The 71,820-nt window shown below is 46.8% G+C and overlaps 1 protein-coding gene and 1 long non-coding RNA gene across 2 annotated transcripts; both read right to left on the bottom strand.

Moving 5' to 3' along the window:
- Positions 1–23,529: 23,529 nt before the first annotated feature.
- On the bottom strand, positions 23,530–53,933 carry Onecut1 (one cut homeobox 1). The gene is made up of 2 exons (XM_036191829.1): positions 52,445–53,933; positions 23,530–23,897 (listed from the first exon to the last, which is right to left on the bottom strand). Exons 1-2 carry the CDS (start codon positions 53,547–53,549, stop codon positions 23,605–23,607), a joined length of 1,398 nt encoding a protein of 465 aa, XP_036047722.1. The 5' UTR covers positions 53,550–53,933; the 3' UTR covers positions 23,530–23,604.
- Positions 53,934–64,742: 10,809 nt separating this feature from the next.
- Positions 64,743–67,270, bottom strand: LOC118586684. Its single transcript, XR_004945397.1, has 3 exons — positions 66,829–67,270; positions 66,587–66,666; positions 64,743–65,017 (listed from the first exon to the last, which is right to left on the bottom strand). It is a non-coding gene; the product is annotated as an uncharacterized LOC118586684 (long non-coding RNA).
- Between the last annotated feature and the right edge of the window lie 4,550 nt (positions 67,271–71,820).

Below are 71,820 nucleotides of genomic sequence, written 5' to 3'. Positions count from 1 at the left end.
CAGAGGTTCAGTCCATTATCATCATGAAGGGGAGTATGGTGGTATGCAGGCAGATGAGGTGCTGAAGCCAGTCCTACATTTTGCAACAATGGGAAATCGACTGTCATACTGGGCATTTATTCTGAGCATGGGAAACCTCAAAGCCCACCCCACAGTGACACACTTCCTCCAATAAAGCCACACCTCCTAATAGTGCCACTCCTTGAAATTATGGGGGGCCAGTTATATTCCGACTACCACAGGGTCATATCCATCCTCACCTACCTACATTCTCTCGTATCTGGGTCTGTCCCTTATAGGTGTGTGGCTGCTGGAAGGGTTGGCCCAGGAGCAGTATTAGGAGTGGAGTAAAGGCTGTGAGTCAAAAAAAGGAAACACCAAGAGCTGGGGCTGTAGCTCAGCAGCAGACCAGTTGCCTCGCATGCATTTCAATCTCTGGTATTGAAAAAAAAAAAACAAAAACAAAAGAGTAATGTCCACATGTACCTCCTCACACAGACACACAGAGACATACACACAGGCAGGCAGGCAGGCAGACAGGCAGACACAGACAGACAGACAGACATTGTCATTTAAATGGAAGTCAGTTTTTCTGTGTAGTACTTTTTCTATTCATAAAACATTCTCAGAGGGGCTGAGGATGTGGCTCAGCCAGTAGAGTGCTTATCTAGGGTGCATGAAGCCCTGGGTTTGATCCCTAGCACCCCAGAAACTGTTGGAGCCCACCGAGGTTTCCTAGTGGCTTTACCCAGCAGGACTGCGTAAGAGGATGATTGGACCACGGGCCTGGGTACCAGGTTGGAAGGGTCTACACTTGGTTGTATCTAGCAGGGGGAGATCTTTTTGCCCCCCCCCCCCCCCCGGTATTGTTATAAAAAGCGCTTTGGAATAAAGTTCTTGCTGGTGGGTTTTGACCCAGGCCCTCCCGAGGCTATCCTGTGTTTTCTGTCTTTCCTCTCGTCATCTAGGTATCTCTTTCTATCTAAATATTCTCCACTTCTCCCTGCTCAAGAGTACCCTGATTGTAAAGGTGAGGGCTGGTCCCTGACAAGAAACCAGGAGTAACAATGTGCACCTGTAACCCTAGCACTCAGGAGGTGGAGGCAGGAGGCAGGAGGATCAGAAGTTCTTGGCTGGATGATAGGTTTTTCCAGCCTGGGATCATGAGATCCTGTCTAAGGGCTTAAAACTCTAGCACTTCAGAAATGTTTAACTTGGATGAGTAGACAGAACTTCCAGGATGCAGGAAGTCAACAGAGAAAGCAGACTAAGCATCACAGACAGGCCAGTGGACACAACTGCGTGGCCTGGCGTCCTCAGGGTCACTTGACCCTGTCCTCAAGGAGTCAGAACGTGGCTAAAAGGAGTTTTGAGGTTTGAGACAGACAGAAAGGTTTACAGGTATATAAAAAGCAGGCACATTGTATGGTCTCCTACGGATCCTAGTTTTCACAAACATGCTATAAAGACAATTTGGGAAGTTTCAGAATTTACTGCAAATTATATAGTGTTGAGGATATAATTATACAATTTAATTTGGTTTACCTGTGAGAGGTGATATTTTGACTCTAAAGGTGTTTTTATTTCTAAAAGATGTACACTGAGTTTTAAAAAAACACCTCCCGCCCCCCTTTCTCTGGAATTTCCAGCCTTTAAAAGGGAGGTGACCAGGGGAGAAAGGTAGGGTGTGTCTGTGCTGTTGGCTCATTTTTGTTCTGGTTACTTGAAAACAGGTGGCATTACTGACAAGTGGGAACAGATTTGTGGGGAGAAAGAAGAGCAAACTGGAATGTTTGTGGACACACACACACCTCCTGTGCCATCTCTGTGAGTAGTGAGCTCTGCACAGTCAGCAGGCAGAGAGGCACGGCCTGCATTACGAAAAGTCAGGCTTCTTGCTCCACAGTTGGGAGCCCTCTTACCCACATCCTATCACACTCACTGGAGATATGGCAAGGCACTCTGAAACAGCAAGGGAAGCAGACACACCCTTGTTTGCACCTTGTGCTCCCGGCCTCCCGAGTCAGGGACCTGTTTCAGAGGTAGCAGGAAGCCCCGAGTTAATATTACCAAAGGACTCACGCTTGAGTGGGAACGCAGATGAAGTCTCTGGGGGCTTTAGTTCCTCCAGGCGTGTAGACCTCAGAGCTATGCCTTCAACCTCTAATGAGTACCTTGGAGGGAGCACATATGAACTGGGGCGCCAGCTTCTTGGACTGTGCAGTTTGGAACAAACCTTGAGATTCACTGAGAGACAGTGGCTCTGGTTGTTTTTTAGTTTTTCGAGACAGGGTTTCTCTGTGTAGCTTTGGCGCCTTCCTGGATCTCACTCTGTAGACCAGGCTGGCCTCGAACTCACAGAGATCTGCCTGCCAGGCTCTGGATGCTCTTAACACCAACCAAGAAACAACAATTGAAACGAATGCAAAAAGCCCGCCTCTGCTGGCTGTGGTCGAGCACCCCTGAAACCCCAGCACTTCAAGGCCAGGGTAGGAAAATCCAGACTTGGAAGCCAACTCAGGCTTACACAGTGGCCCAGTTTAGCCTATGTGTTTGGGGATTTAGCTCAGTGGTAGAGCGCTTGCCTAGCAAGCGCAAGGCCCTGGGTTCGATCCTCGGCTCCCCCCCCCCAAAAAAAAAGAGACCCAGTCTCAAATGAAAACAATAAAAACAACCCCCGGCCCCAAGTCTGGCCTCTCCTCTCCCATGCTTGGGTCCCAGATGCCCTGGGTTCTGGCTGACCCAGAGGCGGGGTCCTCTGCCCATTCTTCAAGGTTTTGCGGGGAGGGTTGGGTGTTTCTTGGTACTAGGAAATGCTGAATATTCCAGGGTCGCTGACGGCTCTCTGAGCAGGCAGGGATGCCCCTCCACCAGTTAGCCTCGGGCTGTGGGTTAGGAGTGGCAGAAAGGATGTCTTTAAATAGATTTCCTTTTTTGTTTGTTTGGTTTGAGGCTTGGTGATCGAGGTCACTCTGGGAGGAGCTTGGAACGTAGTAGAAGGCTCTGGGTAGAGACTTCGGGCTCACATTTCACCACCAATTAATTACCCTTCCACTTAGGTGGGGGAAAGAACAAGGTTGGCAGGGTGGGGTCCAAAACTGAGAAAGAGAGGAAATCAGTGCAATAAAGTCAGCATGGGCAAGATGAGTCAAATGCATTTCAGAAGCGGGGTGGTGGCGGCGCCACCTTTAATCCCAGCACTCGGGAGGCACAGTCAGGCGGATCTCTGTGAGTTCGAGGCCAGCCTGGTCTGCAGAGTTAGTTCCAGGAAAAGCTCTAAAGCTACACAGAGAAACCTTGTCTCAACAAAACAAAACAAACGAACAAAAACAACTGCATCTCAGGGCTGAGAGTGTGGCTCAGTGGTGGGTGCCCTTGCTCAGCATGTGTGAGGTCATGGCTTCCATCTCAAGCTCCAAAACGAACAAACAAACAAAAACAACAAGAATGACAGGCTATGGTTCAGTCCTCCTGAGAGTTCAATTCAGCTGGTACAACTTAACTTGATGAGGATTCCTTGATGCTCATGGCTGGAAAGCTTGGGTCTCCGGACAAAGACAAGATAAAGCATGGTGTTCTTGTGTTGTGAGCAAGGAGTGAATTTATCCGATGTCCTAGCTAGATTAAGGTTAAATCTTTCATCTGACACTTGGGAGCTTGCATGGTTCGGGGGGGTGGGGGTGCATCAAGAGAGTGTTTTGCCATGCATCCCAGCCTAGCCTTGAACTCACAACGATCCTCCTGCCTCAGTCTCCAGTTTTGGTGTGCACTACATGCCCAGATAGCCTTAGTATTTTAAACAAATTCTTCGGCTTTGCTGGGGGCAACTAACAAAGAGCTGAACTCTCGGGGCCAGGTGCAGACTTGAACTATCACATGCCGCAGTGAGCAGGTCTGGGGTTTTGTGAGAGAATGGCATGAACCCAACTCAGGTGTACAGTTATGGGGGGAATGTGAGTGTGTGTGTGTGTGTGTGTGTGTGTGTGTACATGTAGGATATCTATATATAATACAAATATAAACTTACATAAATTTGTTTATAATTTTGCTTTAAAATGACTTAAGGAAAAAAATGAGAAAAAAAATGGTGTGGAGTATAGTTTCTTGGACTTAAGCGCTTGAGAGTACTCTTTGCTACTTATCAGCAGTGTGACCTTGTGCACCTGGGGAGCCCTCCTTGAACCTGGAGGAGTCCTGCCTGGGGCTCCTTCAGGGCACGGAGGCTGCAGGAGGAGGAAGGGGTGGGAAGGGGTGGGGTGGATGATCTAGCCTCTGAACTTTACATCACTGTTTACTGGCTCATTCTTCCATACCTCGTCACTTAAGTGTCTCTAAAGACGGCATCTCCCGGTAGTGATTATACATCATACAATGATGTCACCTGCTCCAATGTGAGCAGGAGCTATCTCATTCTTATAAAGCTCTTTTTGATCCCTGGGTCTTCCCAGTTTTGCTGACAGGCATGTTGGTCAAGTGCTGCCATCTAGTGGCTAAAGTACATATAACTAAGCCTGGAAAAGATTAAGGACCCAGGCATGTCCAGCCATTTGACCTGGACATGTGGTCATTTACAAAGTTCACGCTGGAGAGCGCTCAGTCGAGTTATAAAACCAAACACACACACACACACACACACACACACACACACACACACACACACCATAGAACTCATAATATTTTAACTATTTCCTTTTTTTTTTTTTTAATTTAATTTTATTTTCTCAAGACAGGGTTTCTTTGTGTAACTGGTGTGGCTGTCCTGGAACTCACTCAAGTAGACCAGGCTGGCCTCGGACTCAAGGAGATCCACCTGCTTCTGCTTCCCGAGAGCTGGGATTAAAGTTGTGTGCTATCCCTTCCCAGACGGTGTTTCCAATTTCCATTCATTGCTATCTTGGGTTTATTGCCCCCCCCCCCCTTAATACAAAATTTTTCCTTTTTCTCTTTTGTTGTTTTTCCTTTTTGTTTATTCTTCCTTCATGTATTACACCCCAGCGGCAGTTTCCCCTCCTTCCTCTCCTCCCAGTCTCTCTTCCTCACGTCCCCTCTGCCTGAGCTAGACCCACTCCTCCTTTCCCTTCAGGAAAGGGCAGGCCTCCCAGGGACATCAACCAAACCCGGCAAAACAAGTTACAATAGGCACCTCCCCTCATGTCAAGGCTGGATGAGGCAACCCATTATGAGGAAAAGGGTCTCAAGAGCAGGCAAAAGAGTCAGAGACAGCCCCCGCTCCCACTGTTAGTAGTTCACCAAGAACACCAAGCTACACAACCATAACGTGTGTGGAGGACCTAGTTAGACCCACACAGACTCCCAGATTGTCAGTTCAGTCTGTGGGCCCCTAGGAGCTCTGGTTGGCTGATTCTGTGGGTTGTTTTCTTGTGGTGTCCTTGAACCCTCTGCAATCCTTCCTCTTTTTGATGGTTGTAACCCATACCGCCAGAAGCAGTTGTGTGCATGCTTCTGGGTGACTAGGCCTTTTTCAGTCTTTTAGTCATGGGTACAAATAGGAATTATATGAAGAATTTTTTTTAACCTTTTTTATGTTCCTGTCAGCGGCGTAAGAAAACTTAGACTTCTTTAGGGAGCCTCCAATGTGTTTGTTCTGGATTTATTTATTTATTTATTTATTTATTTATTTATTTATTTATTAATTAAACAAAGTCTTGCTGAGTAACTCTGGTTGCTCTGGAACTTGCTACATAGACTGGGCTGGGCTCAAACTTGTGGTGATCCTCCTGCCTCTGCTTCCCTAGGGCTGTATGACAGGAATATGCCACAAGTTTTGGCTTTAAGAAAAAAATTTCTATCCTAACAGGCGGAAAGTGATGTTTCATCATGGTTTCAATTTTTTTTATTAAATATGTTTATTTATTATTTTTTTTCCATTTTACATACCAACCCCAGTTTCCCCTCCCTTCCTTTCTCCCGCCTCCTCACCTCCCTCCCACTCTGCCCCCATCCACTCCTCAGAGTGGGTAAGGCCTCCCATGGTAGTCAACAAAGTCTGGCATACCAAGTTGAAGGAGAGGCTAGCCCCTCCCCATTGTATCAAGGCTGAGCAAGGTATCCCACCACAGGGAATGGGTTCCAAAGTGTCAGTTCATGCACCTGGGATAAGTCCTGGTCCTGCTGCCAGGGACCCCACAAACAGATCGAGTCACATAGCTGTCACCCACATTCAGCGGGCCTAGTCTGGTCCCATGTTTAATTTTCATTTCACTAATGACTTAAAATGTTAAGCTTGTCTCCCATTTGTTTGTCTTGTCTTGAGAAATATCTACCTTGGTTGTCTGGCCACTTATAGACTAGTATTTGTATTTCTGAGTTGTTTTCTATGTATGTTGTGCTGTTGGAGCTGCTGTGTTCTCTACGACATGACTTGCAAATGTCTCCTGCTAGCTGGGCTGTCTTTAACTGTGTGGTAGTGTGTTTTAAAGTGTTGGGTAAGTTACTTGTAGTGCAAATTCTAATTGGTCTTAATAATAGAAACCCAGAGTCAGATATCAGGGTGAAAGCTGAAAGATCAGAGAAACAGAGCAGCAGCCACTAGAGAAACTTACCTCTTGGAAACTTCAGACTGAAAGGGCTGAGCTCCTGTCTCCACCATGCCTCATCACTTCTTCTCTCTGCCCAGCCATATCACTTCCTATTTCCTCCTCCCAAGTACTGGGATCAAAGGTGTGTGCCCCCCAAATACTGGGATCAAAGGCATGAAATCCCAAGTGCTGGGATTAAAGATGTGTGCCACGACTGCCTGGCCTCTAGGAGCTAGTTCTGCCCTTTGATCTCTAGGCAAGCTTTGTTTGTTAGGGCACAAATAAAATATCACCACATGTCCCCCTTTTAATCTAAATTTTAAAAAGAAGGTTAGAACTAATATAAGAAAAACTATATATAACAAGTACAATAACATATACAACATATACAAGCAATAATTACATTAACAATGTCCAATCCATTAACATTTGACAAATTCAGAAAAAATACTCCATTATCTAGCCTATCTATCACCTATCTTGGTGAGTCCAACAGGTTGTACCTAATTCACTTTCTATCCTACTTGCATTACCAACACTATCTTTTAATGTCTCTCAACTCTATACACTTTACAACTCTTTAGTGAATTTCTTTTCTGGCTGGGGTAACAAAGAAATGTATGACTGTAACTATAAAGTCTTCAACTCCATCAGAGACTCAAGAAGGAAATAATATTGCCTGAGTAAGTGGGGAAGTGCAAGCAAATGACTTCCAAAATTTTTGAGAAATGACAGAAACAGCTGACTACCTGGACAGTCACTCAAGTTTCCTTTGCAATGTTGGGCTATCCATCTTCAGTCTACAGGTCTAGAATGTCTGACAGACTTCTCTGTGAAGCAGGGTTTTCTGAAGGACTGTCCTACCTTGTTCTGGCAAAGTTTGGCAGTCTTTTCTTTTGTGTCCTTCTTGTTCACTTGGACAGTATACTGTCAGTAGTCAAGGCAAGGGCATTTTCTTGCCCAGTGGCTAGCTTTTGCCACAAAGAAAGCAAACTCCATATAGAGTTTCTTCTATGCCCATCATCTTCTCTGAAATAGATTGGTACTGCCAGGAGCAGACACATCTCATTGTCATTTAAAAAAAAAAAGGACCTATAATATTAAAACATCTTAAGTGCCATTTTCTGTAGATCTCTGAATTGTTTGAAGACTACCTGTCTACCTAAAATATATGTGTTTGACCTTGAAAACATACCTAACATCACTATAAGTTTAATTGTAATAGGAGACTAACTACTACCTTGCATTTCTTTATTAGTCTAAATAGTTTGTAATAACTTTCGAGGACTAGCAATGTGTATTACATTGTTAAATGAGATGTATAGGTACAATACCTTTAATAAGATTAGAAATATATGTACAGTATGTTCTAACAAAAATAATCTCAACTTTGTATCAATATACAAAGATCCATATCAATGTAAAATATTTAAAACAAGTAGTTGCTTTTTAAAAGTAGATTCAATAATCTATCCTATCTACATCTCCCCTTTTTCTTCTTTTTAAAATAAGATCCCTGAATCTAAATTCCTTTGTTCAGTTTTTTTCCTGACCATTACCAATAACAAGTTGTAACCAACCCTGTCCCTAAATAATGACAAATATCCATAACCCATTGAATGACCAAAAACCACCCACCCCCACCTCTTGGGAATGTGGGCATTGTGTTCTTAAATTTACTTCCTGCTGTCTGGGGGTGATGGCATCCTTAGGGGATCCTCAAAAGGAAAATTTGGGTGAATTGTCAAGTCCTGGGAGAGGTACCTGTATCATTTGTTGTCTAGTCTCTGCATAGTGGGAAACTTACTTTTCCTGTAGTTGTGAAACATTTTTCTAATTATTCTTTTATCAATAAAAACTCAGGGGTTGGGGATTTAGCTCAGTGGTAGAGTGCTTGCCCAGCAAGTGCAAGGCCCTGGGTTCGGTCCTCAGCTCCAAAAACAAAAACAAAAACAAAAAGACAAAACAAAAAAACAAAAAACTCAGGAGTCAGATATTGGGGTAAAAATCTGATTGATCAGAGGAGCAGTAGAATCAGCCAGTGATCTCTCTCTGTCCTTGATTCAAAAGGGCTGAGCCTCTTTCTCTAAGCCCCTCCCTATTACTTCCTGCATCTCTCTGTAAGTCCTGGGTCCTCTAAAACCTCTATGGTTAAATTGGTTAGCTAGTAGATAGCTCTGATTCGAGGAAAACTTTATTGGCAGTTTTGGAAGTATCAAAGTGCAATCAAAATATCCCATCGAAAGACCCCAGACCCCTGGGATACTTTCGTCTGCGGTAGGGCCCCCCAGAAACCAAGATTCCAAACCAGCAGATGCAACACGCAAGGGGAATGTATTCAGCACTGGCAGTCAGAGAGCACCGAGCAGCGGTTACAAGCATTTTTAAAGATAAAAACTACAAAATTAGCATAAGATACCAGGTGCCCCGGGTTTGGCCCAATTTAAAAATCATCATATATTTCAGCAATCATTTTGTTACGAGGGAAATTTTGTAACACTCGTGGTAAACTGGTTGGCTCAGGGGAGATCTAGGGAGCGTGGTTACTCTAGAGGGGAGTTCGAATAGTTACATGCTTGTGATTGGCTGACATTTGACCTAGTTTGCTGGACTCGCCAGATGGTCCTTATCTTGGGTCCCATTTGGGGAATTTTTAAACAGACTTCTTCTTCTTCTTCTTCTTCTTCTTCTTCTTCTTATTATTATTATTATTATTATTATCTATAATTACAGACCTTGTCCCAAGGCCGACGTCTGGACTCTGAAACTTTTTACTTATTTCCAGGGAGAGGATGGGCCAGTGCCTAACGCAAGCAAGTTTACAGAAGCAAAGTCAGCAATTTGCAATTGTAAAATGTATCTCTAATTTTTTTTCTCACACAACATATTTGTGATGTAATATCTGCCTAAAAGCAGCTGAATAGAGGAAACATTTATTTCAGTGTATAGTTTCAGATCATCCTGGTGGGGACCAGCAGGAGAGATGTGACTGGTCACATTGTATCCATAGTCAGGAAGCAAGGAGATATGAGCACTCAGCTCTTTTTCCTGTTTTGATGTCACTCGTGGCACTAACCCAGTAAATGCTGCTACTCATATGTGGGGTGGGAGCTCAAGGATGTGCCCAGGGACCTGTATCCTGGGTGATTCCAGGTCCTGTCAAGTTCACAATCAGTATCAACAGTCACCAGTGCAAAGGTGTTTAATTTTGTTAAAGCTGAACTCTCCCAGCTTGGTTCCAGATCTCATTCAGTCAAGCACTCATTGAGGAGTGTATTCTCCATGTGATTATCATTCCTAATCTGTAAATGTCAATAAATGAGGTTATTCTCTGTAGATGTATGTCACTGTCCAGATTCCCAGCAGTGTCCCGGAACTTTTCAAAGCCTGTTATGAATGTCCTATCTGCCTTTTCCCTTGTAGTTTTAAGCTCAGCTTTATCGGTTCTCCATGTGGCCACTGCCTCAGGCAGCTATGATATTAAACTCTTGCTTTTCACTGTTCTCAACAAATGGCCCTAGGACATCAGGGTGAGCTCTGAGTTGGGCCAAATAAATGTGAACGGAGATCTCTGGGGAATATCCAGAGAGGTCAGATAATGGCAGTTCACAGAGATCTGCACTTTGGGAGAGAGTAATAGCCTACTGCCCTTCTGCCATGGCTAGGAAATTGGTTTTCACTGACTGGGGAGCTATTGGTTCTTAAGGCTAATGGAGAGCTGGAGTGGCTTAGTGCACATTAAAGCATCACAAAGTTGGTGGTTGAGCTAGTTGTCTTCATGTGTTCATGTACGTATATGGGTGCATATGCATGTGTAACAGTTGTATATGAAGTTCAGAAAATACCCTTGGGCATCATTCCTCAGGTGCTGTCTACCTTTCCTGAGACAGGGACTCTCACTGGCTTGAAATTCTCTGATTATAGGTTGCCCAGAGAGCCCAAGGGACCTCTTGTCTCTGCCTCCCCAGTGCTGGGCTTATGAACACCTACCGCCATGCCCAGCATGGTAACACTCACTGCTCTGGGAATCAAACTAGGGTTCTTGCTTTTGCAAGACAAGGGCTTTGCTGACTGGGTATCCCTCAGCCCTTGGATATTCTTAAACATACATTACTCAGATCACAGCAGACCTGAGACTAATTCCCGTCACGTGACTAAGTTGTGTGGGTAGTTTCTGCTAGTGTCCTTGTTACTTTGATGGAGGAAGACCCTGGGGAGTGTCTCTACCTTCCCTGGTATACCCAGAATCCCCTTCAGGCTGCAGGTCTGTGGAGACCAGCTTCAGAGAACAGAGGTTCTTTTGAGGCTCTGATACTTGTCTTTGGCTGCCTTCCTCATGCCAGAGATAGAGGATAGAACACAAGTGTCTTCATGTGAGTGTGTAAATCCAGCAGTGTGTTGGGGGAATGGATTCCATATACCCTTTCCTGAATTCACTCCTTGAGAACATCTCGGTTCTCCATAAGGTCTAGAGAGAGCTGTGTTGAGATTCTGACATCTTCTGGTCCATTCACTCTAGATGAAGCCTTGTCATAAGTGTCAGATCCAATCCATAGCAACACAAGGTGATGGTAGTTTTTTTTTTTTTTTTGTAAAGAAGATTTCACTGGATGTCTGTCTGGACGACACAGGTGGTGTGCTGACTCACTAAAGGGAGTTGTGATGTGCATCTGTGTGCATGTGTTATAAAATGTGTTCAACATAAACAGGTACTGAGATGAGGGATGGGATGTTGTGTTGGACAATCACAGAGAGGGAATGGGAAGCTTCAGGCAGTCAAGGCACCTTAAGGATGGGGTGTGGGGGGCTGGCTGTTTTACAGGTGATGGAAGTGGAAGGGTGGGATAGTACTCCAGGCAGAAGCCTTCAAAGGTTGAGGCAGAGAGGTAAGAGAGAATAAACCCAGGGAGCAGCCCAAGTTGGGGAGAGCAGGAACAGAACAGTTCTTACAATGTCTCTTGTGACTGTCTTGATGTCACAAAACGGTATATGGTTTAGATGATGCAGTGATTGGCATGACAACCAGAATGGATCTACCCTAAGTACTTTGGACGGCTGAGGGCCTCTCTGACAGCTCATCACCAAGAGGTTTTTGTTCAGGTTCAGGGTTTTGTTTGACTGGTGGTCGTTCTGAAACAAGGCTTCTTCTCTGTGGAGTGGAAGCTAACCTTGAACTCACACCCATCCTCCTTTATCCTTCTTAGTCTAGGACCACAGAAGTGCCACACCATGCTTTCCTTAAGACGCCAGCTCTCTCTCTCTCTCTCCAGAGATCTGGGATTAAAGGCGTGCATCACCACCGCCTGGCTGAATACCAGTTCTTAACAGCTCTCTTTTCAGAGTGCTGGTTAAGAAAGGATATCATAGCCTATGGCTAAAATCCTATGTCTTGGAGAGAACTTTTGGGGCCTAACTCTTTCCCTCAACAAAAATCTTTAAAGATGAAGCCAAGCCGGGTGGTGGTGTCCCACGCCTTTAATCCCAGCACTCAGGAGGCAGAGGCAGGCGGATCTCTGTGAGTTCAAGGCCAGCCTGGGCTACCAAGTTAGTTCTAGGAAAGGCATAAAGCTACACAGAGAAACCCTGTCTTGAAAAACCAAAAAAAAAAAAAAAAAAAAAAAAAAACCAAAAAAACCAAAAAACAACCCCCCCCTCAAAAAAGATGAAGGCAGATGCAAAATACTCCTGTCTCAGGTATCCTTAAGGGTCTGGGTGACACCACAGACACTGTGTTTCTGAACTCATCAATTGGATTGAGATTAGAGGAGAGTGCTGAAGGTGGGGTGGCTCCTTAAGCACCCAGAAAGACAGAAAGGGGAGACCTTCCTCCCTGCACAGAGTTGATGCCCTGCCTAGAGTGGACACAGGGATGAACTACCTTAGAAGGACTATTTTCTGCAGCCAGAACTTACATTGGTTTCAGTGCTTTAAAAAATAGGTGGTGTAAACAAACATTTTGCTAAAGCAAAAAGGGGAAACTAGGGGCTCATCATTCCTCTCCACATTCTATTCTGTCCCTTGTATTATATATTTAAAATTTTTTATCGGTGGATTCTGCTGGAATATCCACTACAGACAAGAACTGGAGGGCTCCTGTTGCAAATCACCCTCTAGAGCTATGGAAGGACCTTTCTACTGACACTTGGAGGGGACCCAACCTGGCGTTGGTGTGGGCCAGGAGTTCTGCTTATGTCTTTCCTCAGGACAATGAAATTCCTCATTGGGTTTCTGAGTGCTGAGTGTACCCTGTGGCTGCAGCTGAAGCCCAACATGGCAGAAAACTATTGGGTCTTCGTGAAAAAACTCTCCCCTTCCGATGCCAATGGGGATTGAAAGCCCAACAGGGCCATCTTTGGCAAGCATTAACGTAAGCCTAGGAACTGCAGCCATGCGGTTGGATTCTCCAGAAGGTAATGTATGGTAACTGCTTTTTCAAGTATGTTTGAGAACGTGTCACCCAGACGCCTAGGAGATTAAGGATAACACTGAAATCACTGACCTCCATTTATTAACAGTAGCATGCCAGCTAAGCATTTTCATTCTCACAATCCTATCCAAGCTGGAGTAGTACCTACTTCTCAGGAGTGGCTCTGTGCAACATTTTTTGGCCTTCTGAAATTCATTTAGTCCCCTTTGAAGATACCTTAAAATTTGTAAGTCTGAATGTAGCCATTATGAGACCATTAGTTCTGCTCCTTGTGAGATCCCTGTTTTTCCTTTATGGTTCTTAGTTGTTCTTTTGCAGAGCTGCCAGCTTGGGTCGTGCTGGGATCAAGAATAATGGGCCTTGGCAGTTTGTGTTCCTGGAGTTGTGTCCATGCCAATGGATACCCACATGGTCCAGAAGAGAATTTGACATCACCGCTGCCGTTGTTGCTGTTATAACAGTGACGACCACCGCTACTACTGTTTCTGGGATTGCCATTTCATAACTGGTTACTACAGCTAGCACAGTGGAGACCTTGGCAGCAAAAGTAGCTACCATAGTTAACTAATTTTTCATTCTATTGGGCATGACAAATTTAAATCAATGGTTATATACATTTAGATTGGCTTTGAAAGTTATAAATTTACAAACTCAAGTTCCATTTGCTCTCAGGATACCATCTTCCAAGGACTCCAATTTGCAGTAAAGCATGTTAAGGAAGGGAATGGCTCAGTTGCCTTTAGCCTACCGGCTATGGGTGGGTTAAGTCTTCTGTTGGTCTTTTCTGTGTTGAACACACAGATTGCAAGCCCAGCACCACTTAGAGATATTTGGCAACAGTTAACTCTGCAGCTCTCACACTATTGAGCCTGTATGATGAGTATTCACAGACGGGTAATGCCTGGGAGTGCTCACCAACCTAAGACAGAGTGCCTGTGTGGCCTGGACAGGTGTCTCCATGACAGGTAAGGTGACCTGCTGATGTCCCATGCAACCTAAGTCAGAAGCTCATTTTTTAGCAAAAGGGGGGGGGGCACCTGTAGGTCCCTGGCCCCCGTTTTGGGTAACTGTTGCATTGCTTGCCGACCTTGACCTTGATATCTTCCCTATGCTAATTCCCTGTGAGATTCCACCCTCCTGAATGCTTAAGGGAAGCTCCTTGTCTGTGTATCCAGCATATTGGGCATTAACAGCTTAGATGCAAGATTGAAAAACATTAGAAGCCGGGTTAGGGATTTAGCTCAGTGGTAGAGCGCTTGCCTAGGGGTCCTGGGAGTCTCCCATTGTGCTGTAAGCCTGTATTTAAGACCTCCTCCCTCGGCATTTGGCATTCAGAAGAAGAAGAAGAAGAAGAAGAACAAGAAGAAGAAGAAGAAGTCAAGATCATGATGGGGAAACCCACAGAGACAACTGACTCTGGACTGGCAGCTCAGAAACCTGCATGGGACCGAACTAGGCCCGCTAAATGTGGGTAACAGTTGTGTGGCTTGATCTGTTTGTGGGGTCTCTGGCAGCAGGACCAGGACTTATCCCAGGTGCATGAACTGGCTTTTTGGAGCCCATTCCCTTGATGGGATACCTTGCTCAGCCTTGATACAATGGGGAGGGGCTAGGCTCTCCTTCAACTTGGTATGCCAGACTTTGTTGACTACCATGGGAGGCCTAACCCACTCTGAGGAGTGGATGGGGGTAGAGTGGGAGGGAGGTGAGGAGGCGGGAGAAGGGGAGGGAGGGGGAACTGGGATTGGTATGTAAAATGAAAAAAATTAATAAATAAATATATTTAAAAAATAGGTGGTGAGATTGCTCAGTGGGTAAAGGCATTTGCTGCCAAGCCTGATGACCTGAGTTCAATCCTTGGGACCCCAGTGATGGAAGGAGAGGACCAATTCCTGTAAGGTTTTGTCTTCTAACCTCCACAAGTACACTGTGTTTTACACACACACACACACACACACACACACACACACACAGAGAGAGAGAGAGAGAGAGAAACATTTATTTATTTATTTATTTATTTATTTACTTATTTACTTATTTATTTACTTATTTATTTATTCTTCCCAAACAGGGTTTCTCTGTATAGCCCTGGCTATTCTGTAACTTCCTCTGTAGACAGGCTGGCCTCAAACTCACAGGGATCCACCCGCCTCTGCCTCCTGAATGCTGCGCTTAAAGGTGTGTGCCACCATCACCACCTGGCAAATATAATACTTTAAAAAAAAGAAAGATAGGAGACTGTGGTAGTTTGAATGTAATTGACCCCCACAATCCCAGAGGGGTGGCACTACTAAGAGGTGTGGCCTTGTTGGAGGAAGTGTATCACTGGGGGCGGGCTTTGAGGTCTCCTATGCTCAAACTACTCCCAGTGTCACAGTCTATTTCCTGTTGTCTTCTGATCAAGATGTAACCAGCACTATGTCTGCCTGCATGCTGCCATGCTCCCCACCATGATGCTAATGGACTGAACCTCTGAACTGCAAGCCACCATCTCAATTGAATGTTTCCCTTTATAACAGTTGCTATGGTCATAGTGTCTCTTCACAGCAATAGAAACCCTAACTAAGACAGAAGTTGGTACCAGGACTGGGATATTGCTGTGATAGGCCTGACCATGTTTTTGTTTGGAGGAATTTGGACTTTGGTACTTTGGGTTAGACAGAGACACACTGACCATTCCTGGAAGGTTTCCATTTTTCTTATGACTTCTTTTTTTCAGACAGGGTCTTACTATGTAGCCCTGGCTGTGATCTAGAACTCACTGTGTAGACCAGGTTGAATTTGAACTCACAGAGATCTGCCTGTGTCTGGCTTCCCAAGTGCTGGGTTTAAGGGCTTGACCATCACGCCTAAGAAAGCAATTCTGTTCTTATGTTTAAAATATGAAAAACCTGGATCTAAGGGAATGGCCCAGAGCGTGAAGGCAGCTGCTGCCAAGCCTGATCGATGACTCTGAGTTCCATGCCTGGGATCCACACCATGGAAGGACAGAGTTGACCCCACCCTCCGCCCCATCCCAAGTTGTCCTCTGGTCTCCAATTAGATGTTGTGGTATGTGTGCACACACAAAAGAAGTTAATAGAAATGTCATCCAACATTTTACATTGTGGCTATTCCAGGGATTGAATGGGAATGAGAAGAAACCAAATCTACTCTGATCAGGTAAACTAAGAGCCATTGAGAATTTACACACCAGAGGCTGTGCCAGAGTCCGCATGCTTCTAACTTATAACTCCCATAACAACCCTGCCACACAGGCAGGCCCATTAGACAGAGAGGAAACTGAGACTGGGGAATCATTCACCCCAGCTCGCACCCCTGAACAGCACGAATTGGACTCAGTGGGCTATTGAAAAAAAAAAAAAAAGATGGGGTGGTGGGCAGGGTCGGCTGTGGGAGGAGTTAAGAGGGAGTAGGGTGTGAATAAAATTGAAATACAGTGTATGGCAGTCTCAAGAATATTAAGAAAAGTACATTTAAATTTTGTTTCCTTAATCTTTTCTTTAAGCATGCTACCCTCTCACCTCCGGCTTCCTCCAGAGGAAAATCCACAGACGGCTTCCTCAGCACCACAGGTGGAATGAAACAAAAGCAGGCAAGGAGGGTCTAAATGTAAAGTGCTGGAAAATCCAACATTTTATTCACTACATTTCGGTGACTACACAAATTCGGGAACATTGTAACACTGGGAGCATGATGACATCACCACTTGCTTTTTTTTTTTTTTTTTTTTTTTTCTTTAGCAAACACAGCAGATGATATTGCACGGCATAAAGAGAGAACAGTATTGAAGCTCAAAAAAAAAAAAAATTTAAACGAGAAAGAAAAGGGAAGAAACCTTAATGCAGTACAAACCAGAAGAATGCCTAACACGTGACACGTTTTGTCGCTACGCACGGAAAATACAGAAGCGTCAACAGAGAGAAAGACAGACGAAGTATCAGCAAATGACTGTAACTGGGTACAATAATTATTTCATCTGACGTGTTGATGCAGTGTAGACACTACCACCATTTTCCTAACTGACAAAGAAGAGGACAGTAACGTTTATTTGTCTCTTATCAAAAATCTCCTAAGCCCCTCACGGTTAGGTGTGTAGTTAATGAATCATGTATTTACTTTTTCTACTGATTTTTTTTTTTTTTTAATTCATTGCTAAGGAAGAACTCCCCCTGCCCTTGGAAGATTTTCTACTCTACTGATCTTTTATTTAACTTTTACCTGATGATTGTCTTAGGCACCCTCCTTATATAATAAACCATCAAGCTAACTTGAACAGGGAAACTGAGTCACACGCTTACAATAGCTGGGGTCAAAAGTGTGCCGACGATGGAAAATGGGGAAGGGACGAGTCTCAGTGAGTGACAGATGGGCTGGTTCTGACAGGACAGCAAATGGGGGTCGGGTGGGGCAAGATATGACAACAGCTAGCAAAACAAGTGGGAGGCAGTGTTTTAAAATTTATTATTATTATTATTATTATTATTCATTTTTAATTGTCAGTTGGTTCAGACAGCAATTCTAAAATGAGCCCACAATGATTATGTAATAAATGCAGAACATACTATAAAAAAAAATCCACACTAACATAGAAATAGAAGTGTGACCTGGTAAAGATAATTCTGCTTTGAGCTTCAATGTTGACCTCTCAAAGCCTTCCCTCAGCATCCTGACTCCACACAGCCACCTGGGGCTCAGAGCAGACTTGTGACCCTATTCACGTACAGAATCAGTGTAAAAAGGTTCCTCTTGACCCGAAAACTGCACCCTCCCTTCTCCTTCCCCACTCCAAAAAACACACCTAAAAGAAAAGAGGGCTAAATGCCTGTGTTGAGGGGGATGTTGGGTACACCAGTGAGTCTATGCAACGTACTCCAGTAAAGCTGACTGACAGAGTGGTAGCTCCTGTGACGTTGGCCCTGGTCCTTGAGGGTTCTGTGTGTGCTGATCAAGGACCAGACCTGCCGTGGCTAAGGGGCCTCTCACGTCTATGAGATGGGGAGTGAGAAAACACAAATTCAAATTGCTCTGCAGTATACTCTCCCCCAAGGACCCTTAGAGTCCTTCCCATACAATAGGATACACATGAGCAGGCAAGGGTGGGGCGGCTGTGGGGATCAGGGGTGTGGTGCTCTTAACTGTATTTCCTAAATTAGGGTGAGCATTCAGCCAAGTGAATTTGTTTTGCTTCTTGCAGGGGCTGCTGGGGGTTGGAGGCCCCAGGCCCGTTTTCCTCTCAAAGACAGCTTGGTGGAAAGGCTGCTTTCCACCCAGAAGTGTAGAAACAAGGGCCTTGAGAGGGTTTCCAGATTCAAGTTAGCTTGTCTCTAGGTTTTTTACTTTGACTTCTTATACCCATGCTTGGATAGTTAAAAACAGACAAAACAAGCAGTGGTGGAACCAAGTGGCCCCCAGACACAGGTGCTGCCAGACACTGGGAAAGGTCTTCAGCTCTTTGAAATTTCTGGTCTTACCTGCAAAGTAATTTTTTTTTCTAAAAAAAAAAATAATAATAAAAATAAGTTAAAGGAAAACCACAGGTAATGCCTTCCATCTTTCTACCTTGGTACACTCATTTGGCATGGACAAGTTTTTGAGAGGGAGCTGGCAGTGTTCAGAGCACATGCAGCTGTGCTCACCAAGAATAAACTAATGAAGGCAAGCAAGGCTCTTTCTTCAGCTTAGCGTCAAGGACAAAAGAGATTGTAACATAAAGGTTTGGCCATTTCATTGTACTATATACACTGTAAAAAGTACACAGTCATAAATTAACAAAGTGATTAAATAAGTTCATATAAAATGTAATTAAATTAAAACAAATCACAGCACATTATAGAGAAAAATAGGAACCAGTTTCACAAAAAGATTATATATATATATATATATAATTTTTTTTTACCCTGTGGAAACAAATTTTCTACAAAACACAAACTTTCTTAAGTAATGATCAAAATGAAAATCATTTCTTATTCCATTCTTGCATTTTTACACAACCCTTAACTTTTAACCCACTGGGGGAACATTCCCAAAAATTAACTCTTCCTTGAGCAACGGAGCAGTTCAGCCAAGAAAATAAACCCCAAACCAAAGTGGGGGGTGGGGGTAGGGTGGGAAGGGAACACCCAAACACACAGCTACAAAATAAATAAGAATTATAAAGGTTTTTTTTTTCTTTAAAGTAACCTTAACAATTAACAAACTAGTAAGTTCTGCCTTATCACATAGAGTCTCTATACAACATAACCCTAAAGCTTTATTACTATGAGGTATTTGGAGGAATTGGTAAAGGTGACGCACGGCCTGCCTGGGGATGGGACTCCGTCAAGGAGTGGGGGGGGGGGGGGGCTCAGGGAGGAGCAAGAGGAGGAGCTTTGGTTTATCAGCAAGAATTGGGGGTTGGGGAAGTCATCCTTTGGTATCAAAGAAAGTTTCATTGCATGGTTGCGCAGAAAAAGCACCACGGTGAATAATTATTCCTTTTTTTTTTTTTTTTTTTTTCATTAGTGGCCTTTCTAAGAGGCTGAGGTATTCAAAGAGTATAAGGTGAGAGAGGTTAACAGCGGTTTAACACTTTGGTTCAAGCAAGGCACTCGTCCTGGGAGTTTACAAACTTTGCAACGTGTTTGCCTAGAGATTTACAAGAAGTAGCAGTCATAAGAGTAGGCGTTCCTAATGTTGTTGTTGTCGGTGTTGTATTGTTATTAAGAATGAAGACAACTTTACACACTGAGTGAAGAGGGGGAGGCGGGGAAGGGAAGGGGCGGAGTTCCCTCTGCAGACCATGACCGTGCATGAAAATATCTTTGGTATTCTTTGGTATATCAATGTGATTAAAATCACCAATGGAAATTGAGTGAGGTAGCGTCTTTGGTTCACACTATAAATAGTAGATCTTTACACTTTTTTTTCTTTTTTTTTTCTTTTTTTTCCTTTTTTTTCTTTCTTTTTTTTTTTTTTTTAAACACATGGAAGTAGCTATTTCTTACCTTCTGCTTCTTTGTCCACACTATTTGGGAAGTAGTTACCAAATGCACTGTAGAGCAAACCCACACCACAGTTATAATCCAGAAGGCCAAGTGCATCCCCTAAACAGCCTCTGGTATTTGAATGCACCCTAAACAACGAGATAGAAAAGGAAGAAGTGCTTTCTCTTTGTTTGCTAAATGCATAGTTTCATCCTGTATGTACAAAGCAGGGAGGGCGGGCCGTAAGGAAAATGTCTTTAGACTCTTTGGTATAGCAAAGTTGCATTTAACCTGCAAAGACGGGTGGGTTCTTCACCTGGGGGAGCAATGGGAGTGGGATGGATCTAAATGTAGCAAGCACTTTTATGTTGTTCTGGGAAAATAAGTATGTTTTTCGAGGGGCATGATGGGTGGCAAGTTCTGTCAGAACTTGTGGATCTCCCTATACATTTTCTTTGGTCTTTGGAATCAATTCCCAAGGCGCTCAGGGACAGGAATACTCAGTCCCCAGCATCCAGAATTTCCCCATCTGGACAGTTACTGAGATCTGAGTTTTACTCCAGACTCCAAACATCCCTGTTTGGCTTTCAGCGAAAGCTTCCTGTTATTTGAGGACCTGAATGACTTATGGCCAAAAACTTGTACAAAAAAGAAAAGAGAAGAAAAGGAACAAAGAAAGAAGGAAGGAGGGAAGACAGAAAGAGAAAGGAAAAGAAAGTAAGAAAGTCTTTGAAGTCTGGTTTTGTTTGTAATGTGCATAGCAAAGAGAGATAAGCTCTTGGGGTGAATGGTGTGAAAGGACTCGATCTGCTCTGTAGAACATGAGGGAGCCATCAGTTAGTGCTACACAAAATGGAAATAGAAACGTGATCTCTGGATGCTGGTTCCAAAGCAAAGAAAAAGTTGCTCCTACAGGGTGGGAGAAGGTATTGCTTATAAAAGCTGAGTGTGTCTGCTACGGTTTCTAAGAAGCAAACGTTTGGAGTATGCTCAGTCAAGTAAGAAAATTGCTTTTCAGGCTCTGACTTGTGCCTCTGTTTACGAGAAAATATATCTCTAGGCCCTGAAATTGTGTAATTGGTGCAAATTTAATGCTGGTATGAAATCATCTTTGGTGTCAGCAAGTAGGGTCACGGTTATTTCTCAGATAACCATCATGGGATTTAAAAAATGTAGTCATGTTTTATTTTGAAGACTGTGCCTCCACAGTACCAAAATGATTGGCTTGAAAATGCAAAATGCAGTTGGGTGAGTCACGGAAGTAACATGATAAAGGAAAGACATAGGTTGACTAATTTTTTTTTTTTCTTTCTTTTCTTGGAGTACTGAAAGTTGGTAAGACTGTGTATGGACACAATTAGGTTTCCCCTGAATTTTTAATTCCCTTTTTTTTAAGTAAATAAGGCTATACCCCCCTCCTAAATTATAAATGCACCTACATTCCCCAGCTCCCTCCACTTTCAAGAGCAGAAATAATGTTTCTATTTTTAATTTTTGTTTATGCTACAGAAAACTTGAGCAAATCTCAAAGGGTGGCGATTTACTGGTTCTTCATGATTGAGCTAGATAGAATTGTGCCATCTTTAGAAGAAAAACTTTTAAGTTGGAATTTTGGGTGAACTTTTAAAAATACTGTGACAAAATATGTCAAGGTGCATGCTGGTTTTCCTTCACCTAATCGCCAGATGGATGGTTCACTGGTTGGGTCAGGCGCCTCTCTCTAGGTACCTGACATTTGACCCCCAGGAGTGAGATTTTATGTTATAAAATTTTAATTTTTTTCATTTGGCATTTTAGTGAATCCTATTGAACAGCTACTATTAGGATGGCTTTTGGTGCTAGATTTCTAGTTAGGTGTGACATTAACTGAGGGTACCCCGTTCTTGACTTTCCTGTGCATCAGGTATCTGTTCAGATCAGTTGTATTTCTACCAAGTTCAGACAGAGTGTTTCTGGATGCCAAATGATTTTTTAAAAACTTTGTTTTGGCTTCCTGCCTTGGTCTGTGCAGCCCCAGTTAAATGATTCAGAAAAAGTCAAAATCGAAAAGTTTGATTAGGAAGCTTGGGTTTAATTTTTAATCTGTCCCTGCCAGACAGTAGAAGCCATGAGATAAAATTTCCAGGATCATTTATAGCAAGAAAGAATGTTAATGCTTTGGAGGTTATGCTTAGGAGAATGTGTCTTTTAATTCTGAAGGAACCAAAAGGCTTGTGTGAGACCAGAGCACTGGCTTTTTGTATGCAGTTCTCCTAGGCTACCACTTCTCAGTGGTACTACTGTTTTCCTGACATCTACCTGATATGACATCTGAAATCGGAATAAAGTCAGTTCAATTGTTTTTTGGGATGGTTACAAAATATGAGATAACTAATTGTTATTAATATTGGTCTGCTTGCTTCATTCATGTTTGGGAAGGATTTAAAAAATTATTTTGGTGCCAAATGCATAAAGTAAATTTAAGCAAAATTAGTCTAAGTGTTTTGGGGGTGGGGTGGGGCATTTACTAAAAATGATCACTTTGGACAATTTTTTCTAATTCAGTTATCTGCCCTGGTAAGCTTTAGTTTCCTAGTGTTTATATGGGGACCTACTCTGAAGAGTCCTCACATCTTGGCTACGTGTAGATAGATGATGCATTATGTCTTTTCTCTATGGAAGTGACATTTATGGATCCCATGTGCACCACGTCAACCTCTCTGCCATGGTGGTAACTGCTTCCCCGAAGCCACGTTCTTCCTTGCCAGTTCTGAAAACTCATATTTCAAATGCTTCAAGAGTCATAAATAATAGTCCTGAATCTACGTGGCATGTGGGTTACAGCTAGATCAGTTCATACGTATAACTTTACATAGTATCTTGTGTAAAAATAGCTTTGGTTATTAAAATCATTGCAATAAAATACCTGCACTATAATATTGTGTGTTCTTTGGTACCTGGGTGATTTTTTTTTTTTAATGGATGGACTCTTGTTTCACTTTTCTTTAAAAAATATCTGAACATTTCTTAACAAACAAAGAGAGTGCACTAGTTTAGGCGCCATTCAAATGATCTTTGCTGGGTTTGAATCTGCATGTAGGTTGCGGGCCTGGCAGGTTCAAACGCTAGGCTAGAATAGAGAAATCACACCTTAAATCCAATGAATTTAGAAATCCCACACTGTGTGGGTCACACTCCTATGGTGCGACCCTTCCTGAAGACCAGCCCTGCCTGAGTCCCTAACCACTGGTGGTGGTGGGTGGGTGTGCGGATACCCGCCCACCCGCCCACACATGATATTGAGACACTATACACCTTTGTGGTGTAGTGGAAGAGATGAGAATGTCTGATCTTAAAAGATGACCGCTCAGTGGCTCAAACATTACTGTGCTTCGAGCCACGGAGCAGCCAAGCACAGTGAGGCGCAAGGGTTGAAGGCGTGAGATCCGATGTTTTCCCGATCCTTTCTCTTGCCAAGTTTTGCCCGGCTGAAGTATGTGTCTCGGAACAAAGTCAGAATGCAGGTGAGCTCCAGTCTTTGGTTTCTTTGGACTATAAATACCACTTTTATTTCTTCAAATATTTCTAAGTATAAACCTGCTATCTCGAGGTCCTGGTCTTTAAAAACTTTTTTTTTTTTTTTTAAATTAAATTTAAAGCTTTTCCACCGAGGTTCTAGTCCGTGGTTCTTCCTTCATGCTTTGGTACAAGTGCTTGATGAAGAGGAGGAGTTGCCTGAATTGGAGCTGCCCTCATCTTGCCATTTGTCCAGACTCCTCCTTCTCGCGTTCATGAAGAAGTTGCTGACAGTGCTCAGCTCCAGCCCCAGCTGCTGGGAAATGGTGATTTGTAATTCTTTGGACGGACGCTTATTTTCCTTGAATATTGCATGTAGAGTTCGACGTTGGACGTCTGTGAAGACCAGCCTGGGCTTTTTGGGGGTGTTGCCTCTATCTTTCCCGTGCTCTTGCTCTTTCCGTTTGCAAGCTGCAAAGAAATACGGAAGATGTTTAGAACAAATTCCCTGTGGGGGATTTTGGCCAGCCATTCCTCAGAGCCCACGTTTTGTCTGCTGACCCCCGACTAAAGCACCAAGGATGGCTGGGACGAAGTGTAATAAAGGTATAGAGAGCTGAAGGACAGGTGGGATTTTGCGCACTGTGGGTGGGTCCTGGCACCCCTCCGTTTCTGTACTCTGTCTTAGGTAGGTCAGGTAGCTCCATCAGGCCTCTGGCTAAATGACCCAGTAGGCTTGAGTTTTTCTTCTAAAAGGATATTTAATTCTTTACAAATTATGTGTGTGTCTGTGTGTGGGTATGTACACACGAATGCAGGTGCTGATGGAGTTAAGAAGAGGGTGCTCGATCCCCTAGAGCTGGAGATACAGGCCGTTGTGAACCACTTGACATGGGTTCTGGGGACCAAACTTGGTTTTCCTCTGGAAGACCAACAAATGGTCTCAACCACTGAGCTGGTTTCTCTAGTTCCTAATGTGATCTTTAGGGTTTTTTTTTTAATTATTTTAAAAATTTTATTTATTTGTGTGTATGTGTGGGCCTGTGGTGTAACTCTATCACGCTCTGCTAAGGTCATACTCCCCCAACAGGAGGAAATGCACTCTCCATCTCCTCCCAGTATGCAAATCTCTGAAACACTAAGTCTGTCCCCCAGAAACCTTGTGCAGAGACAGGAGCCAGGTGACAGACTCTGTAGGGAAGACCCAAAATTAGACAGTGGCCACTGAGGAATGGGACACACTTCTCTGGAGGTGGCATCCAGGGGACATACTGACAACCTGGCCTTGGGTGAGTGTGTGTGTGTGGGGGGATGTGGGAGTGTAGGGGTGTAGTGAGCTAGGTAGAAATGTTTAGGATACTTCCAGGTTTCTGGCTAGATGGTGACACACAGAAAAAGAGTTTTATGAGGGTATAATTACTTGTATATAGGACAAAGTGCATTGGAAGTGCTAGCTTGCCACTCTGCTAAAGATCTCCGATAGGTAGTTGTCCAGAAAACAGCAGGATGTATGGAGCCTGGAGCTCAGGGGAGAGGTCTGAGCTAGAAATACAGCCTTGGAAGTCATTAGGGCTCTAGATGATAAATTATACAACGCATACTTAGGGAAAAGTAAATAACAGTATTGGGCGAAGTCTCAACTTATCTATCATTCAAAAGGCAGAGCTAAGGAAAATCCCTGCAAAGAGATGTCCATTTTCCAGCTAATCAGGAAGCACATTTGAAGGACTTTAAGAGGTCCTAGGTACTTGGCAGAATTCTGTGGCCCGAAGCTACCCACAGCAAGTGTTTTCCAAGTGGCATCAGAGCAGCAAGAACCTCTTCCACAGAAGTTCTTTGAAAGGAGGGTTTACAGGTCAAGGGCACCTAGAAAAACCTTACCTAAATGGCTGCTTCCTCAAGATTCACAATGTATGTTAGCATACCTAACTGTTTCTCAAGTCCATTCAACCCCAAACCCTTTGTGGTGGAGTATGTCTATCATAAATTATATGCTACTCACATCAGGGAAATGTCGGTCAGTATATTTTGCCTCAAGGTTTCAAGTGCTATAGATACTGCAGGATCAGAAACTGCAAGGTGAAACCCTGCTGGAACAGGGACCTGGCTAGCCTCTTCCTGTTTTTTTTTTTTTGTTTTTTTTGTTTTTTTTTGGTTTGTTTGTTTGCCTATGGTGTCCTGAAAAATGCAGCTCAGAGCCGGTGGGGGCTATTAGAGATGGTACCTGTAAGTGCATGTGGTTACATCTGGAAAGAACACTGCAGAAGTCAGAAGAGCCACATACGAAGGCCATAGTATCAATAGAACAGAGAACAGCTTAGCTCATTTGGGATTATGAGGTTACCAGAGGAGAAGAGGAACAGCCTACAGAAACAAAGTCTTACTTCTGGAAGCTTACATAGAATGATAACTGTTAGAGGCCTTGAGAGACCGCATGAATGAGAGAAACGCTTTGGGATGTCTGTGGGAGACATTACAGCATAGAGACAACCCAGGCCAAGATAAGGAAACTGCAGCTGGAGGTCTGAATCTCCACACGTGTATGTGGGGGTTCGGGGAGGGACCCAGGAACCAGGAAGAAGGAGCCAGGGGCACTGCAGTGCAGGAAAGTACTCACACATGAAGGCACACACAAGCTATACACAGGCCATGGGGGGTGGGTGGGCAGAACTGGGTTGAGGGGTTGAGATATATGAAGCCCCTAGTATGAGTCCCCTCCAGGAAGGAGGCAAGCCAACATGCTTTCAGGATTCTGTGGCAAACTGTAATGGGAGATGCCTCAGCCACATGGGTAGCTTTGATCTGCTAGGGTGTGGTCACTCATATGAGTACTGTGCAGGAGGCAGATGCAGACATGGATTGTGCACATTGGGGAGAAAGGAAGAAAGAGAAAAGAGCCATGTGCAGGTAGTGCATCTGTAATTACAGCACTCGGGGAATGGAGGCCGGAGGGAGGATTGAGAGCTCAAGGTGGGGAAGGCCTGAGGCACCATGTCTGGAGTCTTGCTTTGCCTGCAATGTGCAAAGCAGAGCCAAATGTGTTTTGAAAAATATGAGTCTTCCGGGTGTTCAAAAATGTTCTGTGAACAGAGTTTTGAGGTCAGGTCAGTTTGGAAATGTTAATTGATCAAGTGCAGTGATTCGATTCAGACACTACCACCACTCCAAGCCTGTAATGTGGGAATGTGCCCCAGCTCACGCTATCAGGAAGCACTCTCTGCAGGGAATTTTAGGACTTGTTTCCCTTGGAAGAGTGTTTCTCAATATGTGGTTGGCTGCCCTCAAGCTGGTCTATGACCTATCACCGACCTATAACAAGATCACGGCAGGAAATTAAGAGTGACCAGGAAGAACTGTCTATAGATGCTTGACATTGCTGGGATAGATAGTCAAGCATGACTGTATTCCTACCAGTAAATTTTTTTCCATATTATATTCTAGAACTGTAGGCACAAGACACATGTGGATTAAAAAACAAAAACAAACAAACAAACAACAACAAAAAAAACCCCAGCGAACAAGTAGTGCTCTCCTACCTAGATTTTCTCCTGGAACACACTTTATAAGCATGGTGTGTGGTGGCACCCTAGAACCAGCTCTGAGCCAGTGGCTAAACACCACCTTGTCCATTTTCCTTCCTTAACGACTCAAAGCTCTATCCTGCATGGGAAGTGTTGACTGATGGGGCTGGAGAGATGGCTCAGCGTTAACAGTTCATACTTCTCTACCAGAGGCTGGGTGTTTGGCTCTCAGAACTCACATCAGGGGTAGGGTTGCCTCTAACTCCATCTCCAGGTGATCTGATACCCTCTTTTGGCCTCTGCAGACACTGTGATCAAGCATGTATACCCACACAAGACACACATAAATTAAAAATAAAGTTAAGTCTGAAGCCTTGGCTGAGTTGTGCAAAAGTCTACCAGGAATCTGTCTGGGAATACGTGGGCATGGATATCTTGGCCTGGGGGATGTTTACAAAGCCAGATGGACTTGGAATACTTGTTAGACAAACCTGGACTCAGAAGATACAGTGGATAATCTTGGGGTCACTAAAGGTATGTAATTCTGTGCAAGTCTCTTACCATTTTTTAAGCTTAATGCCCCCAGTTGCAGTGGGGTCCTTACTTCCCGGGATGGTAATATGTTTAAAATAAGAATATATGCATAGATATGATTAAAACTGTGGGCTCTTAAATAGTGCAAAAGTTAGCAAATTAGGGACTGGAGATGCAGCTCAGTGGCAAACACAATCCCCATCATTGTGAATTCTTTTGCATATGCATTTACCAAGCTTCCTCCTTCAGCCAGTACGCAAGTCAGACACTGGGCTCAGGTCTTTGCTGACTTAAACTTCTGTTATAAAGTTGACAGACCCTGGAGACCTCTTTAACTGAACAAAGAGCATTGCAAGGCCTCTGATGACCCTGAAACTACCACTCAGAGCTGAAGCTCCTCTTCTGGTTTCCAAAGTCTATTATGACCTTAATTAAATAATGTCCAAGGTAATCCTTCTCTCTGTCGGGTGTATAGCTACTCCATTGACTTCCATTGTACCATCTATGACCTGTATGGATTTTTATTCTTTATTCTTGTTGTTTGATTGGGACAGGACTTAATTTCTCAGGCTGACCTGGAACTCACTGTAACTGAGAATCCTCCTGCTTCTACCTCTTAAGTTTGGCGTTTACAGGCATTTGTGCCATCACATCGAATTTATGTGGTTCTGGGGATTGAGCCTAGTGTTGTGCATGCTAGACAAGCACTCTACCTACTGACTACATCCCCAGAATCCTTAGTGGTTTTTGAAAAAGAGCAAATAAGCCATGAGTCCTGTGGTACACACCTATAGTCTGCCCAAGGCTATACTGGGCTACGAAGGGAGATCCTGTCCCCCTCCAAAGAACAAACAACAACAGCAACAACAAAACATGCCAATGAGGGCTCTGCCATCAGCTAGTCCAGATTCAGTCTCATCCAGATGAAGGTGGACTCCTTGTGAATCAGGACTGTAAGAGCTTAAAGCAAAGACAAGCACCACACTCTCCATCAACAGTCCAACACTGACTTCCTAGACCTCTAAACCATTGAAAACAGAGGCTGGAGTGATGACTCAGCAGTTAAGGGCACATGCCCCACTTGTAGAGGACCTGAGTTTGGCTCCCAGAGCCCATGTCAGGTGGCTCATACCTGTAAGTTTAGCTCTAGGGCAACTGCACTCATGTGTACCCACACAGAGACATACACATAAACCTAATTAAAAGTAAAAAAAAAAAAAACAAGTCTTAAAATACATGTACATACATACACATGGGGACCTGAGGGCTTCATGTCCACATGTCCACACTCATATACACAATTAAAAAATATTAAAAAGCCCTTGGATCACTTGGAGTCCAATAATTGGTATGGTTCTACAGTTATGATGCTTGTTCTACATAGGTATGCGTGCGTGCCTGGTTTTTTGAAGCTGAGTTTCTACTTTTTTGCCTTACAGGTGTAAGACAATGGTTTGAGCATGTTGGCTAGTGGTCTTTAGTCTATCTGTCCCAGGGCTGGTTGCTTCACACAGAGGAGTTGTGTGGGTAGAGAGAAGCTCTGTTTCAGTGTGGATGTGCTGTAAATCCAGAGGGGCCTGGGAGATCACATTGTAAGAAAAGCACCACTTTGCCAGAACCTTCAGTTCTGCTGCAGAGCTAATCAAATCCTTCTACCAACCTGGGCCAGGTTCTTCAAGGGAAAAAAATGAAATGCAGCTCCATGGCTTGATGATGCCAACAACCACCATGACCTCAGGGCACGGCAGGCAAGGCAGACCCTGTCAAGGACTGTCTGCCTCTGTGTAAGGTATGGACAGCTTGATCCCAGCCTGGTGGCACATGCCTGGAATTACAGCACGTAGGATGCTGGGTTATGGCAATTGTTGAGGGTGGCAAGCCCAGGCTATATTACAAGATCCCGTCTCAATCCTCTCTCCACCCCAAAAAAGAAATGGACTCCTCAAGAAGTGTGGGTTGAATGGTCACCTCTCAGATCAGCTGGTCAGCCCCTCTGTTCCACATCCCCTTGTCTCACTGTTCATGTAACTCAACCTCAGCCTTAGTCCTTAGTTCTGGGGGCAGAGATGAGCATGAGGTGGGGCAGACTAGGAGAAGAAGCCCCTTTATCTTCCATGTGAAAGAGGAGAGATGGGGAACAGAGGGCTTCATGTCCACATGTCCACACTCACACACACAATTAAAAAATATCAAAAGGCCCTTCGATCACTTGGAGTCCAATAATTGGTATGGTTCTACAGTTATGATGCTTGTTCTATGAGCCAGTCAAGATATATAGCTGACCTGATGAACTCCATGCTTAGCTTGCATTTCAGCTCATGGGGGGGTCTGTTGTGAATTGTAAAATTTATTGATCCACTTTTTATAATTAATAGCTATATATTTCATAGTAGTCATAACAACAAAGGTGATAAAACAACAACAACAACAGAACTATAAAAATCACAATATCCAAGGAAGAGAGAAGACTCAGCGGGTAAGAGCTCTTGTTCTACAAGTATGGGGACCTGAGTTTGAATCCCAACACTCACATAAAAAGATGGATGTGGCTACATATACCTCTAACTCCAATGCTGTGGAGTCAGGGGAATTTCGGGGACTTACTGGCTGCCAGTCTAGCTCCAGGTTCAGTGAGAGACTGTCTCAAGAGAATAAAGTAAAGAGTGGTAGATCTGGGCACCTAATGTCTTCCTCTGGCCTCTGAGTATAGATAGATGTGGCTGTGCACAGTTTCGTACACAAATACATACACCATGCACACAAAAATATAAATAAAAATAATTGCCTATAGTTCATTTCAAATGAGTGAAGTTTGCCTTGTTTGTATTTCTGGAAAGATGTCTATATGATCATACTGCAAATTTCTATAATATGCCAATGATGTCTCCTGAAGCCCAAGAAGAAGGCTCAAAGACTACTCTACCTCAGTTCCCAAGGATCTTGATACTCTGACCTCAAACACTCTTCATCTTTCTCCCCACTATTGCCCACCCACTGCCTACCATGCCCATCACACCCACCACACCCATAGCACCATTCAGAAGCCATGCCTAAATGCACTAGGCACATTCATGCTTCAAAACCTTTACCTACACTATTTCCTCCACCCAGAATGCCATTTCTTCCTTATCTCCATATAAATAATTCCTTATATAGCAAAGACCAAGTTCCAGCATTTCCCTTTTTTCTATGCTTTCTCCGTCCCAGGGAAAATTGTTGATTCCTATGATGACAGACCACCTTCCATCAATCTCTCCCACTAGAATGGAGAGAATCTCCTGCATGGTTTAAAAAAAAAGAAGGAAAGAAAGAAAGAAAGAAAAGAAAAGAAAAGGGCGAGACCACAGATTTTAAGTTTTCTTTTTTAGCATTCTTGTTATTTAAATGAGTTAAATGTGGGCCTGTATGAAGTAGAGAACTCAAGATAAAATTTAGTATCAAATTTCAAAAATCCTTTTCCTGGCCAGTTTCTCTTGAAACAGGTTAACACTACTGAGGAGACATTTCTAAAGTGGCATTTAGAAAATCAGTGGAGGGCTGGAGAGAGTCGGCTTAGTGGTTAAGAGCACAATGCTGCTCTTGCGGAGTACCTGAGTTTGAATCCCAGCACCCTAGTGGTGACAGAACTGTCTGTAACCCCAGTCCCCTCTGACTTGACACCTTCTTCTGGCCTCTGCAGGCACCAGTTACATATATGCACACATGCAGGAAAATCACTCATACATAAAATAATAAAATAAATAAATCAAAAAAGAAAGAATAAGAAATCAGTGGAAGTCAGCTGAGTCCTTGAGGGAAGAAAGTTGTGATACCCTGAATCAGAAGGGGGTTCAGAGCCAGACAGGGAGCAAGTTGGAAGGATAGAGCTGGAGAAGAAGAAGGTACAGAGGAATTAAGTTGGTCTGAGACTCCAAAATGAGTTGCACATCTCTCACAGACAATTGGTGTGCAAGTTGAGGCTCTGTGCCCCAGAAAGCTAAGATATACTGTGATCTTCCCTGCTAAGTCTGGAGTGTAACTGATCAATATATCCCTAGTTAGGGGTACAGAAGAAAATAACTGGATTTTTGTTTCTCCTAAGCCAGGGTCTTGTGTAGCTCAGTCTGACTTAAAGCTTGTTATGTCTCTGAGAATGGGCCTGAACTTGTGATCCTTCTGCCTCTACCTCCCAAGTGCCGGAACTACTATGCCCAGGTTCTGCAAAGATGGGGAACGAAGCTCGCACTCTACCAACTGAGCCACATCGTTAGCCCAAGAACTGGAATTGTGCATGAGGACAGCACATATCTACCTCCTTTGCAGTGGAAACCGTAACAATACATTCATGACACGGTCCCTGGAAAGGAGTCTTGGAGAAATTCAGCCTCTGGGACTGAAGTGCTCACATGGATCATGTGCTGGATATTCGTGAAGATGCCATTTTGCTTCTTTTCTGGAAGCTGCATGTCAATGAACACTTTTTACCATTTGGGTCTCTCTGACTACTGGTTCCCCACATCCAGAGTTGATGGCATCATGCTTTTCTCTTGAGCTCAACGACTAGCCTGCACTCTGCAGTGAGAAAGGCTAGTAGTGGAACCTTCAGGAGTCCTCAGTGGTGGCTAGAATTTGGAACAAACTGAGAAGCATTAGAAGCTGGTCCCTGGGACCCGGCTCTAGATGGGCAATGGATCCAGTTCACAGAGGACCCAGGTGATTCAGTCACATGGCTACTACTGAGATGCTCTAGGCCAGTGTTTCTTAGACTTGAGTCAGGTGAAGATTCTGCCTGAGCAGGTCGTGATGGGACCTGATATTCTAGTGCTACCCTGGACCAGGTGCTTCGGATGAAACTGGAAGTTGGGATGCTCAGATCCATGGCTGGGAGCTGTGCTGGCTTTTGATGCTGGGTACTGAACCCAAGGTTCACCATGCTGGCCACATACTCTATCTCTGCCCCACAGTCCAGTCCCTGGCTGTGAGGTTTTTCAGCACTAACTCCCCCACTTTGCCAAGCACCTAAGGAGGAGAGAGAGCAGAGAGACTAGAAAGCAGCTTCTTGGGTGGGGGTACGTATTTCAGGACGAGAGGGACAAGGAACAGTTTTGGTGTGACTATCATCTGCCAGGCTGGTCCCAGATGAACAAGGTGAGCTCACATTATAGTCTTGAGCGATGCCTCTCAAAGTTTAGTGTATGTTATGGTCACCTTGAAGCTTGTTAAAATATGGATGAGGAGGATCTGCCTCAGGGGTTCTGGTACAGCATGGTTTGTAAGAGGCCAAGTGACGTGTGTGTGTGTGTGTGTGTGTGTGTGTGTGTGTGTGTGTGTGCTTGAAGGAAGAGCTGGGAGTTATTTCCATCAAAAAACAGCTAAACAGGTTTGTTTCCAGATGTGCTATGGGACTGAGCAAATGCAGTGTGTGTGTGTGTGTGTGTGTGTGTGTGTGTGTGTGTGTGTGTGTATGCGCATGCACACACATGAGAGAGAGAGAGATTGTAGACCGAAGGATATATAACTGGGACATGAGGAAAGGCAAAAAAAAAAAAAAAAAATCCACGGGAATATTTCACAATTATGTGGGTGCAGATATTGGTACAAACTTGTGATTTTACACACACATACACACACACTCACTGCCCCCCCAACACACTGAGCCAGTGAGATGGCTCAAAGGGTAAAGGAGCTTGTCATCATGCCTGAAAACCTTGATTTCATTTCCAGGACCCACATGGAGAGAGCTAGCTACTGTGAGTTGTCCTCTGACCTTTACACATGCCGCATCATGTATGTATGACCATGAGTACCAACATGCACACATAAAATTAAACAAATGTAATACAAATGTAAATATTCAGCATGTGCGTGAATGCATCTATGTGTATCCGTGTGTAAATATTTACGTATACACATCCTAGGTTTATCTGAGAGAGCGGAGAAACAAAGCCATGCTAAAAGCACATGCACACATAGTACCCAGCTCTTCTCAGTCTCTAATACCTTATCCATCAGCAGAAGCCACGGGCCATCAAAGAAGCCACGAACCCAAAGCAGGGCAGGGAGGGTATCAGACGAATGCGGAATATCTTTTTACGTTGGAAAGTTTAAGAAAAAATAATGAGGACTTGTCCCAGGACATAGAAGGGGCCCCCAACACCCAAGGATGTTAAAGCGACTCCCATCAGCTATGTCTGGGACAACCTGAGCTCCAAAATACTTAAAAGCAAGTAACACGGTTGCAAATTGTTGATATGTATATATATTTTATATATACATATAAAAGGAATGTGTGAGTCCACACCAACAGTAAATGGTAAGTAAGTGTGAGAGAGAGAAGGCTGAGGATTGCTCATCCAACATGCAGAAATGCTGAGGATGGAAAGCTAGACCAGGCCAAGATCCACAGGCACTAAATAGGGGATTTTGAGGGGAAGTAGAATATTCACACCATCTTAAAATTTCTCCCATGGGTTGCTTTTTAGTTGGAAGGTAGAGGGGAAAAAAGGCCCAGTGATTACACAGAATAGAAATTAGACAAGACTTGGGGTAAAGAAGACACACTCACCAGGTAAGTGAGGAACAGACAGTTGGGGGCCTCCAGATGTGATCCTCAGAGAAGGCACACTGCCACCCATGCCGCTTTCTGGGTAAGAGAGCAGAGGCTCAATGGAAACAACAGAAGCACACACAAGAAAACGAGCACATTCTAAGGGGGCCGATAATAAAGGTCACTTGACTGGAGTGCAATGTCTGGGACCCCCATGGTGGAGGGAGAGACCCAACTTCTGCAAATTGTCCTCTGACCTCCACTTTGGTGCTCTGGGCATGCTCGCACCCCCAACACATACACACGTGCACTACACACCCACAAACAAGTAAACGAACGAACGAACGAATGGATGAATGTAATAAAAATAAAGATTAAAAAAGGAGAATGGCATTTTTCAAACATGCGAGCTTTGTAAAAGACAGAAGATGGAAGAGGACCATTTTACAGTAAAAGAATCAAGGAGCCGTGGCAGCAGAGTGTGAGACGGAATCCTGAACAGGAGGACCATGCTCGGAGGACATGGCTGAGTCACCTAACAAAGCCGAGCAGTAACCACACAAAAGGCTATCCCCATCCTTAGGAAAACGCTCGGGTATTTTGAGGTGAGGGGCCATGATGAATGTAGCCTGCCTTCAATAAACCCATATGGGAAGAGGGCAAACATGAAGTAGGACACTAACCTTTGGTCTGGTGAGGAGGGTATCCTGACGGCCTTTGTCCTACTTTATCTTTGAAGATTTTTGTAAGTTGAAATGAGTTTCAAATGAAAATTTAAACAGCTTCGAAATGGTATTTAATGACCCTGAGGCATGTTTGATTGTAAATACTCTATCAAGTTAATTTTGTAATAAAATAAAAACTTAAGGTCTATCTTCTGTATGCACCTTTATTTTTATTGCATCTATTTATCTATCTCCCCCTCTCTGTCTATATCTATCTATCTATCTATCTATCTATCTATCTATCTATCTATCTATCTATCTATCGTGTCTGTGTACACACACACACACACACACACACACACACACACACACACACGAGCCTGTGTACACGTGCACGTGAGTGGGTGTATGTAGAGGCCAGAGGACAATATGGGAGTGTTGGTTTTCTCCTCCCACCATGAGGGTCCAGGAGATTGAACTCAGGTCATCTGGCACGTGGCAAGTACCTGTTTACATATATACTATTAAAAAGCTAGAAGGAAAGAATATGGTATCCAGAGGTCAGGGAAGACTGGAGCAAAACCATGTCTTCTGGACATGGCCAGACCCCTACACTTGTGAACTCTTGGCAGCTGTGGTTGACAAGATAAGACCTGCACCAGATCAACCAGTCAACATTCCAGCATGGCATGGGAAGCGGTTCCCAAGCCCCCCACCTCTAACTGAGGAGCTATTAATTGTGGATGGCTTTTGGGAGGGAGGTCAGTTCCCTTTAAGTGTGGGGTCCGTGGTTGGTTCATTATGTTCTAGTGAGTGGCTTCATACCCATAAGTATGTGGGCAGCATAAATTGGACTTAGTGGTTTTTTTTTTTTTAATAGAGGCCATGAAGTTTGGAGGGTAAGGAAGGGAATGGGAACCTGGGCGGAGTTAGGGGAAGTGGGTATGTGTGAATATGATTGAAACATAGTGTGTGAAATTTTCAAAGAATTAACAATATTATAGGTTTTTTTTCAAGCAAGCTAGAACTAAACTAATATATAGAAAGGTGTTATCTCTTGGTTATAGAATAATGAGCAATTTCCTCCGGTTTCTTTGTTATAATCTCATGTTTTCTAAAGTTTTAATGTGGGCATCAAATACTTAGAGAAAAAAATCTTTGAAAGAGAAAACCAAATCTTTGGTAAGACTTCTTCTATAACACTGCAGGCTGCCCTGTCATCCCATAACAGCAAAATCAAGCCAAAGCCCTGAATACCATGAAACACTCAAGGATAGGAATGGTTGTTGGCGAGGACTTGTGAATTATGATACTTCTAAAATATCAAACCATAAAACTTTATTTCCCCAAGCAGTTTATAGACCAATGTAAGTGTCTAAAAATAGGAGATTGATTAAATAAATTATAGCACAACTATAAGATCGAAGATTCATTAATGTTTTCTGGCATTAAGCACTCTGAGAGCAAAGGCAGAGTGTGTGCTTTGTCGACTGTCTTGCAGATTGTGACAACCCTTATCTCTACATGTCTATTGAATTAATGAATGAATGAATGCTACTCATAACAGTTTGGGAAGGGGTAATGGTGGGATTACTAGGGATTAATATGGCCTCTGTTCTTCTTTCATGTGTTTTCAAATACTCCACCATAAATGCAATAACACGAGACATTTTTATTCAAAACTTTTGTGTTTATTTATTTATTTATGTGTATATCTTTGTGCCTCTGTGTGTGTATGGGCATGTGGATGCAGTGCCTGTTGGGGCCAAAAGAGGGCATTAGATTCCCTAGAGCTAGAGCTTCAGGTGACTGTGATTTTGCTGACACGGTGCTGGAAGTTCTACTCCTCTGCAAGAGCAGTATGCTCTCTTAGCCTGTGAGCCGTCTCTCCAGCCCCTGAGTTACTTTTCAAAGCTGGCCTGGGATAAAGGAAATTCTATTGAATTTGGGATTACTTTCCATCTCCCGAGAGCATGGTCACCCTACACTGCCTCTCTATTTGTCACTCAGCCCGCCTGCTGCAGTGGCACACGGCCCTATGTGGGAGTAAACTGTCAGTCAGAAGAACTAAAACAAGAAGCATTCTCCATTTCCCCTGGAAACTCATTGTTCGAGGGATGAAGATCCTTTAATTATTTATAAAGAAAACCATCCACTCTACATACACACACACACACACACACACACACACACACACACACACACACACACTCATAAGCTTTAAAAGCCACAGGTTGTCTTTGGAGAGTGCAGAAGGTCCCCCAAGTTTCAGAAGCTCCCCACCCCACCCAACTCCTGTCCCACATCCCTGTAAGGATAACCAGTCCTTTTTGTGTGTGAATATCCTTCCAGCCTATTCCTGGCAGGATGATACGTTCTAAAATTTAAAGTCCTGTTTTATTAACTTTAGTATAGAGTACCTGAAAACACACAGAAGTTTAGTGTCAACTTTAATAACAGGAGAATGGGTTAGGAAGAAAACTTTGTATGCCTATTTATGTTTAACTTCTTAAAAATTATGATTGTACGATGTGTATGTAAAATACATATTTATTAATTGGAAACAATCCTTCTTTTATTTGGGGACTCATGGGACAATCATGCAAATAACTAGTGTGCTGGGTAGCTTTGTGAACTAGATACAAGCCAGGATCGTCTGGGAAGAAGAATCTCAGTGGAGAAAATTCCTCCATCAGATCGGCCTGTAGACAAGCCTGCAGGAAATTCTCTTGATTAATGGTTGATGTGGGAGGGCTCAGCCTATTGTGAGCGCCCCTAGCCAGGTGGTCCTGGGTTGTGTAAGGAAGCAGGCTGAGCAATCTATGGTTAGTGATAAGCAGTAAGCCACACTCCTCCATGGCTTCTATTTCAGTTTCTGCCTGGAATTCCTCCCTGGACTTTCCTTCATGATGGACTGTAAGCTGTAAGATAACACAAACCATTCTCTCCCCCAAGTTTTGTTTTGTTTCTGATATAGGCTGGCCTGGCCTGGAAGTCACAAGAGAGCTGACTGCCTCTGCCTCCCGGGTGTTGGGATTAAAGGCGAGCGCCATCACGGCAGTCCTAGTTTGGTTCTGGACAGTATTTTATCACAGCAATAGAGAGAGCAAACTAAGACAACCAGATTAAAGAAAAACAGGATTCTCTTTCTGGCGAAATAAGGCTTGTGTTGTGTTCAGTGTTATTCCCACCACAGGGTGGCTCACAGCCCAACCAAGACTGGCCAACACTTGCCTGCCACACACACACATGCCCACCACACACACATCCCCGCCCCACACACATCCCCCACCACACACACGTGCCCACCACACACACACCCCTCACCAAACACACATGCCCACTACACACACATGCCCACCACACACACATCCCCCACCAAACACACATGCCCACACACACACATGCCCACCACACACACATGCCTGCCCCACACACATCCCCGCCCCACACACATCCCCTACCACACACACGTGCCCACCACACACACATCCCCCACCAAACACACATGCCCACTACACACACATGCCCACCACACACACATCCCCCACCAAACACACATGCCCACTACACACACATGCCCACCACACACACATGCCCACCACACACACATCCCCCACCAAACACACATGCCCACTACACACACATGCCCACCACACACACATCCCCCACCACACACACATCCCCCACCACACACACATCCCTCACCAAACACACATGCCCACTACACACACATGCCCACCACACACACATCCCCCACCAAACACACATGCCCACCACACACACATGCCCACCACACACACATCCCCCACCACACACACATGCCCACCACACACACATCCCCCACCAAACACACATGCCCACCACACACACATGCCCACCACACACACATCCCCCACCACACACACAGATGCCCACCATACACACATCCCCCACCACACACATACATGCCCACCACACACACATCCCCCACCACACACACATCCCCCACCACACACACATGCCCACCACACACACATCCCCCACCACACACATACATGCCCACCACACACACATCTCCCACCACACACACATCCCCCACCATACACACATGCCCACCACACACACATCCCCCACCAAACACACATGCCCACCACACACACATCTCCCACCACACACACATCCCCCACCACACACACATGCCCACCACACACACATGCCCACCACACACATACATGCCCACCACACACACATGCCCACCACACACACATCCCCCACCACACACATACATGCCCACCACACACACATCTCCCACCACACACACATCCCCCACCACACACACATGCCCACCACACACACATGCCCACCACACACATATATGCCCACCACACACACACATACCCATGCTGAGTCTCTCCTCTCATAGCCTTTGCTGACAGATTGGTTCCCTGTTCCTGGGGTTACTTCTGTTCCTCTAACAACAGGGTTGGGTGTGTTCGATCCCTTGCATTGGTTCTCTAAAGGTCCTATGTCCTCGGAGGCAACTATTGGCCCAGGGTGGGAAAGACTGACTACCACAGCATCACAGTGGCTCTGTGGGTAATGGTATACACAAATGCCCAGCTTCCCCAGGCAGGGTCACAGGAGTTAATCCCCACCAGAACCACTCCCAGGATCCCTGCTCCATTTTACGTTAGACGTAGCTCTGAAATTTTATCACTCCCCATGTTGGCAGCCCACATCTTTTAGCTACTGCTCAGCTGTTCATCTGCCCCCTCCATTCCAGAATGTTTTCAAAACCACAAACCTGATCATTTCATTTCACAACTGGCCACGGCTGCCTTTAGCCCCTGCTGCTAGAGGCCCTTGGCCTGTATAGACACACAAGGTCTCCATCAGTACTTTTAAGGTTCCTCTTTTGTGTGCCTGTACTTTGCCCAGTGCCTGCTGCATAAGAGTCTCTAGCCAGTCAGTGTTTGGGCAAATGAAGGAATAGGAAAATGCTGAAGGATTTTCTATAGTCCTTCCCAGTCAGTACACATATAGGAACCTCCTGGGGACCCTGTGAAAATACAGATTTAGATACAGGAGCTCAGGGCTGAACCCAGAGTTACCAAGTGATGCTGCTGGTCTCTGAGATTCACTCAGAGAAGAAAGGATGCACAGAATCATGATAGCTTTCAAGTTGGAAAAGTGTGCATTTGGAATTAGCTCCTTCTACAGGGATCTCAAAATCTTGAGTGGACTTTAGAATTGAAAGAGATGAGAAGAAGTTAAAGATTTTATATACAGATCCTGTGCACACTGAGCAAGTCCATAGGCTATTCCAGAAAAAAGAGAGAAGTAAGTAAAAGTCACTTGGTATTAAATTCCCAGTACTATTTTTAAAAAACCAGGGTCTTAATGTAGCTCGGCTGGCCTTGAGATTCTTCCTGATCCTCTTGCCTCAGCCTTAGCCTGCAGAGGTTACAGACATGCATTATTATGTTGTGCTGCATCTAGGAATCTTTCCTCTCTTCCCCTTCTCCACCAATCTGATTGTCTCCCTTGGAGGAATGTGAAATGTATGATGCTCTGCTCTCCACCATTGCAATCAGAGCCCGGGTGTTGCTGATGGGAAGTGAAACTGCCAGCTTTGTAGTAATTCAGATCCAAAAAATCTGCAGAGAACAACATGTATGGGCATGCCTGTAGTTTCAGCACTGAGGAGATAAAGGCAGAAAGAGCAGAGGTTCAGAGGTTCAAGGCCAGCTAGGCTACAGAGTGAGTCAGAGGCCAGCCTGGGCTACTTAAGAAGAAATTATTGAGAGAGAGAGAGAGAGAGAGAGAGAGAGAGAGAGAGAGAGAGAGAGAGAGGGAGGGAGGGAGGGAGGGAGGGAGGGAGGGAGGGAGGGAGGGAGGGAGGGAGGAAGGAAGGAAGGAAGGAAGGAAGAAAAAACAAACCTACAGAGGGATTTTAGCCCAGGTGCCATGCATTCTGTTCCTGTCACCCTGACTTCGGACTTAATCCCATCTCATTCTCTAGGTCTTTAAAAGTGTTCTTTCACTACACCTAGACTTCTCCCTGCAGCACACACTGAGCTGAGCACCCTCAGCTCCTGGAAGAAGTATATGAACAGCCTGTTGTCTTTCTCCACTAGTCCTATTTCCTGGACAAGTGTGCAGTAACCTCTGGGTCTCTACAGCAGGGGCTCAGGTAAGGGAGGAAATCAATGATTCTTCCCAGATCTTCTGTCTCTCCCTTCACTCGGTCCACAGCGGACTACCTTTCCCTGACAAAACCGGTATCTAGGAAGGATCAAGTCCTGAAAAAATGACAATACAGAATGCTCAGGGGGTATTAGAATAAAAGTGGGTTGGGGGACCAGACCAAAAAACCACCCCAAACAGAGGGACAACCTCCCCAAACCATCACCTTCCTGTGCAATGTTTAAGCTTTTTAATACTTAATGTTTTCAAAGAGACTATGTATCATGTATATAAGATCTGAAAAGGTTACAACATGAGCTCTTAAACCCACCCACCACTCAAGAGGAGAACTGGAACACAGCTGTTGTATAAAGACATAGGGAACTTGTTTTTCTTTTTGAGATGCCAAGGATACAACCAAGGGTTTGCTTGTACTTGAATAAGCACTCCACTACTGAGCTACATCCATACCCATTCTCTCTCTCTCTCTCTCTCTCTCTCTCTCTCTCTCTCCCTCTCTCTCCACATAATATATCTATATTCTATTGTTTATCTGTCCACTTATCTACCATCTACCTCTATCTATCCATCAATCTATCAATGTATGTATGTATGTATGTATGTATGTATGTATGTATCTATCTATCTATCTATCTATCTATCTATCTATCTATCTATCCATCAATCTCTCTCTCTATCTATCCACCTATCACTTATTGTTTATTATTCATTTACCACCTTCTATCTGCCATCTACCTATCTACCCACCCAACTATTTATCTTCTATCCTGTCATCTATTTATTTTAGTAACCTTTTGAGACAAAGACTGTCTCTGTAGTCCCTGCTGGATTTGAACTCTTTTTTGAGGTGTGGGGGACAGGTTTGAGACAGGGTTTCTCTGTGGAGTTTTGGTGCATGTCCTGGATCTCACTCTGAGACCAGGCTGGCCTCGAACTCACGGAGATCCACCTGGTTCTGCCTTCGGAGTGCTGGGATTAAAGGCGTGTGCCACCACCTCCTGGCCTTGGATTTGAACTCTTGATTTTCCTGCCTCAGCCTCTCAAATTCTACCCTTTGTTTTTTAAAAATAGTTTGTATCATGTATCCATCTCCAAATATAGTTGTTTAGGCTTGCTTGCTTTTGAGTTTTGCCTTATATGAGAACATTCTGCTTCATATGTGTACACCTTACATTGGGCTGTTTCTGTTTTTTTTGTTTTGTTTTGTTTTTGTTTGTTTGTTTTTTCCTTCTCTTTGGAATAAAAGTTCCAGAAGCAGTCTTTTCACATTTCCAGGAAGGCCATGAGTTTAGAATTATGAGTGGAATTACTAGATGAGTGTGGATCCATGGTTATATGATGACGACAAATTTGTTGTAGCAAAGACGTTAATTTACACTCCCACGGTAGTGTGTATGTGTCCATGAAAATCCATGCTATCTCTGTCAGCTTGTGTTACTGGAACACAGGCAATAGAATCTCACACTGCAGTACTTCTGTGCCAAGAGACAATGCTCCTGGCTGCATGGGCTGTTAGCTCCCGAGCACCTGACTAGAGAGGCCAGCCTGAGACACTGCCATCCAGATTGAGCAACCATGCCCCGAATCTTGTCTAACCCTAATAGAGGTGGACAGGACACTGAATGGAGACAGGAGATGAAGGTGCCTGCTGGGCTTTGCCATGGTTACACTGTCGTGATAGGAGGCAATCAATGACAGAGTGAAACCTGGAAGGTACCCCGAGGCCAAAGCCTTCATTTTACGTTTAAGGAGACGGAGGCTCACAAAGGTTAAATTACTTGGCAAGGTCTAAGAAGTAATTACTGCATGAACCTTTCTCTAGGGCACTTGATTCTTAATCCAGAGTTGCCCACGTTTAGTAATTGAAGACAGCATGATGTCATCTATTAATTTCTCAAAGAATTAATAAAAATATTATATTAAAAAGACAGCATGATGTGATTCGTAATGACTTTAAATATTCAAATAATCGATTTATTTTTAAAGGCAAATGTTTAACTTAAATGACTGATGAATTTGATAATGTGCACTTCTTTGCTTATTACAGGAGTAATATTCAATGGGATGAATGGAAGACAGAGACAACCTCAATTATGGTTTCAATATGCAAATTTAACTGTACTAAAAGACATGGGTCTCTTGAGGAAAATAAAATAATCCCCAATTATCTCACTGATGATTCTTATTCTTGGATCACCTTCTTAGGAAAATGTGAAGTGAAGGCATCTCCTTAAAAAGTGTGTAGGCCTGGCGGCGGTGGCGCACGCCTTTAATCCCAGCACTCAGGAAGCAGAGGCAGGCGGATCTCTGTGAGTTCAAGGCCAGCCTGGTCTACAGAGTGAGATCCAGGAAAGGTGCAAAGCTACACAGAGAAACTCTGTCTCGGAAAAAAAAAAAAAGAAAAAGAAAAAGAAAAGAAAAAGTATGTGTGTGTGAGTGTGTGTGTGTGTGTGTAAAGCAAACTTCAAATTCTTAAGTTTCAATTTAGCACTCCTTTATGAACATTCATAATTAAGCTGTCCTAAGAGGCTGGGGGCCATGAGATTGTGGGAGGACAGCATCAGTGAATTTCTGCTTTATAATGTAAAACTACTTTACACCGGGACACGGAAAACTAATCGAAAAGAGTCCAGTATGTAGGAGATACTTAGTGCTCTTCAGAGTGAGCATAATGATTGATCATGCATGCTGTAATCCAGTGCAGAAGACTCTGACCCACTCACTACAGGGAAAAAAATCCACCTGGGGAAGGGAGGAAGAGCCCTAGCGACAGGCTAGGAATCGGTATGGGAAGCGGCTCCCGCAGCCTACAGGGGAAATGCTGGTTCATGTCCATCTTGGGAATTCTCGGCTTCTTCACTCCTGCTCATCTGCCTTGTGCCTCTCTACTCCAAGGAGTCATTCTTCTTTTAAAAAAATATTTCTTCCAGGCTGGAGATGGAGCTAAGTTGGTCATGTGCTTGCTTCAAATGCTTGAATGCTCCTGATTTGATCCCCAGCACGACACAAACTGGGCATGGTGGCACACTCCAGAACTCAGGAAGTGGAGACAGGGGGATCAGAAGTTCAAGGTCATCCTTGGTTACATAGTGAGTTCAAGACTAGCCTGGGATACATAAGATCCTGCTGCCTTTCTTTTTTCTTTCTTTCTTTCTTTAAAAAATGTTTACATTTAACAGTGACTTCGGTTTGGTAATAAAACCTTCTGTGTACCATCCCTCTCTCAGTGCCAGACTAAAGCTTGCTAGGTGCTCATTACTTTGGGGCGAGGGCTTGGACTGAAAGAACACCTAGGGATTTTGCTCAAGAATGCTGACTATACTGTACTGAGTTACTTCTTGTTCAAGTTTTCCTCCTGGCAGTCATTTTAATCAGCACTTCTCCTATTTAATGAGCTTGTAGTGCCATTACATAATCACCCAGCTCGCCAGATTAATGATGAAAAGAGGAACTGATTTTTCCAGCTGCATCATTTGAAGTAAACGTTAACTTTCTTTCTGAGTCCTTCGTCTAACAGCATTAGCGTGACAAATATGTCTTTCTCTAGCATAAGTAATTAGAATTTAATCACTTTAACTGCATCTTAATTACCCCAAATGAATTGAAAGGACATTTAATAGCAAAGATTAAATTGCCTTAATGAACGATTTCTGTGGCTCCATCAATACTGGAATCACGGTAGCCGCTCCTCACCCACTCCTCAAAACGCCTGTGAGGAGCGCCACTGACACTAGGTGGCATTGCTCCGCACGCTTGTATATCTCTCCCCCCACCTCCCCCGAACTCCTCTGCTTAAGAAGGCAAGGAGAAAGTGAAAAACACATAGCTTATTCTGTTCTTCTGACAGCCTCTCTCTCTTTTTTAACATCATCAGCTGTTAAAAGAAAGGAATTATTGCAGAAACTGTCCGTTCTCGTTACCCCACGACATATACAAAGAATCAAGGGTGGTGGGTATGCTGGAGCCTGGCTGAAACGGAGTTGCTCTCAATCACCAACATACACACAGAGCTTTTTGTGTGCTTTGTGTGTGGGGTGGGGTGGGGTGGGGTGGGGTGGGGTGGGGTGGGGGTGTGTGTATGTGGTGTGGTGTGGTGTGTGTGTGTGTGTGTGTGTGTGTGTGTGTGTGTGTGTGTACAGTCATCCTAAAGTATGTGTAGAGTCCTAAAATAAGCTGATTTTGGAAGAACAGAGCCAAAGGCAGATGAGAACATCAGCCTTGGAAGTACGGGTGGCCTCGGGCCTTTGGGCCTTCCTCCAGGCATTGGTCCCAGAGGGCCAAGCTTACCCGCAGAGCACGTCTAATGAGATGGGCCTTTCCCATCGATAATTGTTTAAGTGAACAAGTGGATATATCCATGAGAGATGTGAGCTTCACATCTGTTACCACTCTGGCTGCTTGTTTGGAGCCGAGCAATTAACAGAAATCTTGCTTATACACCTAAGAAGAAAGGATGTTTCAAAAACTTTCCTTGAGAGATTTACTCTCCAATTTCAAGAGCTTTGTGATGCATGGACCTTGTTAAATAGATGTTTAAGATAAAGAGCCAGTCGCCCAGGTGGTGGATCACGCCTTTAAACCCAGCACTCAGGAAGCAGAGGCAGGCAGATCTCTGTGAGTTTGAGGCCAGCCTAGTCTACCAATCTACAAAGTGGGTTCCAGGACAGGCATGGCTACACAGAGAAATCTTGTCTTGAAAAAAAAAAAAAAGAGGAAAAGATAGTGAGTCAGATGTCCACATTCTGGGAACATTGACTGTGGTCTGGAACTGGCAACAGAAGCCAGTGGTGTAGGCTATGCTTGGCCAGCCAGTGTCATTAAATTGGGGAAACTGAGTCCAGGGCATCAGTACATTCCAGGGGAGTGACTAGAAACAAATTATTTAACTCCACTATAGAAAGCATCAGAGAAAGCAAAAGTAACTACCACACACCATATAGATTCCCAGACCTCCGAGCACATTAAGATCACCTGGGAGCCTGGGTCACACCCCACTGGATTAGATTGGGAGATCTGGGGTTGTAGCCAGACATTCGCTGTTTAAGTCTTTAAGTGATTTTCATGTGTAGTAAGACTTATGAGCCATTAGCATAGACAGAGTATTAACTGGGAATGCCTACTCATCATGCAATAAATAGGTGAACAGCCAACTTAAATTCTCTCCTTTTTCATTGGCATGGCAGCCCTGGTGAATGATCCTCTAGGGTTGGGCTCTGTTCAGCTGTTGTCTTATTAAACCAACACATTAAAGGAATGGGGATGTTCTAGAAGCTATTCGTTCCATTGTAACATTATAGAGACATATGTAGATGATAGAACAGTCAGACCTGATACATAATTGCGTGTCTGTATCAAATGGTCAGATTGTCACATGCCTGGGCCAGTCACTCCGCAAGCAAGTAAGCTTTATCAGAGTGAATATACTTGTTTCAAAATAAAAACCTGTAGAGTGGATGAAATAGGAATATATGATTGTGTACTAAACTCATTTACATTAGAAATAAGACCTTCCTTCTTCATGGACTGTGAGACTGACATTTTTCCAAGGAGAAAGATCGTGGCAGTCTTCTGAAGGTGCTCACTGGTCTTATTCAAATGTTGACACACAGAAAATGATCTGTGATGCATATGGGTTGAATTTTTTATTAGAATTGTAGTTGATAACAAGCATAACTTCATGAGATCCTCTTTCTGTAGCAACTCTTGGTTTGGGGCAGGGGAGGCATTCAATTTTACCAAAGCATGGAGATCTTAGTATTTAAATAGGGTCTGAAATGAAACCAGTTATTTCACTTTCGAGCTACTGAGGTTGAGGTTGAGTTACAGAAATGAGCGTGTGCTTAAATACTCCACTATATGCAGTTTACTGAGAACACAGGGCATTATCACTTCAAGGACATGGCTGCCACTAACTGTGGAAGCCGAGGAGTGAGACACACCTGGGAACCTCCTTCTAAATTACCCACAGCCACTAGAATTGAACATTTCCTTTTTACAAGAAAACCAAGAATGGATTTTTTTTTTTTAACCAGTACACTCTGTAAGAACTGTTGCTTGGGAGAACTTTGGGGACCAGCGTGTTTGATTAGCTGAATTTGCCACGGATGTGGAAGATGATGACATCAAACAGCTAGTGTAACAACCTCCTTAAAGACCTCGTAGATTAGAGATGACTATAGATTTTCCCCAGCACGGATCAAAGGGACTGAATTGAACGTTTTAGCTTAATGATCCAACTCTTGTCACACCCACAGGGACGCAAATTCCGATTTTATATGCTGGTGTGCACGCGCCACGCCACGTAGGGACAAACCAATCAGCCCCTGACCTTTGACGACGATTTTGATCTTTTCGACGACCGGGCAGGGCTAGTGTTTATTCTGGGAGGGGCTTCCTGCTCTCACAAACTTCGGAATATTAGCTGTTAATGTTTCTTTGCGGCAGCGTGGAATCCTGTCCCATTCCAGCAGCTTTTTTAGAGACAAGAGTCCAGCCTTAGGCAGGGGGCGGTGGGGCTCTGTCCAGGGTCCTGACTCTGGGCCAGGGCTCCATGCCTGCAGGCTCCGCCAGCCCTTTCACTCACCCTGAGGGATGGGAAAACAAAGGCTTCCAAGCTTAAGGCCCGGGGGCTGCCTTCTGACTCAGGCCAGTTTGCTGGGAAGCAAGCAAAACAAAGGAACTGTTAATCTGTGCGGACTATACTGGTCCCAGCTCCCTGGACTTCAGACTGCCAGGGTCACCTCTGCACTCATTGCTCCTCTTAGGTAAAAATATGTCAGAGAGCATAATTCGGGCATGGAACAGAAACAGTCACCCTTTCTGGGTAGGTTAGAGTTCCGGGTGTAATTGGTAGGGAAGGAAATTGTGTCTTCCTCGATGGGGCTTTTGCTAGGCATCCTTTTCCTCCTCCACACTTTCTTCCTATCAAAATGCTGCTTAGAAAAATCTTTAGGACAAGGATGCTCTAAAAACAAAGCCTCAACCAGCATAACATCCTGTTCCCTCGCCAGGTGGCCACTAGGGGGCACGCGCAGCGTCCTTAGCACAGCCACCCCGGCTGCAGCAAAGAGAACCTAGGTTCCGAGGTCCTGGAGCGAAGCCAGTTCATCTCTGCCTCTGCCGAGCTCACAGTGGGCAAAAAGCTTCGAAGACAGTCACGTTGTAGGCTTTGGCTGGCTTTACTGCTACGACCTACCTGTACTATTGGTAAGGTTCTCTGTCAGTTGTAAGCGGCTGAGTCTGGAGTGACGGCAGTACCCTGAGCCTGGGCATTCGGAAAGGATACTCAGAATTATACAAGGATCTCCAGGCTGGATTTTGGGGGAGGGGGGAAAGGTAGGCACCTTCTGAACATGCCATTCCGTTTGTTTCTGGTGGGTGTCCTTCTGTGACGGCCACAAGATCAGCACACCGCAGCCACCAGGGTCCCCTTAAACCTCAGAAAGCAGGCTTAGCCCGCTACAAAAACTACAATTGCTAATTATCGCCACAGGCACCTCTCAGCCTCACTGCGCTTCCTTTCCTCATGGGTTGCCCCAACGAAAAATGCACAAAGGCAACTATTGTCCCACCGAGGGGACAGATAAAGTCTGTGAGAAAGATGCTGCTCAGAGCCTTCTGGTAACTGTTCCCAAGTCCTTTTGACTTTATAACCGGCGGCTGAGTGTGTGTGTGTGTGTGTGTGTGTGTGTGTGTGTGTGTGTGTGTGTTCCGACTACCCCACTTCACCCCCACCGTTCATCCCTGGAGGCTCTGGGACTCTCGGTTGCCTCCTGATAACGGGTTATCCCTTAGCCCTGCTGGGAGAAAGCCATCCCAGGCCTTGACCTCAGCCTCCTAGGCGGACACGGTCGGTCGCGCCCTGCCGGCCCTTTGTTCAAGCAGCAGAGGACTAGGAGCAGCTGCATCACGGGAGAGCCACAGAGCAGGGCGCCAGGGAATCCGTGTGCCGCCGCCTTCTCCTCCCACTCGGGAGCCCAGGAGCCATTCCAGCCCTGGCATCTCTCATACCCAGTCCTGCCCTCTCTTTCTCTCTCTCTCTCTCTCTCTCTCTCTCTCTCTCTCTCTCTCTCTCTCCACCCAGAATTCTTCAGGGGTTGAACAAATGCGGTTCCTAGGGCTCAGCCTAGCACTCCTACCTGGCAGCACCAGACACTTGAAATGTCACCGATCGGGATAAATATTAACACAAAAGCAAATGGACGTGTGCAGAGCCAGTTATCAATCAACCAGGCCGCAAGGCCACTCACTGCAAACACTGCCCAGGTTGGGTTGGGCAAGACTTTCTCAGGGCCACTTCCAGGTAGAACTCCCCCCTCCCGACCCCCTCCCACCCCCCACCCCCGGCCTCTTTGCTCCCCACGTAGATCTGCCTCTAGCACAGAGGGGCAAATACCCGACCGCAAGGGGGCGAAGTATCAGGTGCTGAAGGGCAGACCATCTTCGTGTAGGGCTCTGGAGGGCTCCTCACCTCTGGCAGGGTCTGTGTGCCCAGTACACAGCCTTGCCTGGGCTGAGGACCTGAGCCGCCACGCCACCATCTCCTGGGTACACAGCGCTAGAGCGGCAGGCACTCACTGGTGGGTGTCTCTTGCAGTCCCTTCTTGCGCTGTCAGCTCCCGCTGAGGGGCCAAAGCCTTCTGGAATATTTAATTGGAAGCTAATCTCCTCCTGTCTTGATAGACGCCCACGTCAGAGGCGGGGCACCCAGCTTAGCTTCCCCACCCCACTCGGGACCAGAAGCGGCGAGCGTCTGGTCACGCTGCGTTTTAATGAGCAGCAGCAAGCATTACGTTGAGGCAACATATATTGATTTTTAAAAGGTAGTTAATTTGGTGAGAATTTCCTCCAGTCTTTCACCAGCGCTTGTAATTTATACACCCTCCTGGCGCCTCCCCAAACATACTGCCACGTGCAGGGGATTTTGACCCTCCAAACATGCTACATGGAACACGGGGCACAAGAGGCAATGGAGGAAACCACCCTTCCACTGAAGAGTGAAGGAACTAGGTCGGGCCTTAAAAAGGGGTTGAGAAAGGATGAAAGTTTAGTCTTATGTGCAACAGCTAGCAAAGGTGCAGTGTGTGGGTGGTGGTGGTGGTGGCAGCGGGCTGGTTAGCAGGCCCTGAGTTCCTGCAGTTGCCATGAGAAAGCATAAGGCTGTCAGTCCTTAGACTCCATTGCTGAGACCTGCTAGTCACCATCCCAAGGACCAGAAACCGATCTCTCTTAAGCAGGGGGAAAAATATCAACGAGCCAGCCGGGTTGGTTGTTCATTAGAGACTTCAAAATAGGCTGTGATTTTCGAGGCAGAATGGATGGTTCTGGGTACCTTGCATGAGCACCTAGCCCCCTCACTGAAGACTTAGGCCACAATCCTTCTCACTCTTTGATGTTACAGAAACAAAATGAAAGGTGGTTCTCCGCTTTGTCTCAGGATACCCAGTGCCCTTGGGCTTGGTGTCTGCTGGGGCCTCCTATTTCCCACACATTCTAGGAAAAGGCCACATGCTTGGAGCCAAGAATAACCAACAGAGCTAGCCATTGGGACCTAGTGTACAGACACCCTTTGATGACCTTCTGGGTCCCATAAGCACCTGCTCAGCACCCAACTCGTGCCTTTGGTGTGCAGGTTCTAGAACCTGGCCTTCATTCACAGGGCTCCCCAGCACCTAGCATCCCTCATGCCCAGCTCAGTTTTCTTATCTGGAAGTCAGAGGGTCTTGTTCAGGGTAGACAGGCTAGGTTTCCAAGACTAGGTAGGTACGCATCTCAGCACAGGACCTATCAGTTCTTCCTTCCAGGGTGTGACAGAAGACTGTGTAGAGTGTCACTGATGTCTGGAGTGTCTTCACCAAGTGGTGGGACGGGACTTTGGTGAGGGAGTACGCTTTTTATCCACACTTCCCGGACTGGCTATCCTCAGAGCCCTACCTGTCTGGAAGGTCCCGAGCACTGGCTTCAAGCATTGGTGCTATGGAAGGTTCTGAAAGTGGAGCAGCTGGGTGAGCAGCAAAATCAACTGCCCCGCGGGGGATCAATGTGATAGTGGAACCGTGAGGCTTAGGCGCCGGCGCGGCATTCGGTCGGCCCACGTCCCCTTGTCCTTCGCCTCACCAGAATCCTGGGAGCACTAACCCGAGCCTGCCTGGAGAACTTTAGAGCAAAAGGCTGAGTGAGCTAAGCCGGAAAGTCTGGGCGGTCAGAGGCCGAAGCAGGGTGGCACCTACCACCAAAGGCTTCTAGAGTCCAGCCAGATGCAGGGAACACTAGGGTAGCCTCGCGGGCTAAGATCCCAGGCTTGTCCGCACCTGCCTTTTCCCAGCTTCTCATTGGCAGGCACCGGGTGGGGGGAGGGGGGTTTGGCCTCATGCTTTGATTTTAGTCCGTGAAACGGCTCAGTGCCCTCGGCTCAGAGCGGATTGACTGTCTCTTATTCTCTAGGGACGAATTAATGGAGAACGATCAGTTAATTAACAAACCTTCATTCCAGCGTTTACCTTTCCCTTCACCAAGACTCAGACCTGGGCTCAGGGCTCAGAGGAGGCTGTGTGTGGCTTGGGGCGGGGGTGGGGGGTGGGGGGACGCGGACACAGGAGTCAATCAACGCGGCAACCTCCACCCAGGTCTCGTGAACACAGTCCGCCCCTAGGCTGCCCTCTTCTCTGGTCTTCAAGGGTCGCCGACTGTGTCTGAATCCCTGGTGCGGTTCATCATCTGGGCTCAGCTGTCCACTAGGTCTCTTGGTCCACTAGAGGAGCCAGGCCTGGCGCTTGCACTTGGCAGCTGAGACTTTCAGCGCTCAAACATCAAACAGCCTGCTAGGGGTTTTGAACCGGGAAACCAGCTTGCTGATTGGGGGGGGGGGGGGGGGGGAGACGGACGACATTTACACACTCCTACCCAGTAGCACCGAGATTTAGATGAAAAAAATCACGAAAACGAAAAAGCGAGTTGTCAACGGTGGTCCTTGGGCTCAACCGGGAGGTTCCCGGGAACCCGGTCCCCGTTTGTCTCAGCCCCTCTCCTTTCCACAGCCGCAGCGCACGTGTGGAAACCCTTCCAAACCAGCCCGCCATGCACACATCACCTGCAGGTTTGGACTCTGCACACACCCTATCGAAGTGCGGGTCCCCCGACGCGCGGCGCCAATACAACCGGGGCAAGAGTGGGTCGCCGCAGCCAGCTCAGCCAAAGATTGACTGGTAGCTTGAGCAGGGCCAGCCCCGCGCCGGGTATGTGCCATGGACCCAGTTTTTCTTCGTCCCTTCCTAAACCCGCTGTGTTCCTCTGAGAACCACCCAGCCAGTGTTCCACCAGGGTCCAAGAGTCAGTCTCTCGGCCTGTCGTTCTGTCCCCGAGCACAAATGCAACCCCAAAGTCACGGAGGCCGCCTTGTTCAGTCTTCGAAGCCTCCCACAGCCCAACGCACTGAGCTCCCGAAGGAGAAGGTCGCCTGCCTAAGCTGGTTCTTCCAGGTCTAGGGAAGAAAGGGGAGGCGGAGCGGGGACGAAGCGCGTCCAGCCTTCTCTCATTCCCTCCCACCTTCAACCCCTTATCTCGCCCACGCGCCCATCAGCTCACCTGCTAAGCGGAGCGCGGACATGCGCTGGAACTCCGGCTCCTGCAGCCACTTCCACATTCTCCGGAAGGTCTCCCGGCCGGACTTGAGTTTGCTCCAGGGCTTGGGGTTTCGCAGCAGGTCCGAAAGGGTCCCCTGGGAACGGCAGAGCACCCTCTGCGCGAAGATGGCCTGTGGGATGCTGTAACGTTTGAGCTCGGTGGTGATACGCTGCGCCACCTCTTTGGTATTGATCTCTTCCATCTGCCCTGAATTACTTCCATTGCTGACCTGCGAGCCGGTCACCGAAGGGTTGGGCTCCCGGGCTGTGCCCAGGAGCTGTCCGTGGCCCTGGGCATTCAGGTGGGCATGGGGATGGTGCGGAGGAAGGCCGTTGATGGGCACCATGCCGGCCGAGGTGGGCGTGAGGTGCTGTTCTCCGTGGCGACCGAGCATGGCAGGGTGGTGGGCTTCGAAGCCATTTGGGGTGAGCATCTTGTCGGTGGGCATAGCCGCTCCAGGATGAGCATAGTGGGGAAGCCCTTGCTGGGAGTTGTGAATGCTGCCCAGACCGGAGCCAGAGAGGGGCGAGAGGCTCTGGCCCATGCTAGCCACGTCCTTGTGGTAGGGGGTATAGAGGTTATTCATGGAGGCCAGCCCGCGTTCATCCCGCATAAGTGTGAAACTACCGCTCACGTTGCCCGCCAGGCGCTGGTGGTGGTGTGGGTGGTGGTGGTGATGGTGGTGGTGATGGTGATGAGGGAACTTGTCGGACACGGTGGAGATGGGCGGCAGCGGCTGCAGAGGGGTTAAGGTGGTGTAGGTGGTCGGCATGCTCATACCTGGGGGGGTTTCACAGGCCATGGTCATGGTGGGGTGCAGGGGGCCAGCCAGGCTGTGCTCAGGGGCGCGGTGGTGGTGGTGGTAATCGCTGCCTCCGCTGCCGCCGTCCAGCAGGGAGGCCATGCCCATGGAACGCGGGTGCGCGGGAGGCAGGTGGCTGCCGCGGTGCCCCACGGAGCTGCGCGCGTGAGGGCTGCCGCCCAGGAGGTCGGCAGGGGCGGGCACCGGCTCATGGCTCACCCCGTGCAGCTCGCCGATCGCCTCCATGGTCAGCTGCGCGTTCATCGTGATGCGGGCGAGCGGGCTGCAACATCGATGTGGCCGGGCAGAGGCGGCGAGGGGCGCACGGAGTCCAGTCTTCACATCGGCTGCCGCCGGCGACTGTGGCCTTTCTTCCTCTCACTGTGGGGAGCTGTGTCTCTCGCTCTTTCTCTGTGTGTCTCGCCTTCTCTCTTGCTCCCACCTACCCCTCTGATTTTTTTTTTCTTTTTTTAATATTAATTTCCAAAAAGGATCCGCGCTGTTGGGAGAGCGCGGTGCCCCTAGCCCGCCCAGCCCGGCCCCCTCACGCCCCTGTCTTTCTTAGAATCGTGCTGACCCCGGCTCCCTTGACGCGGCCCGTGCGCCTGCCGCGGCTGCTGCTTGCCCGCGCCGCCCGCCAGCTCGAGCCATGGCTCGGTTACTGTTACAGACTGTGGCCGCGATTCGGTAGCCGCCGCCGCCGCGGCCGCTGCCCGCCCTCACGCCCGCCGGGCGCAGCGCGCATGCGCGCTCTCAGGCCCCGCCCCCTCGGTCCCAGGGCACGGGCTCCGTGACGTCCCAGTACAAATGAACCGGGGGTGCGTGGGGGGGGAGAAGGTGGGGGGGGTGCAGAGCTTTCGAGGCGGCGCCGGATGGCCCCCGGGTGGTGCGCACGTGCACGGGACGCGCGCAGAGCGCGACCTGGAGCCGCTGCCACCGTCCCGGGAGGCTTGCTTCCTCCCCCGGGTCTTCCTCGCTGCCTTCCCTTCTCTTCCCAGCCCCGACTCACTTGCCTAGCTTCTGTCACAGTGGGCCAGCTAGGTTAGAGAGTTAAAGCCCCTGGGTCTGAGTGGCTGTTTCCCGGTGCAGGTTACCCACGAGGAGCCGGGGGGGGGGGGCTGTGCCATGGCTCTCGCCCACTCGCCCACTGGGCTTTATTCCCTGGAGGGTCGCTGGAGGCCGTTCTCCAACCTTAAATGCCTGGCCTAGGGGGCCTGGGAGGCGAATACCTTAAATAAACCCTGTGTTAGCGTGGCCGCTGTTGAATTGGCACCTATGATCCTCCCGGGTACTCCTAGATCCGTCTTTCCTCATCCGAGCCATGGGCAGAGGAGCACTCGGTGCCTTGAGTCCGGATCGAGGCCACGCCTCGCTGTCCCAGACCTCAGAGGAGGTCTTCCACTGTGCTTCCAATTAAGGCGGCTTTCCACTTCGGTTGAGCCTGCTTGGGGGGTCGTGAGGGGGACAGCAGAGAGTGCCTGACTGGGCTCCCTGCTTAACATCGGTGGGGGGGTGCTGGTCTCTTAATTACTCCATAGCCTTCCTAGAAGAGCACCTAGAGGCTGCTGCTGCTGGGAAGGAGTACCCACGCAGGCAGAGTGCACGTGGCCGCGCGGGTCTCCGCTTAGCCCGCAGGGACGCCTTCCTCTTCCCGGCGTCCCTGCAAGAAGCCTCCAGATTTGAAAATCAATTCAGCTCTGGGCATAATTGCGCCCTTGTCACAGTCACGCTCCAATCCGGAATTGAACCCGGGCCTTCAGCCTGGTGGGGACGCGTGGGGAGGCCCCCAGTGTGGGACACACACCCGGCCGCCACATGCCGCGGCTTTCTTTTATTTACAAAAGAAAGAAAGAAAAAAGTCCGTAACAAAAGGCAGAGCCTTGTCTGCTTAGGTGCTTTTATCCCTTGGAGAAAGGACAGATGTGCCCATTGTCAGACACTTGGCAGTTACGGCCGGGTCAGCGCCGAGCCTCAGCCCGGGGCTAGCGGTGTTCACAATAAGGGTAGCCTCGAAGCTGGGCTTCCAGGGTTCAGTCACTGAACAAAGTGTCTGAGGCCTGCTAGTCGCCAAACACAGAGCCCACCACTGCCTGTGTTTCCTTCCCCATAACCGTTTTTTCAGAGAGGCTAGGATTGAGTCGTGGTGGTGGGGGTCTGTGAGAAAAGTTTGGTGTGGTGAACCCTGGGGACTAAATCCCATCAGCTAAGGCACAAAGGAACTCATCTCTGAGCCCAGGTCCCTGCCACCAACAGTGCAAGATCACTCCAGGTCAGTCAAGGTCAGTGGGTACACTAAGACTTCCTAGAAAGCTAGGCTCTGGGACTGACTAAATCTTCTGGGTCTCATCATCAGAAAGGCCCCCATCCTACCCAAATAACTACTGTGGATCCTACTTCTTTCCCACTTGGTCATGATCATTTAGGAATCTGGAGCACCTCCCCCAGGAAAAAGTCTTTGGGGGGGGGGCGGGGAACCCACTGCCCAAAACCAAAACTACACTAAGAATTTATTATCATCTCTTCAGACACATTCAAGCATAAAATATTTTCTATCTAGCGAATCAGCTTCAGAAGCCAAATCCACATTTTTTTCTTATTCTTGAACCCCTTTCCTGTAGTATAGAGTATAAGACCACAGGGTGAGTTAAAGCAATCCATGTTCAACAGTTTCTGCAACCATATTTTAATCCCATTGAAATGATTGATCTGTCCTTATCATCCATCCTCTCTTCTCGAAAGATCGTTCATTTAAAAACTGAAAGAAATCAGTACACAAGTTGTTCGTGGTGTTCCTCCCGGACTCCATTGGAGACTGGGAAGACTTCCTTCGTGGAGACTCCTGGCTGAGGCCCTGGAGCCCACCAGAAGAAGGGTGGGGTCGCGGGGGCTCACCTCTGCCCATGCAGCAAGGGGCTTTGTCAAAAGGTGGCTTGTTTCACTTCGGTTCCCAAAGGAGAAAGGAAGTTCTGGAAGGAGCTTTTGGCCTTGTTCACTTCAGTGTTTGACATCCCCCTCCCCATGAACCCACTCTGTCAGGACAGCAGGACCCGGCTCACAAATCTTCCTCCTCCTCCCATATTTTACACCTTTTATTGAAACACGGTTTTCCTGTAGTTGGTGAGTCAGAAGCAAGGTGTTTTTGACCTCTCAGAAACATTTCCTGTCACCTACTATGGAGTGTAGAAAGGATGTGGGTCGTGTCCCCCCCCCCCCCCAGCCTCTGAGGGATTGTCAAATGCTAGGAGACTGGGGTTATCTTTTGTTATCTTGTCTTCTTTTCTTAGAGTTCCCGGCACAAAGCTTGGCTCCCTTAGGTGCACTCTAAGGGAAGAGAGAATTAGAGTCTGTGGAAGAATTCCTTGAAACTGGAGAGGTAAGTGTGTGAGGTGGAGGATAATTAAGGAAAAAATAACGTCAAAAATTGTATTAAAATACGTGTTTAAAAAACAGGGGTGAAAGGCTCGACTGGATGCCTGTTACAGTATTTTCATATTGGAACCCAGCTTTTGTGCTTCCGGGGATTGAACCTAGGGCCTTGAGCTAGGCAAAGACTCTATTACTGATGTTTATTTTGTAAATGTCTCAAGTGTCTGGGAGTGGGTGGGTAAATGAAATTTGTCCTCTGCTAAATAGGCTTCAGTTTGCAAGGAAACATTATCAGGCTTGGGGGAAAGGCCATTCTTGAAAATGCTGGCCACACAAGGTTCTCTCGGAATGGTCCATTCGATTCAGAGTCAATGGCTTAGCTTTCTTTGTGAGCAGTAGGGATTTAACATATGGACCATTCAAAAGAAATGTTTCTAGGCTCTCTGGGCCATCAGGTGCTCTGGTTTCTGTTTTGGTATCTGGCAGTCCTGGGGTTCAGCAAGTGTTCCTACCTGAGACTTCAGGGTGAGGGACCCTTAGCCTCAGCGTCTGAAGCCCTCCAGCTTTTCTGAAGCTTGCAGGGGCTAGCACGAAACTCCCGGGGAGGGACATGTGGGTGGCATCTGGCTACAGCAGAACTCTTGATAAATGGGGTGAAGGATTTGATTCTAGATGCTTCCAACAGGGTTTTACTGTCTTCCTGTGGAGTCTTTCCGTCTCTGGAGAAAATTTATTCAGAAAATTGCTGTTGGCGCTTAGAATAGACAAGAATTTTGGAACAGGTGGTCTGATGATACATTATCGAAAGAAATTAAAAAAACAAATTAATTCCCAGTTCCATGTGACGTGTCACCGTTTTCCAACCCCCTCCCCTGCACAATAGGGGGGAAGTAGTGTCTTCTCATTCGGGTGGGGCTTCTAATGCCCCCTTTCAAACTTTGTGCCTGTATTTTGTACCTATATAGTTTCCATTCCTCTGTCTGGCTAACCTCCCTCCTCCTTTCCCTTCCTAAATGTTGTTTTGCACACGAAAATGATTTTAAACCCAGCACTTTTGCACCGTCCATTCTTTCATTTCCTATTCCCCAAGATGATGCCTGCGGAAGGGCGGTCAGCTAGCTCCCTCTGACCCCACCTAACATGGTGTTCCAGGAACTGCTTGGAGCCGCCTTGGTGGCGTTGGAGAACTGACCAAGCAGAGAGCATCTCTGGTTACTTCCTGGGCAGGGAAGAAAACCGCCTGCTCTCCTGGGACCCTGCGTGAACTACCAACGGAATCTTCTGGGTTGAAACTCTTTCTGGGGGTCGCCTGCTTTGGCAAAGGCTCCGCAGGTCTTCAAGCCAAGAATGCAAAAGGGGTGTCACAGAGGCTGTGGGACTAAGGGAGAGGCTTCTAGCTCCAGGGTGCCGGGTAGCAGAGCCCAGTGCTGGTCAAGGTTAGTCTCACTCCCGGGAAATGGGCCTTCTGTCGTCTGATCTTCAGTGGATTTCTTTCTTGGTTAGAATTTTATATTGACGGAGAGAGGCACCTTTTCTAAGATGGTGAGGGAGCCGGTGAATTGTCCAGATTTGGGGCAGCGGTGAATACTCTTTTTCCAGTCCTTGTCCTTTGGAGGTCCACGATGGATTAGCCCTGGCCATCTGGTGGTGGAGAGTGTCAAAACTGGGAATTGAAAGGAAGGGGTGAGAGCGAGGCCCCTCATGGTGGTGCCATTCAAAGCGACTCAAAGTAAGGAAAACTCAGAGGGGTGGACGGAGGGCCAATTGTACTAGCGATGCTCTCTAGTACTTCTCCGACGTTGGAGATAATTAAAGAGCAGAAGTCACCAGCCACCACCCAGCTGAGAGCCCCAGATGCACAGGGCTTGGACCAGCCAACCTACCCCAAGCCGGCCCAACGCACGCCCACTTGGCGAACTCTACCGTCGCCCGGCAACGCCGACGCAGGCACAGAACAGCTGCACTTGGGAAGGAGGAAAACTCTTTAAACAAATCATTTTGGTGTCTAATCAATTAGTGTTTGCGAAGTCAAGTACCATAGATTTAACAGAATAATCGTTACTGCCCTTGTCTTTATATGACCCGCAGACACCTAGAAGATTTAAAAATAAAACGCAGGTGTTCTGAGCGCCTGCCCCGTTGCCTGCATCTCCCTCCTCTGCCAGCTCTGCAGGGTTTGGATTTTGCTTCTTCCAAGCTGGGACTCATATTTTACTTTTTCCTTCACTCCCCATACTTCACCTCCCCCCACGTCTCTCCCCATTTCCCACCCGGCTCGCCCTTCACAAATCAGCCACCTATCTCTCGGTCAGTCCCCACCCTGGGTCTCTGACCCAGAGACTCTGTGCCCTGGCCCTTTAGCCCGATGGTGTAGGATTATGGAGTGGACTAGAGTCCCCCGCTCCACCCCAACCTCCAGACCTTGGCTTTCACGCCTTTCAGAACCCGTCCAAGACACAAGGGGTCTCATGCTTGACCTCCAGTTTCTATGGAGTTAGGGGAAAGACCTTGGCCTGGATGTGGGTCTTGCCCCATAATACAACCCGTTAGTTCTCTCTCTCTCTCTCTCTCTCTCTCTCTCTCTGTGTGTGTGTGTGTGTGTGTGTGTGTGTGTTGGGGGGCACTAAAAGGAAAAAAGGAAGAGTACAAAAGCTTTGGTCTGTATCCCATCATAACCTGACTGGGAAGAAAGGTGTGTTAGCCGGCGGGACTGAAGAACCAAGCCAGAGGTTTGCCATGGTACAGGGGACTGTCTCTAGGCCTGGCCCATCCCACGGTCTATGAGTCTGTCTGTAGGATCTCCAGACTCTTGTGGTCCAGAGTCTTTGACAGATTTCACATGCATGGGTCCAGTGTGTGTGTGTGTGTGTGTGTGTGTGTGTGTGTGTGTGTGTGTGTGTGTGTGTAACTGGATGAATTCACTAACCCTTTGCTACCGGAGTCCCCATGCCTCAGATGAAGTCTCAGACTATTGAAGGGATGTCAGTAGGGCCCAGAGACATAGAGGTGGGGGGGTGGGAATATGGACATATAGGTAAGAAACTTTGGAAGGCCCAGACAGCCCAAACACCTGATACACCTGGTTTGTGGTTTTGTTAAATTAGAGAAATTAAATTTCTACAAGGAAAGAGTGAGTGGCAGGCGGAACTGTAGGTTAATTTATCTTACCAGCTCCTCCAGTTTCCAGATGCCCCAAACTTGACTCCAGAGTGTTCTCACCTCGTTGGAACTGCCTGGCGCCCCAGTTTCCAGCATCACCCGAGAAACCTTCCTCTCTACAATAGATGATTACAATGTGCTTGACTAATGCCCGTATTTTCCTGTTTAACATACATTAATCCAAGTAACAAAAAATCAATATTGCTAACAACATTGCAAACAAATCCTAGTCCACCTCACACAAAAACCTCAGATTTTCAATCACTCCTATCCCCTTGAATTTGTTAACCTCTGGGGATACCAGTAGCTCCTGACTACTGTGAAAATCAGTCCTAACTTTTCAAAAGCCTGGTCTCTAAAATTCCATTCTCCCCCACTCTTTTATCATGGGTATGTATGTGCAGAGGCACTGATGACACTCTGCCATAGCCACCTCTCTTCTGGGGGAGAACTTGGAATTCTCTTAATCCTGTCACACTTGCTGTCACCTTGGGTACCAGCAAATGCCTAAGGTCACTGGACAGTATTCTGGGTTTTCTTTTCTCTCTGGGACAACACCCCATATGTAGTAGATTCCAACATTTTCCCGGAGTAGGGGATCCCACACTTTGGTCTTCTCCCGTTTTGTGCCTGTCCTAGCTGGTGGTTCTTGTTGGGAGTTTATTCTCATTATTATTTTTAAAAATTGGTGTTTTCCACCTGGAAGAAACAAACCAGAGGGGCCGGCTAATGAAGGAACTTAGGTTTGCAAAACACCGTAAATAATTTATTATTGTATTTCAAGGGAAAAAAATAGCTTTCTTAAATCATCCCCGCAATATAAATGGTAGACTTACAGTATGGTCCTGGTAAGTCTAAATTTTTAAAGGAGCAATATTCAAAGAGACATAGATGTCTGTATTAATTATTTATTCGCCGGTGCCTTCCTTCGTTTCTGACTTATTATTAATTAGGCGCCTCTAGTCTTTCACAGAGCGCTCCACTGAGCCGGTTGCAGCTTTAAATATGAATTAAAAGCAAATCCAAGCTACTGTAATGCGAAAATTATTCCGTGTCTTGCATGGCAGAGATGAATAGCCGCGTGGATCAATACCGTGAAACTCGGCTCCCAACGACAAGGTTATTGATAGTTCGTAGTAATGACATTAATGATGGAAAAAGAGGAATAACCGCCCACCCTCCTTGGAAACTTTTTAGCCACTGAAACCCCCGCAATAAAAATGGGAAGGGGGCAGGAATCGGTCTTAAGTGTAAGAAGAAAATTATTTATGAAACCCGGCTAAACGACTTCGGAACCTTGATGCATTTGAACCTAAAGCTCTTGGCTTCTGGCGGCCCTGGCTCCAGCTGGGGAGACCGCGAAAACCCCAAGCTGTGGAGAGCTGGGGGGCCGGGTGCGCTACAGCAGCCTTAGCCTCCGGTGTGCATCCCTCCTGCCCGGTTCCCCGCTGGGAGAGCCCTGTGGAGGCGCCGAAGACTGAAGCCTCTGGAAGTGGGTGGAAGCGGACTGGCTTGAGGTCAGTCCTCGCTGGCTGTCCGGGCGGCGACCTGGGAGGCCGAACCTTTGCGGTCCGGACTTTGGCCTGGGTTTTCTTTCCCTCGGGTTGGTTTAGCCCCAGTCCCCGAAGAGGACTGCGGCCTCGCTGGGGCCCAGAGCCGGTTGGACAAGGCTGTGGCGCGCAGCTCGCCGGGGCCCGAGTGATGGGAAAACTGTTCGAGACCCCGCAGGAAGCCCAGGCCCTGCACCCCACCTCCCCTCCCCGCAACCCGCCGGGTTAACAGGGCCTGGGCCTGGCCTGCGGCTGCTCTTTAATGCTGGACGCCCCAGGCGTGCAGAGCAGGCAGGCTCGGGTCTTTACCCACGTCGGGTCCTCTGCGGTCACCGAGGCTGCCAGTCCCAGCATCGACCCCTCTCCCTGTCCCCTAGCCGAGGTTACAGCGAGAGAGGACGCGTGCAGCGGGGATGCGAAAGGTTACATCCTGACCCGGCCGGGCTGCAGAAAAGGTCAGCGCCCTAGGGACGGTCGCAGGCCCTTGGTCCCCCTCCCCTCCCCCGCAGGGCGCTCTGCCGCCCGGTCCCCTCCCCCAAGCACGAGGACCCGCCTCTGGGGGCGGAGGTCGTGGTGACCCTGACAGCTAGGCAAAGGGCTGTGCGGTGGCTGCGGGTCGCCGCCGGCAAGCAGGCCTGCTCGCGGTCCTGGCGCGCGTCCTGAGAAGTGTTTTGGGTTAGAGTGGGTAGTTGGGACGTTTGCTCTGGCCCCGAAAGGGACGGAGAGGACGTCCGTTGCTGGGAGAGTGGGGGCGACCACAGTTTTTTTTCCTCCCTTCAGAAATATGGGTGATTTTGTATTTTTGTCTGTCCGGTCTCCCTCTGTTTCCTCCCTCTTTGCTTTCCCACATCATCGTTGTTTCATCCTCCTTTTCCGTTACACCTCTCTCCCCCTTTCCCATTTCCTCCTCTACCCTCTCACCCCTAGTCTTACACAGTGCCTCTAACCTCCTTCCCACACACACACACACACACACACACACACACACACACACACACACACACGTCTTCTGGGGCCCGCTACAGGCCTTACCTCTAGACCTTCCTAGGAAAGGAGCCAGTTACATTGACAGTTACCCACATTAAGGAATCCTGTCTTTGAAGGAGGAAGGGCAGGTGAGCGAAGGGACCACCTGCTCTTCGGTGGTCCCTTGCTGTTGCCCCTGAAGCTCCTCAGCTAGGTTTTGGCTACTGCCAAGGTTCCTCTGGCCTGGACTGGTCGGGAAGAGTTTCTAGGGCCTCACAGTGCCTTGTCGACCTCCTGACACCGGCAAGACTTCTGCGTGCTTGTTTTTCTCTTACTTAATTTTATTAATTAGAGGGGGAGATCAAAATGAATCTCAGAGGTCATAACCACTACAATCACCACTTGAGCCTTAGCTCTGTTTCAGAACAAAAGGGTTGGTGGCTAAGTTGAAACCGGTCTCCAGATAGTTAGGACAAACCCAAACTTCCTGACACAGACAAAAGTCCACAGTCAACTGAGTGTTTTGGAGAAGCACCCTCTACACACACTGGACGCACCAGCCTCATCCCCTTGAGGTCTACAAGCAATACCCCTACACACACACACACACACACACACACACACACACACACGATCCATGGGCCTCATCCCCATAAGGGTCCACAAGCAATGAGTCTTCTCAGAAAGGAAACACTACAGACTGTAAAAGAAAACAAAAAACAAAAAACAAAAAACCACACTTGATTCTGGAAAAAAAATCAATATCGAAATTAGATTTATTGTCTGCTTATGTGATTAAAAATGACAAAGTGTTGGCTTTTATTTTCATAAAAAGACAGAAGGCTGAACAAAATAATTTACTATTGAGTTCTTTTTGTTTCATTTGCCTGGCAAAACCCTGAGGGGGCTGATCAGGCAGTGGGGAAGTGCAGTGCTAAAGTCAGGAGCCCCCTGAGGAGAGGCTGGGGCACCTTAGCCCGGGAGGTGATTGCGGCTATGCTTGCCAGAAGAAGAAATTTCCCAATCTCAGATCCAGAAGCAACTGAGTCCAGCTGAGAAGTTCTCAACTCTGCCTTGCTCGAAAGAAATGCTGGGTGACCCCAACATGACCTCAACCCGGGGTCTCAAGTCTTGTTTTCCAAGGTAACTTCCGGTTCAGGATGCTCTCCTTTGCTTTTTCCAGACTCCACAGCTCCAGAACTCAGCCAGCTACCTGTACAGGAACAAGTGCTTGGTGTGTGTGTGTGTGTGTGTGTGTGTGTGTGTGTGTGTGTGTGTGTGTGTGTGTCTTTCAGAGCTTATGCTGGAATCAGCAAAATGTTTGTTTTCCACACCAGCCTAGGTTAGTAGATCTTTTAACTATGGTGGCTGGAAGTGTACTTGAGGAATATACTACCTTGGACGTGCCATGATTACATCAACAGCTGGGTTCTGTTTGTTTTAAAAGGAAAACAAAAGAGCCCTCAAGGTGCATCTCTCTCTACACCCCCCAAATCCTCAAGCCAAGTGTCACAGTCCTCCGGGAGTCTCTCCACCTCTGCTCCACACTGTGAGCTGTCTGTGGTGTCCACTCCCAAATTTTCACTGCCTTGTTCAAGAGCAACATGGCTTCTTTGACAGTGACTTCACACACGTTTCACAGTGTCCGGGTCCCTTAGCACCCTTAAACGCACCTTCAGGTTTTAATGCAGCGCTCTGTGGAGGTGGCACATGCTGAGACTCATTTAGAAAATCTTTGATGGCTTCTTTTGGTTGTTCTGGAAACCAGCCTAGAGTGCTTAGCTTGCTGGACTTGTAGAAATGAATGCCCTGCCAGCCACCTCTTCCGTGGACTCTCCGGGAGAGTCATAGCTGAGGGAAGGAGATGGGCAGGCTGCCTTTGGTAGGTCAAGTGTTTGGGTCCGTTGCTTTGGGGCTCCTTGAATCTGGAAGGCAGATTCTACAACCGGCGTCCTGAGGAGCTCACCTGGCCTTTCCCACTGCCCTCCAAGGCCCTCTTCTTGGGCTCATGTTGGGACTGGCGTCTCCCCAGCAGCCTGGAGCTGTGAGGTGCAGGGTCAAAGATCAGGGATTCTCTAGGCACAGGCTCCTTCTTTACACACAGCTGGACACTGTAACGGTGGTTCTTGTCATGGAGGCTGGGTGCCCACCGCCGACCAGACTCAAATCTCAGATCGCTCCCAACTCTAACCACTCTGCAATGCTGTAGGGTCTTGGAAGAGTGGGAGGGGGTGGAAATTTAGGAAATGATATTCATATATCAAAATCAAGAATCTTTTGTTGAGGAGGCATGCATGGTTCAAGGCTTCTTTAAGCATTCCCGCCTTGGTCTAGCTTTGACCAGAAGCTTCCATTGTCTCATTTTCTTCCCCAGCTTGGCTAGAGCTGGAAAGAACTTGCCAAACGAATACCCAGCCTTCCAAGTAGGCAAATCTGTTCCAAAGAGGCTGACCTTTTGCCTGAATGGGGGCAAGGCCAGCAGAGTAAAAAGCAGGTTTCTATGCAAGCCCACGTGGCTCCATGCCACCAACACATGTCCATCAATTCCTGCAGGCCAGGGGCTGAATTTCCATGTTTCCAGCCTCAGCTCTGAGCCCCGAGCTGCCAGTAGTTAGAATTCTCTCTCCGATGAAAGCCATCGTCAATAGAATTCTGGGTATCAAATGAGCAATAATTTGCTGTGGCTACATGCTGGATAATGAAAGATGTTAGTGGGATCAATAAAAAATGAAAACACTTTTACTTACATCTTGAGTTACAGTTTTAGGAGAGGGAGAGAAGCAACCAGCCCAACGCTGGTTCACAGTCTCCTAAGTCTGTCCCCAGAGTCACGAGGCTTCTTCGACGTCCGACTAGCCCCTCCTGACCCCCCGGAGCTTCGACTTTCTCCAGGGCTGACAGAACAGTAGACTATTTGCATTACATTAACTCCTCAGGAACCAGTAATAACTTAACTGCCAGGGCTTTCTTCTCCCTCAAAGGCAGAGCTAAAATTAAAATAGTTTCCCGCCAGAACTAAATGCCCCCTAATTGGCTGTAGTTTACTGAAAATGTATGCAAGTGTCTCAAAGTGAACCTGTCTTTTGACATCCTCGGAGAGCACACTTGACCAAGATGGCCCTGGGCAGGCCTCTTGTCTTCGGTTAGACACACCAGGGCAAGACAACACATTTAATTCCTTTGGCTTCGTTTTTTGTGTTGTGAGTCAAGACTAGAAATTTCAGTTTTTAAACCTGCTCCCCCCACAGATATTAATTGCTCACATCTATCCCATAGTTTCATTTGCTTTGTCCAATTTGCTTTTAATTTATGTTGGATTTATTTGTCTCAACATGTTTGCTTTTCTTATCATTCAATCCCAAACACACTTTTACTGTTTTGGTTGCTAAAGAATTGGTTAGGAAAAAAACCCAGAGAAACAGTCTACGTTTTTCAAAGATATCAAAACAAATAAACTGAGAAAAATACTCAGTGCATTCTGCATAAAGCAGGCGCTACGAAGCCCCCTGCCTGATCTCAGTGCTGAAGTAATATGAGAAGAATATTTGAAAATGTGTTTGGCTATGTCTGCAGGTTTAAATAACCTACGTTCTCCCCACTATTTAAAAAAACAAAAACAAAAACCAAACCAAAACAAACAAAAAACCCAGAGCACAAATTTAGCCATTGTTGAAGTGAAAGAGATGGTTATAACTACAACCTTCGAGTGTCAAGGTCAGCGGCCCGGTTGTCTTTAGAAGGGTTGGGTTTAGATTCAGAGCAAGGGAGTAACCTGGGCAGTGTAGAAACGTCAACTAGACGTGGGGAAGAATAGACAGATTCCAGTTGGGGGGTTGCTCGGAGGAGTGGACCCTACCCGCTCCGTTTGTACAAAACGCACAAAGCAGGTGCGCGGGGCCGCGGCGCGCTGCTCCGGAGTAGATCCGCGCGCAAAGCTCTGCCGCGCGCTCGCGTGCCCGCCACCCGCCACCCGCGTTTACATCCCTCTCCTAGGCCAGCTCTCCGTTCTCATTTGCTGCTTTAAACTCGCGGGGAGGACCTGTTGTTACCCACGGTGGAGGGCAGGCAGGCTCTGGGAGGGGGACACCCCCTTTCCGCTTCCCGGGCGTGACGCGGGTTCTGTCCCCCCCCCCCCGCTCCCACGCTATATGCGTGGCCACGAGTTCATCAGAGGACCCGCGTGGCACACCCTGGAGCACTTGGCTGCTCTGACTCCCCATTCTCGGTCCACTGCCGCGTGGACCTGAGAGGCTGGCTTACCGCGGAGGGCGAGTCCGTGCGCATTAACGGATTTCACGGCAGGTTGTTTCTGACACGCGGCGAGGTTTCAGCTTTGCCTCCTAGGAGAGAGGGAAAGCCGAGTCAATTTGCATAATTTCAAATGAGAAACGAGGAAACGAGGAGCCCAATTTTAAGCCCCGGATCTCACCCCTCCCCTATAAATCACCCCTGGCCCTCCCGGTGCAGAACCGGAAAAAGTAACCAGTGTTCGTTGCAGGTACCTTTCTTTGCGTTCATTTTAAAGACTGGGACGCAGTGGCCGCCACTTTCTCCAAAGCCAGGGGCCCGGCCGTTCTCAGGCTTGAGGGTTCCTGCAGGGTCGCGGGGATTAGGGAAGCGGGCAAGAAAGTCCACGGACTCCCCATCAGCACCCGGGGTCTGAGTCCCACTCAGAACCCCAAATCTCCTGCACTCCTTCGGCTTCAGCTTTGAGTCCCGGTAAAGATCAATTCCCTCCCTCGCGCGTTGGCTCTCTGGCTCACACGCGTTTGTAGCCGTAAATAAACAGCTAATTCAGGAACCGAAGAGCGAGGGAAAAACCGGGAGAAAAGAGGTGACCCAGAACCCCAGCGCTGGTCTCGGCTCGCCCCGCGTCGAGCGGCTCCTTTTGCTCAGGCCAGCCGTGCATTTGGGGACGCAACTTGCATTTGAATAGCTGCTTGCGCTTGTTATGGACCCGAGAAAGCTCTGAAAGGGAATCACTATGCAAATTGTCCCAGTTACAATCGAAAGGTTCGATCTCCCGGAGCTGCCTGACGGAAGTTGATGTCAGCTCTCTGTGCATTAGGCTTGCGTTACCGCCTTCTTAGGCCTGCTCGCCACCCCCGCTCGCTCCTGCTGGGAGGATTTTTTTTTTTTTTTTTTTTTTTTTTTTTTTTGCTTATGTGTGTATTTTCCCTGGTAATTAAAAAAAAAAAAGAAGCATTAAAAAAAGAGACTGAAGGTGGTTGTCTAGCTGCCTCAGTCCTGGGAGTCCCAGGGGCACCCCAGGGAGGTGTGGTGACTGGGCTCCCCCTTTTTTCTTTTCTTTCTTTTCGTCCCCCCCCCCCTCCATTTTCCCCCTGCAGGTGTTAATAGTGTGTCTGAAATCAAACATTTAGAAACACACACACACACACACACACACACACACACACACACACACACACACACATTTAAAGAGCTTTGCGGGACCAGGAGGTGAAGGGGTGGTGGTGGCTGGGTTGCCTGTCTGCCTCCGCCAGTCTGCTTTATCCTACAATGCAGGCTGCGGATCAATACCCGCTTGCTGTAATCCCAGTAATTGTAGGGCTTGCAGCTTTTATTTTAAAGAAATAGGACACTAGGACGCGGGCGGGCGTCAGAGGCTCTGGGGTTGGGTTGAGGTGCCTCCAGGAGTCTTTGGGGGGGGATATCTATCTATCTATCTATCTATCTATCTATCTATCATCTATCTATCCATATACCTGCCTATCTCTGTAAAACCAGGGATCCCGAGAGAGCTCTCCACAATAGGATGATGGCAGCCCCTGAGCAGCTTGCCAGGCCCTCCTGGTTTCTGTCTGGGAAAGGCAAATCTGGAGGTAGGTTCAGCAGAGCAGGCCGCTCAGGGTCAGCCTTTCTGCAGACCTGGTCCCCGAGAAGTCAGGTAGGCCTGAGCCTCTTGGCCCCAGGAGCTGAGTCTGGGGTGCACACGTGTCAGATCTTGTCTACAGGGGCCCCAGGACGCCAGACGTTGGCCTAGACAGAAGCTCAGTCAGTACCGGACTGCGTGGAGCTTTTCCCTTGGCAGGCAGACAGGGGCGCTAGGACCCGGTGAAGCGGCCCCTGAGGCCGCGGCCTCCTCCTGGAGCACGGCAGGGCAGCGTGTGCAGCCGCTGAGACCCACCCCGAGCCCCCAGGCCCCGCAGGCCGCCGGCCGCCTTAGCTGCCCATCCCCGGCAGGCAGGCAGGCAGAACCCAGGCAAGGCCGCCCCGGCCTGAGCCCCTCTGCTGGCCGGCGTAGCTTCTGGCGCCCCCGAAAATGACCATCTGTCATTCAATTAAGGTTTCAGGGCAGCTGATGGGGGAGCGAGGGTCAGCGACCCCAGGACAAAACGGCCTGCTGCCTCGGATAGGAGAAGTTCAAATGTTAAACGCAGAACATTGTGTCCTGTCCTGGTCCCGGCCCCCACCGGGCCGCAGGTCCGGCCTGTGGACAGCAGCGAGGTGAAGGGCAGCGGTCATTAGACTTAGGTTTCAGCTCTGGGCCGGGGCCCTTCTGTTGGGCTATTTCGACCAGAGAACCTTTAACCCTTTCCCGCCAGCCCTCCCCCCCTAGGGTAGGACAGATTGTGGAGAGAGAGACAGATGTAGTCCTATAAAGGGATCTGCTCACTAATCTGCAGGAAGTGCAAACGATGTACCTAGATGACAGACCAACATTCACTATAGCAGACTAACTCAAGGGTCTCCCTAAAGTCTTACTTTTTTATAAAAAAAAAAAAAGAATTTTCGTTTTAGGGAAGGGATATATCTAATAAATGCCTGTGGTCCTGTCAGACCACAGTGTGTGTGTGTGTGTGTGTGTGTGTGTGTGTGTGTGTGCGCAAAAATTGCAAACTTCCTTTTGAATGGTGCTTACCCATAAGTGGATGAGTGGAGATGAGCTTCAGCTAGCCAGACAGCCCCTTCTGGTGAAGGGGTCTACTGTACAACGGATCTCCTTTATACTTGAAAATACCTCAGTTGCTTTTCTTGTTCTAGACTTCCCACAATTAATTGAGATAAAAAGGGGCTGGAGAGCTAGCTCAGCACTTTAAGAACACTTGCTGCTCTTACAGAATACCCAGGTAAGGTGGCTCACAACTTCTGTAACTACAGCTCCAGGGGATCTGATGCCCCCTACTGGCTTCCTGGGACACCTACACTCACATGCACATACACAAACAGGCACATAAAGAAAAATAAATTCTATTTGTTAAAGATGAGATAAATAATATAATTGTTATTCTTCATAAGAGTAATACACATTAGGCATCCAGAAGCCATGGGCATTTAGGCATTCACATATGTTTCTCCACACAGGACTCTGGAGAAGCAGTCACTTACTTAGCAGAAGCAGTGGAAGATCCAATTATTCCTCTTAATTACTAACCATGAAGCCTGAAAACAGCTCTGTTATCAAGGTACCAATGCAAGGTGTAGCCTGGCTAGCAATAGAGGATGCCCAGGACTTCCACCTCTAGTGCCCCGTTGTCCACATGAAATCTAGCCTCTACTTTTTGGAAGTAAAACTATCAAGTAATCAATTAATCAATCAGGCATTCAGCATGGAAGTACGCTAGCAAATTTTTCATTAGGTAATAATGAATAATACATGGCACTCCACTATATTGACTGTGGTAAATGATTTAAGGTAAGGTGCTGCAACAAGTACCTTTAAATAAAATCAAAATAAAAAGTTTACCACAATCATAATCAAGTGTTCAGTCATCTTCCTATTGACCCACACAGCATCTTTCTTCAGGGACATTTGGAGTTATTTCTCTCTCCCCCACCCTACAAACAGACCAGAACAAATTGATGAATTGAGCGTTCACTATGCTAATTTAGATATGATAAATATTTAATTAACATCTCTAATAGCCAGTCATAGAGGGCCTCCGATCTTCTTTACAGTCTTAGTAATCTAAAGTAAAAGCTTTCCCCATTAATAGCCTGATGCCACCCTAGCAGCTTCCTTTCTAAGAAGGCTCTGTTTAGCCCAAAGGAGAGGGGTACTAAGTACTCTTCACCAGGCAGAGCCTTATTCCAGCTTGCAGAGGACCCTGAGGATGATGTCCATTCTGCACTAATTCTACCTTGTCTAGTTTTTGCACGAGGCTGCTCTAAGAATAGGGCAGATTTTATTTTATTCCATTTTCAAGGCAAGCCAATCATTTGAGGTTGTACTAGGATGTGTATTTTACTATATGCATTCATTTAAATTGTATTTATTTATTCATATTTATATATGCAAGTTTTTCCTGTGGAAATATATCTGTACCACACATGAGCATGGTGCCCATGGAGGTCAAAAGAGGGTGTTGTCGGATCCCATGGGATTGGATTTATGGAAGCTTGTAAGTCACCATGCAGGTGTTGGGAATGAACTTTTGTCTTCTCCAAGATCAGGAAGTGCTCTAGCACTAAGTGATATCTCCAGTGCCCTGTATGTATTTTATTTTTTTATTTTTATTTTTATTTTTTGGAGCTGAGGGTCGAACCCAGAGCCTTGTGCTTGCTAGGCAAACGCTCTACCACTGAGCTAAATCCCCAACCTACCCCTGTATGCATTCTAGTAAGGTATATCCTGAAGTAGATGGCAGATCACGTGTGACAAACTCCAGAACGAAATATGTGAGTCTTTCCAGTGGAGAGTGGTATTAAAAAGAAATCTGAACCCCTAAGGATCCAAGTTGAGGTCCAATGGCACTCACTCGAAGTAGGGCTCTTGGGTAAGTCTTGTGCCTTAATTTTTCTCCTTTAAAATAGAGATGGTTAGGGCTGGAGAGATGGTTCAGTAGTTGAGAGCTCTTGCTGGTCTTCCAGAGGACTGGAGTTCAGGTCTTGGCATCTCTGTTGGACAGATCACAATGACCTGGAACTCTGGCTCTAGGGAATCGCACTCTACACTTGGGCCTCCCAGAAGCACTTTACAGTTCCAAATGGTGATTGACTCATCAGTCTTTTGTTTCTGTGATGTGAAGCAGGAAGAAACCAGAAGGCTTCAAGTGACTGGCAGGCAGCACAAAACCAGGCACCAGAATAGAGACACGTAGAATGCCGCTTCTAGCCACTGAATTATCCTTATGCAACAGCCCCATATGGTTTAGGAAGATTCCAGAAGTGGCATTGTATTTCCTAGGGAACAGGAATCAGGTCAAAACTGAGGGCTCAAGAAACCAGAAACTCCCTGGGGTGATCTGACTCAGGCCGGAACCTGGGGATGTCAAGCCTGGAGTACCTGACCTAAGAAAAGAAAGAAACCTTGAGCAGGTGTGTTCAAGACACCGGGAAGCCATCCCATACAGAGCATCCCTCAAAGAATTTGATACAAAACAGAACGGATTTATTGGATGTCGTAAAATAGCAACCCAGAATTATTCTCTTTGTTAGCACAAAATAAGCACGTGCAATTGCAGTGTATGCATTAGTGCTGACACAACAGATGTTTGTTTAGATGAGGTAAATATCCCAGTAATATCACATAC

This window comes from Onychomys torridus, chromosome 7 (genome assembly GCF_903995425.1).
Source record: "Onychomys torridus chromosome 7, mOncTor1.1, whole genome shotgun sequence".
Taxonomy (NCBI): domain Eukaryota; kingdom Metazoa; phylum Chordata; class Mammalia; order Rodentia; family Cricetidae; genus Onychomys; species Onychomys torridus.
Note: the sequence above shows the minus strand (reverse complement) of the source record. Positions and strands in the feature narration are given on the sequence as shown.

Excerpts from the sequence above, each read along its gene's own strand:
- Onecut1 (XM_036191829.1), bottom strand. The coding sequence starts at position 53,549 with ATGAACGCGCAGCTGACCATGGAGGCGATCGGCGAGCTGCACGGGGTG. Across the intron at positions 23,898-52,444 it reads GTCCGCGCTCCGCTTAGCAG|CTTGCAAACGGAAAGAGCAA; the intron begins GTGAGCTGATGG and ends ATTTCTTTGCAG.